Raw genomic sequence first — 72,089 nt, forward strand, 5'->3', positions numbered from 1 at the left:
ACAGAACAGTGGCATTCAAAAAAGAACTTAATGTCATATAGAACAGTTTATATTCCTAAGGGACAAAGCTAAAGAGGCAAAAGACAACATAAAACTGAAAGAAATAAAATACAGACATGCAAAAAAAACCACATTGAGTGGAAAAGTTTGTGGGAACAGCAAAGAGTGGCAAAACCAATTGTAAGATTTACAAAATATAAGTATGAAAAGAAACTTGTGAGGGATATCAACACCCGTACTGAAAACAAAAAAACATGCTGGAGATCACAGCTCTGGCAGCATCCAAGAGAGAAAGCAAGGTAACATTTCGACTCTATATGACTCTTCATACAGAGCTGATGTGAAGTGTAGAGGGGACAACATTTATGCAATAGTTGGAAGGGGGGGGGGTGCTAAGGCATAAATGGGGTTGATAATACAGATTGAGTAATCGGAATGTGAGAATGTCAGAATAAATTGCCTACCAGAATGGAAAGAACAGACAGTCCACACCTAAAGAGTGGGGCGCAGGGAGAGGACATGGTGACAGATAATGTAACAACTAAAGCTAACAGAAAGGAAAGGAATGGAAGACGGTTCAGAATCTGCAGCTGTTGAACATTAAATACACAAGGTTGTAAAATTCAGTTGGGCAATAAGAAACACCATTGTTTGGCCATTCTCATATTCCGATCACTTAATCTACACTATTAACACCCTTTTTGCCCCAGCACTGCATCCCTCCTTCCACTATTGCCTAAATGCTGCTCCCTCCACACTTCACCTCAACTCTGATGAAGTCATCTAGACTTGAAACATTAGTTTGCTGTCCCTCCATGAATGCTGCCTGACCCACTGTAATCTCCAGCATTTTTTGTTTTCAGTACAGATTCATGTATCTGCAGTAATTTGCTTCTACTAAAACCATTACTTTTTAAAATCACTTGTGTTATGTAAAAGAGTGTGTAAGTAAAATAACACTAATGAAGAAAATAACAAACAAAAAATGAAATAAATCCACAGAGGCCAATATCCCATCACCCAGTCATCCTGTACTTGCACATGGACAGCCCTCGACACTGATCCAGCTCCTTCAGAGCCAGCTATCAGAATGAACAGGATGTGTGACACTCCTGCTAAACTGGTCCAATTAGGGAACTCATATTCTATGAGGATCACCTGGTTGATCTCATTGCAATCACGACACCAGATAGTTTTCATCCCAGGGTTTCACAAAAATATTTCTCGCATAATATTTTGAAGAGTAGGTCTGACATGATGTACTGAATGTCTGCTTTCAGTGCTTTAACAATTCTCTGATTCTGTGAAGTAGGTGAGAATATTGCAAATAGCCCACAATAGATTTCTAAACTTCTCTCAATTCAATTTCTAATCCTTTAGATCAATACTTACCAATATTTCTTTACCTCCATGAGCTCAAATTAAGGCCCGAATTTTTTGTGACTATTCAGTAATAACTGTTGGAGCTGGAGCATGAATGTACAGTTGTCATAACTTGGTCAGAACTCCACAGCTGCTATTCTGCATTGGAGCTCATGATTCCAGTATTTCAGCTTGTAACCCCATTTTGGGAAGTCCTGCGTTAGATTGCAAAATAAGGTGTGAGAGAGAGAGAAACAGAGAATTACAGATCAATTAGCGTAAATATGTTGCCTTACAATTATTAGAGTAAGCTGGTAAAGATAAAGTGACTGAATACCTCGAAAAATTTCAGCTGATTGAACAGAGCCAGAATGGATTTATAAAGGATATGTTATGCCTGATGAACCATTAATTTTCGAAGGGATGACTAATATAGTGGATAAGAAATATCTATTGAAAGAAAATATTATTTTGTTATTTTGTTGATATGGATATCAAGATAGCATTTCACAAAGGACTGTTAGTGAAAGGTAAGCTTATGGAATTAAAAGCCTGGAATTGACCTGGTAGAAAATTGGCTGAAAGCGTGATAGAAGGAATAATGGCCAGGAAATCTAATTAAGTTAATGAAGTTAACTGGTGGTGTCCACAAAGACCTGTGTTGGGCTGTCAGCTGATAACAATAGTCATCAAAAACTTGTTTGGTGGTATAGAATGCCACAATCCCAAGTTTACAGTTGATACAAAATAGGTGAAAGCAAGGAATGCAGATGCTGGAGATCAGAGTTGAATGTGTGGCACTGGAAAAACACAGCAAGTCCGGCAGTATCCAAGGAGCAGGAGAATTGATGTTTCGGAAGTAAGCCCTTCATTGGAAAATTCAATATAAAAATAGGTGGTAGAGTAGGCAGTATAGATGAAAGTACCAACTTACTAAAGTAGACTAACACATTAAGTGAATAGGCAAAAATATGGCAAGTGGATTTCAAGTAGACAATCATAAACCATCTATTGTTTTTCTGAACATAATTAGATTAGAATCTCTACAGTGTGGAAACAGGACCTTCGGCCCAATAAGACCGCACTAACCCTCCCAGACCCATTCTCTTACTCTATAGTTATCCCTGACTAATGCACCTAACCTACACATCCCTGAATGTTATGGGCAACTTAGTGTGGCACTCAGATGAAACCCACGCAGACACAGGGAGAATGTGCAAACTCCACACAGACAGTGATCAGAGGCTGGAATCGAACCTGGGTCCCTGGTGCTGTGAGGCAGCAGTGCTTACTACTGAGCCACCATGCAAAATTGACCATTGGAAGTATAAAGAGATTTGTGCATCCATAAACAGGGGAAAAAAAAACTCATAAAGGCTGATGGAATGTTGGCACATATAGAATACAAGACAGTTGAAGTTGTTATATGATGCAAGCCCTGCTTATATCATACCTGGAATACTGTGAGCAGATCAGGACAACATAGCTTCCAAAGGTTAAATTGGTCTTGTAGGAACAGGACTATAGGTCTACTAGAATGATATCCACACTCCAAGGGTTAATTTATGAGGAGAGACTACACAGGTTAATATTGTATTCCCTCAAATTCAAGAAATTAAGATTAAGGTGAAATTGTGTCTGAGAAATCTATTAGAATTCTTCAAGGAGACAACAAACAAGATAGATAAAGGAGAAACAATGGATATAATATATTTGGATTTTCAGAAGTGTTTCATAATGCACTATATATTAGGCTTCTCAAGAGGATTAGAGCCTATGGTGTTGGCAGTAGCATATTGGTATGGATATAGGATTGAAAAGTGAGTGGGACAAGGGGAGCATTTTCAGGATGGAAACCTCTAACCAGAGATGTACCACAGGCATCAGTCCTGAGGAATTAATGAGGAAACTGAATGTACTATAGCCAAGATTGTGGATGACATTAAAATAGGTAGGAAGGCAAGTGATGAGGATGCACTGGGATGTAGACAGGTGAAGCAAGTGGGCAAAAACTTGGGCAGACAGAATGTGTGAGTAGGTGAGGTTATGCACTTTGGCAGGAAATGTTGTGGAACTGAATATTATTTGAATGGAGACAGATTGCCAAAAGCTATGGAATTGAGGGATTTGGGAGTCTTCATCCATGAATCACAAAACGCTAACAACTAAATTCTTAGGTTAATAGGGAAGGCAAATAGAATGTCGGCCTTATTCTAAAGAGGATGGAGCATTGAAGTAGGGAGTGTTTTCTAAAACTATATAAGGCATTTGTTACCCCACAGCTGGAATAGTGAACAGTTATAGGTCCCTAATCTACATAAAGATAAAGAGGCAATGGAGGCAATTCAGAGAAGGCTCTCTGGGCTGATACCAGGTATAGAGCGACTGTTTTATGAGGAGAAATTGAATAGGGTGGGCCTGGACTTGTTGGAATGTAGAAGAATGAGTGGCAACCTTATTGAGTTTATAAGATTCTTAGGGGACTTTACAGTATAGATGCGGAAGGGTTGTTTGCTCTTATAAGAGAGTCTAGGACAGGAGTGCATAATCTTAGAAAAAGATGATACACTTTTAAAACAGAGAACAGGAAGAATTTATTCTCTCAGTGTGTAGTGAATTGTAATTCTTTACTGTGGAGGCCATTGATGCTGGGTCATTAAGAATATTCGAGATTTTTAATTCGTAAGGGAGTCAAAGGTTATGGGGAAAAGGCAGGAGAATGGAGTTCAGGATAATGAAATCAATCACGATCTAATTGGCAGAACTGGTTTGATGGGTTGAATGGTTTACTTCCGCTCTTGCATCTTATTGTTTTATGATTGATTGAAATTTTCAAAATATTACAATGACAATATAAACTATTTCTACCTGTTAGAGAGTATAGGATCAAGGGGTTCACCTGAAAACGAATCTGATCTTTCAGGAGTGCAGGAAGTGGTAGAAATCTCTCCCTCGCAAATGACAATTGTTGCTCCGCCAATTGTTAGTTAAAATCTGAGGCTGACATATTTTTGTTAACCGATTATGCGGGTTAAAGGTGGACAATGGAAAATTCCAGTGGCGATGTCCTTGAATAGTGCAAAAAGTGGCTCAATGGCCTAGGCTTGCTTGCAAACGTACACTGTGTATGTATCAGTTTACCTCTGTGTGATGGAGGCATGCAAGCATTTGCATGATGGTTCTGTAATGTGAAGAGTGAATATTTAGGTGTAGCATGTAAATATGCAATGTGCTCGTTGCAAGTGTAGTGCTCCGAGCGCATGCAATGTAAGCTCACACATCATTTCCAGGCTTGTGCTTGCTAGCTCTCCTCCCCCATCCCCCTCCCCCACACCCGCGGATGAGAGCGAGGCGGATTGACGTCAGCGGCGCGGCTGCCTTCCGGTGGAGGTGACAGTGACTGAGGAAACTCGTCCTGTTGCGGCCACTTCCAACAGGGCCCCCGCTCCCACGGACAGCTTCGCCCTCGGCTCAGCCCGTCGCCACTGGGATCGGTGGGAAAGACAGCCCACCGCCACCCCGCCTGCTGTGGTTCTATTTAAGGGAGACGGGGAGTTGTGGGGAGGGTGGGTGGTGTGGATTGAGGAGAAGGTGGCGATTACATTACTCGGCGCCGAGTTCACTCGCTGTCGTTCGTTCCTCAGGCTTTTGAAGCGTTAACTGGGTGGTTAAGATGGCGGCCGTGGGGAGCGGGGAAGAAGAGCGTAGCCTGCGAGAGTGTGAGCAGTATGTCCACAAACACAACATCCAGCAGGTCCTTAAGGACTGCATCGTTCAGCTCTGCATCGCCAGGCCCGAGAAACCCATCACCTACCTCAGGGAATACTTCGAGAAACTCGAGAAAGTGAGTTGAGACGGCAGTAGGTTTCATTTTATTTTTAAAAAAATGAGAGAGTGGCCTTGTTTATTTTTTGGTGGGGGGGAGGGGGGTGTTGATGATTAAAAGGCAGTTGAACTTTGTTTTTTGCTTCGTGTAACATCAAGCTTCTGTCGTGGGGAGCTTGATGGCGAACGTGGCAGGCCGATGCTTTAATGCCGACCTAAAAAGAGAGGTTGGCAACAAAAAAAAACGTCTGGGTCATGTTCGTACATACATTACTGAGCAGTTAACGGACCAGAGACAAAGGCAAAGCAGGATGTAAGCAATCGTTAAGGTGTTTGTTAGTGAGCTGTTTGATTGTTAACAGCTGTAAGCATGGTGAAAAAAATCATTAAGGTGAGTAACCGCACGTTTAAAAAGATTAACATTAAAAGTCCTTTGTGTTTTTTCGGACAGAAATCACCTGTTTACCTAGGCACAAAAATATTGAGACATTCTGGGTAATCAGTTTCGTATCATTTATCTTCATGGCTACAGCTTCGCTCCAAATCCTAGTGGCACCTAGTCTAGAGACATTGGTGACTGCAACATTGACGTCAGAACTCTTTTTTAACTCGTGAGTTAGTAGTAACGTTAAATCGCTTTGCATCATCTTGTGATTTACCAGATTTGAATGAAGTAATTGAACATGTGTAATCTTGTCTATCCAGTGAATTTCTCCGTTCACTTTTTCTTCTGTTCCTTCTTCTCCTCTGTCCACAAGCACAGCGTACCTCTGAGCTTTCAATTTAATTTCACATTTAATATATTGCCCCCTTGTCATCTGATTATGACTGGATTGTACTTGATTCATGATTCTTCAATGACAAGATAGTGATGCAAAATATGTAAACCAGTCTTGATGTTCAATTAGTTATTCACCAAAGGTTTTTCTGAAACCTTTCCACCATCTATGCCACTTACCAGGTGTTCTATGAAGTACTCTGCACATGTATAGATGAATGCACTCCAAAACACTTGAACCTCAATGCTATATGAAACAACCCATTGCCATTGTAAACACTCATCCCTTCTTTCCTGCCTTTGTGATCTGTATCTTCAGGTGCATGGCAACCTGCAAGTTCTACTCTAAATCGTGCTTCATTCTGACTTGGAAGTTTACCAGTTGTCTTTGTCACTGGGTCAAAATCCTAAAACTTGGTACTTGTGGTAATATTGTTATCGTATGGACTATAATGGTATGTTGTTTCATAAAGATGGCACAAATAGTCATTTAGTTGGCTATGGATGGCAGAAGCTTTGCATAGTTTGTGAAAGTACTTTTTCTTCAAAAGTAAGCAAGAACTCCTCAAACAAGTTGCTTCTCAGCGCTGGGGTCCCAGGTTCGGTTCCAGCCTATGTGCAAACTCCACACAGTTGCCATTGTTCCTGTGTCTGCGTGAGTATCTTCCAGATGCTCTGGTTTCCTTCCACAATCCAGAGATGTGCAAGTCAGATGAATTGGCCGTGCTAAATTGTCCATAATGTTAGGTGCATTAGTCGGGTAGGTAAAGGGTAGGGGAATGGGTCTGGGTGGGTTACTCTTTGGAGTGTCATTGTGGACTTGTTGAGCCAAATGGCCTGTTTCTGTACTGTAGGAAGTCTTTTAAAAAAAAAAGTGGGCTTCTTTGCCAATATTGTACACGAAGTATGTAAACAATGTTTTTGCAAGAATTAAAGCTGAGTGAAGGGAATGAAATTCTGAAGTCTCTTCAAGTTTGCTAATACAGTATCCCAGTAAAATTTCAATTACATGTAGAAAATTATGTAAAAGATCACTGGTTAATAAAACTTGTTTGCTGTATAAAATATCTTTTTTCAGTTAACGGAAATATTTATATTTCATTAGGTTTAGATTTATATTTTGTTTTACTTTGGAGTTCTGGATGACCACCATCAAAGTCAAACAATGACAAAATTGATACATGACTTGTAAACTGTAATAGTGTGATTGTCGTGTATACAGGATTGAGCTGATTTTACTAAAAATTCAGATTACATTAGTTCTAACATTGCTTAGCCATTTACTGTTTTACGTTTGTATGAGATGCCATACAAATCTCCATGGATGGAGATTTGACTAAATTGGCAATGATTTGCTTCTTGATCTATTTAACAAAATTAATGCCAATTCTGACTGCCTTTTTAATGAATATTTTGTTTGCAAATAAGTTGGCTGATTACAAAGTCGAGGAGCAGGAAACTCAACGCTTCGGGCAAGAGCTCTTATTGCTGATGAAGGGCTTTTCCCCGAAATGTTGATTTTCCTACTCCTCGGATGCTGCCTGACCAGCTGTGCTTTTCCAGCACCACTCTAATCTAGACTCTGGTTTCCAGCATCTGCAGTCCTTGTTTTTACATACCTGATTACAAAGTCGGTCAAATTTGACAAGAAAAACTGTGAATTATTAGAATTGATTTACAGAAAGTTAGCATTACAAAATTTCAATTATTTAAAATTCAGACAAATATGGGGCATTTTAAAGGAATAAGCTTTTTATTCAATAATTAAACAAAATCACTGGGAATCTTCAGAAACTTCCATTTTGAGTATGTAACTAGCAGCACCAACTAAGTCCAGTTCAGTGGAATGGGCACCATAAGCAATTGCAGAGGTTGGCTTACCAAACTAGCCTGACCAACTTTGAACATTATAGCTCCAAAGGACACGATTGGAGCAAAACGAGCAATGAGGTTGACTTCTGAAGATTTGAACTGAGTCATGACGGAAAGCCTTGCGTATTGTTTATTTGTATCAGCAAAAGAATATTGATTTTTGGCATACTCTGATTATTTTTTGATAGCAGCATTTTGACAGGGGTTGATGATTTTAAGGACCGGTGATGATTTAAAAACTGAATCACTTCAGAATTACACTGAACTGGAAGTTTGCAAAATACATTGTTGCAGAGGGGTGACTGTTGAACTGGGCATCCATTGCTAGTTAGAAGACAAATTCTAAGTGTAGGTGCTGGTTTTTTTAAAAAAAAGTGTGCATAGAATGTGGGTGTCAGTAGCTACTCATGCGTTTATTAACCATCTCAAATTGCCCTTGAGAAAATCATGATAAGCTGACTCTAGTCCATTCCCTGCAGAAACACCCATGATGCTGTAAGGGAATTGTATTTTGACCTAGTGAGAATGAAGGAATGAATGGTGATAGTTTCAGGTCCATATGGTGAGTCCCTTGGAAGGGATCTTGCATTAATCTGCTGCCCCAGTCCTCCAAGGTGGTGGAGGTCATTGGTTTGGATTCTGCTGTGGAGGAGATTTGGTGAATTACTGCATTACATATTATAATTAATCAGGGAGAGGCTATGGTGTAGTGGTATTAAGCCAGAAACTCACCTGATGATCATGGGCTCTCAGTTCGAATCCTGCCATGGCAGATAATAGCGTTTGAATTCATTAAAAGATAAAGTCTGGAATTAAGACGACTGATGACCATGAAATTAATTGTCTTTCTAACTTCCTTCAGGAAAGTTAAAATGCCATCTTCACCGAATTTAGCCTACATGTAACTCCAGGCCCACAACAATGTGGTGAACTTTTAACTGCCTTCTGATATGGTCTAGCAAGCCACTCAATTGTACACTGCTGCTTCTGTCATGAATGAATTTTGGTACCAATCAATTGGGCTTCTTTATTCCATCAAACTCCTTATCAACAGTGGTCAGATTTCAGAGAGACAGATTGAGTTCTGTGGAGTTCTAAGTCTCTGGTTCTTGTAGCTGCGTTCTTTATAAAGGCTGTTTGAGAATGTTGAAAGTGGGGGATTCTGAACATGAAGAGATGGTAATTGCCTGATGCTTGTGTGACACAATTGTTAGTTACTGCATATCAGCCAAAACCTTAATGTTGTCTATGTCCTGCTGCTTCCGGACACGGACTGCTTCACTTTATGAATGGTGCTGAACATTTATCAGAAAGCACCACCTTCATCAATTTAGGAAAAGAACCTAACATTCTCTCTGAGGTTTCACACAAGAGATGCAATTCACACACACCAACTTCTGCAAACAGTTAAAGTTTATGAAAGCTTGTACAAGCTCGGTGACCCTTCTGATATTCCTCGCAGGCGTGCAAAGTTGAGTCCGAAAAGAGACTCGGAACAAAGAAAACGCATTCCCCCCGTTACCCCAGATATAATGGTAAGATGATCAGATAATACATATGCAAATGCCCTAACCCTGGGGAATCATTATGCAGAAGATTTCCTGACTCATTGATTTCCCCAAGACAACATAGGTGTGATGTGTCTGAGCTTTGGAGTGGCCCTGCAAATTAATTCTGGCTCTGTTTCCTCAGACAATGTAGGTGCGAAAGGCTTCAGCATCAGGGATGATCACGCACGTGAACCAAATTGGCTGGTGGATGGCTGTGAAAGTATTTCTGAATTGAAGAGATTAACTGATAGTTTAATTTGTTAATAGTAGGGGGAGTAGTAGCAAATGACTGTCTAATTGGAGTAAGAGACCCCATTCCTGCATGAATGGCATCTCTACCCACTCCAGAATGTTCAGTCAGTGTGGTTTAACCCTTTAATATTACAATAATGTCCAGTGAGATATTCCAGTTTAATCTTTTAACATTACAAGAAGATCACTGAAGTAGCTGAAGATGATTGAGGCTGGGTTACTATCTTGAGAAGCTGCTGCAGTAATGCTGGGCTGAGGTGATTGATCTTCAACAACCGTGACCACATTCCGTTGCACTAGGTGTGACTCCCATTTTACAAGATTTCATGTTGCTGTTGTTGGTCAAATGCTGCCTTGTTACACTCCTCTACTCAAGTTCAGTTTTTGTCCATGTTTAGACAAGGCTCTAGTGAGGTCAAATACTGATTAACCCTGAGTTTGCGTTCTGCCAGGGCGAATGAGCAAATAATTCCGTTGCAAGTATTGGTTCAAAGCACTGTTGACAACTCCAATCACTTCACTGAAAGTAGACTGGAGTGGTGATTGACTGGGTTTGTCTTGTCCTGTTTTATGTGCACAGCACGCATCTAGTCAACTTTTCATGCTGCTGGGCTGATGCCATCATTGTAATTGCACTGTAACAGTTGGTTGGGGGTGTAGTTGGTTCTGGAGCATGTAGCAGTACTGATGTTGGAGTGATGGCAGGGCTTTTTATGTATCTGATGTCTTCAGCCATTTCATGATATCACATGGAGTGAATCTAGTGAAAGGCTGGTATCTGTGATGTTTGGGATCTCAATGAAGCTGAAATAGATTATGTGCACTGAAGGTGGATGTAAATTCTTCAGCTTTGTATTTTGCACTGATGTGATGGGGCTGCTCATTTGAAGAGGATGGTGTTATTTGTACAACCTCCCTCCTCTCCACCTGTTAGTTATTTAATTGTTCTGTCACTTTTAACTGGATATGCAGCACTGCAGAGCACAGATCTGACCTGTCAATTGTGGAATTGTTTAGTCCTGTTTAATACATGCTATTTGTATCGCTGGCTGTAGATATAGTACTAGTAATGCGGTGTTATTAAAAGGGATAACGCAAACTACAGACCAGTCAGTGTAACCTTTCTGATAAGAAATATATTGGGAAAAGGTCTGTGGGTTTATTAAAATCTGTGCTTAAACTGGTACAGATTAATCAAGCAATGGTCAATGTGGAATTATTCAAGGGAGGTTGTCTAACTTGATTTGACTTTGACAGTATCATTAGGGGGATTGATGAGAGTAGTGAAATTGATAAGGCCTCCCTGGATTTTATCAATATGTAAATGCAAAACTGATCCAAAAGTAAAAGCCTTGGGATTGAAGGAAAGTTGCAAGCTAGATCTAAAATTGATGCAATGGCAAGGCACAAAGTGATTGGATTGGAAGGTATTCTGCAGGGCTCAGTGTTGGGTTCTTTGCTTCTTCTGATATATTGCAATAATCTAGAAAAGTGTACAGGAGATCTGATTAAATATACAGACAGAAAAAAAGTTATAGAACTGGCTCGAAGGTAGAAGACAGAGGGTGATGGTGGATAGTTGCTTTTGAAACTAGAGGCCTCTGACCAGTGGTGTGCCACAAGGATCGGTGCTGGGTCCACTGCTTTTTGTCATTTATATAAATGATTTAGTTGTGAGCATAGGAGGTATAGTTAGTAAGTTTGTAGATGACACCAAAATTGGAGGTGTAGTGGACGGAACAGGGCTTATACACTGTAAAGTCCTGGGAGTGTGGCTGAACACCTTGGAGTGCAGGTTCATAGTTCCTTGAAAGTAGAGTCGTAAGTAGACAAGATAGTGGAGAAGGTGTTTAATATGCTTTCCTTTGGTAGCAATTAGTATAGAAGTTGGGAGGTCATGTTGCAGCTGCACAGGACATTGGTTAGGCCAATTTTGGAATAGTGTGCGCAGTTCTGGTCACCTTCCTATGGGAAGGATGTTGTGAATCTTCAGTCAGGATTTACAAGGATTTTGCCAGCATTGGAGGGTTTGAGCTATAGGGAGAGGCTGAATATGTTTTCCCTGAAGCATTAGAAGCTGAGGGGTGACCGTAGAGGTTGAAAAAATCATGAGGGGCATGGATAGGATAAATAGACACAGTCTTTTCCTTGTGGTTGGGGAGTCCGGAACTAGAGGGTATAGGTTTAGGGTGAGAGAAAAATATAAAAAGGACCTAAAGGGGCAACTTTTTTCATGTAGAGGGTGGTCAACGTATGGAATGAACTGCCAGAGGAAGTGGTTGAGGCTGGTACAATTACTGCATTTAAAAGGCATCTGAAGGGTATATGAATAGGAAAGGTATAGAGTTATGGGCCAAGTGCTGGCCAATGGGACTAAGTTAGGATGTTTGGTCGGCATGAGAGAGTTGGATCAAAGGACCTGTTTCTGATCTATATATGTCTATAACTCTAATTGATAGGCAGGGAAAAAGCTGGTAGGAAAATATCAATTAACTACATAGGCAGAAAAATGTTCAATATAATTCCTTCATAAGTATAAGGCAATGTATTTTGGTAAAGTAAACAAGGTAGGGGAAATCGTATTAAATGGTAGAACATCCTAAAGTGCAGAGAGAGGAATTTTAGACTACCCCTCCACAAATGTTTTTTCAGGCAGTTGGTCAGATGCATAAGCTGGTTGTTTCACCTTCATTAGGTGAGTGATAGGGTACAAGAGCAAACAAGTTGTTGCTCGTAATGCCTGAATACTAGACATCAATTGTGTACAGTCTGGTCACACACTACATGGTGGCATGTGTTTGCCCTCAGTAGAACACAAAGAAGAGCTGAGGATGTTGATGTGAATTTTGGTGAAGACTTAAAGATTGTGTATGCTGATGTTTTCTTTGGACTGGAGAAGCTGAGGGGCAAATTAATATGGATACAAGTTTAAAAGGTCTGCGTAGACTAGTTAGGAATGGTGTGGTTCTCTTAACTGTGATGTCACGATGTTAAAAACAATTGATAGGCTTGAAGGGGCATTGAATTCCTGTCCATAGGTTGATAGGCCTGAACTCACTGTGGTGGGAGAAGTGGAATCTCATAGCATTTTAAAAAAATGTCTTTGGGCCTGCATTTGATGTGCCATAATCAATTCAACTATGAACCAAGAGCTCAAAAGTTGGATTTGGCTGGATAGCACTTTCTCAGTCAGCACAGCCACTTTGAAATAAAAATCTTCTCTGCTGTAAATTTCTATGATCTGACTCCTTTTTGATTAAATCATTATTTATGGGAAGAAGCTAGTGACAACCTTTTAGTCTTGTGTGCCTTGCTCCTTTTTAAACTTGAAAGAAAAGCTCAAAATGAACTTTTCCTACATAAGAAAATTCTGGCTTCTAAGTAAACATAGAACATTACAGGCTCTCTAGCCATCAGTGTTGTGCCACTGTGGAACCAATCTGAACTATTCCAAACTTACACTATTCCATTTTCATGATTAGGTTCCCTATAGCATGGAAACAGGCCCTTCGGCCCAACAAGTTCACATCGACCCTCCAAAGAGTAACCCACCCACATTCATTCTCCTACCCTGTATTTACCCCTGACTAATGCAACTAACACTATGGGCAACTTAGCATGACCAATTCACCTAACCTGCACATCTTTGCATTGTGGGAGAAAATTGGACCACTCGGAGGAAACCCATGCAGACACTGGGTGAATGCGCAAACTCCACACAGACAGTTACCCGAGGCAGGAATTGAACCCGGGGGTTCCTGGCACTGTAGACAGTGATGTTAACCACTGAGCTACCGTGTCATATGTTTATCCAATTTAAATACCCTAAAAGTTAGTGAATTAACTACTTTGTAGGAAGGGCATTCCATGCCTCTACTATTCACTGAGATTAGATTAGATTGCTTACAGTGTGGAAACAGGCCCTTCGGCCCAACAAGTCCACACCGACCTGCCGAAGCGCAACCCACCCATACCCCCACACTTACCCCTTACCTAACACTATGGGCAATTTAGCATGGCCAATTCACCTGACCCGCACATCTTTGGACTGTGGGAGGAAACTGGAGCACCCGGAGGAAACCCACGCAGACACGGGGAGAATGTGCAAACTCCACATAGTTAGTCACCTGAGTCGGGAAATGAACCCGGGGGTCTCAGGCGCTGTGAGGCAGCAGTGCTAACCACTGTGCCACCGTGCCGCCCACTATCTCTGACATCTGCCCTTTATCTATTAGCCCACAATTTAAAGCTATGTCCCCTTGTGCTAACTATCACCATCTGAGGAAAGGCTCTCGCTGTCCATCCTATCTTATGTCTCAATTAAGTCATCTCTCAATTTTCTCTCTATCAAAAACAGCCTCAAGTCCCTCAGCCTTTCCACACAGCACCTTTCATCCATACCAAACAACATCCTGGTAAATTTCCTCTGAACCCTTTCCAAAGCTTCCATATCCTTCCTTTAATGAAGTGACCAGAACTGTGTGCAATACTCGAAGGGCGGCCACGCCAGAGTTTTGTACTGCTGCACAATAACCTCGTGGCTCTGAAACTCAATCCCTCTACCAATAAAAGCTAACACATAATATGCCTTCTTGACAACCCCATCAATCTGGGTGGCAACCTTTTAGGGATCCAGGTACATTGACACCAAGATCTCTCTGCTCATCTACACTACCAAGAATCTTACCATTAACCCAGTAAAGAGCCGTTGACCAACCATGTCGTGTCCTCTACCTGTCTTCACCTATCCCCACTTCACCATCTTGCCCCACCTCCCCATTTATCTGCAGCTTCCCCTCTACCCACTTCCAGTCCTGAAGGGTTACACCCAAAGCATCGACCCCTCTACCTCCAGGTACTATCTAGCTTGCTGTGTTCTTTCAGCCTTTTTTTTCTTATTTTTGAAGAGTGTGGTGTTGGAAAAGCACAGCAGGCCAGGCAGTATCTGAGGAGTAGGAGAATCGATGTTACAGGCTTAGGCTGTTCTTCAGGAACAAGGCTTGTGGACCAAGGGTTCTTTGACATTATCCTTTTAGGTGCTCAAGAGATGATGGCTTAAAAGTGTGTTGCTGGGAAAGCGCAGCAGGTCAAGCAGCATCAAAGGAACAGGAGAATCAACGTTTCGGGCATAAGCCTGACCTCTGCGCTTTTCCAGCAACACACTTTTAAGCTCTGATCTCCAGCATCTGCAGTAATCACTTGCTCAAGAGATGATGACAAGAAATTTGCCTCCTCCCTCTACAAGGTCCTCACTTTCTCCTTTCTAATTTTGGTAAAGTCAGCATTTATTCCCCATTGCTATTTACCCTGGGAAACACTCTCCATAAATTGCAACAATCTGTGTGATGAAGATATTCCCAAATTGGTGGTGGATGGGGGAGAGGGTTTGGAGTTAAAGGATGTCGGTCCATTGCCATTTTCAAGTCAAGCCCGTTTGTGACTTGGAGTTGATAGTTTTCACATCAATTTCTTGTCGTTATCCTTTTAGGTGCGAGAGAGATGATGTCAAAGAACCCTTGGCATGTTGTTACAGCTGCAATTCAGTGATTGAAGAATTAATGAATGTTTACATTGCAGCTGCTGATGGACCAAAGTGCGTATATATTTTTGATTTTGAGCTGCCAGATCTGTTCTGAATCTATCCCATTTAGCATGGTGGTGCTGTACAGGTTGCTCCGAGAGTAAAACATGACTGTCTCCACAAAAATTAGTAATAGCTGTTATGAATACTACAGTAGATGCATCTGTGACAAGTAGATTGTGAGGGTAATTTTTTTTCCTCGCTTACGTTCTCTACACCTGCTGTAGAGCTGTTTGGTTTGGGAACTGTATTCTTCAGAACTCAGTTAGCTTGCTCAGTAGGTAGTATTACTGAACCACTTGAGATTCTGGATGCTATAGTCCCTCCCAATAAATGTTTGTCCTCTTGTTACCCTCATGCTTCCTCCAGGTGGGGATCGACTTGGAGTGTTAATTGATCAGCTGAGGTTGGGTATTAGATGCCTATCAGCAGATTTCCTTCTACCCTCTTCTGAATGTGCCATCAGTTTAGCTGGGTGAAATGCACTGCTGGATCAAGATACATTCTGGCTGGAAAAAAATATTTTGAAGTTTGACTGGAGTATGACAGATCTCCTAATTTTGTTGTTAGTGAAATGGATTTTTTAGGATCAACTCATGCCAGCTTGGTCTGTCTTGCTTTATTCTTGTATATTGATGTTGTGTAGTGGTTGCTTGGGCATTACAGGATAGTTTAAGAATGAAACATATTGCTGTAGTTTTGAGCTGCAAGTAAGCCAGAACAGGAGTAGGACATGTGCTAAAGAGTGCACATGTTGTTTCTTGCAGTAATCTGCCAATTACTTAGTCACCATGACTATTCCAACCAGAGTTTCATTCCAGTTTAATTTAGTGGACTGAATTTAAATTCCCCAACTGCTATCAGAATTTAATATTTTCTTTGGATCTTTCTCTGGATTACTTGTGCAATAACATAACCCTTGTGTTATTGTACCTGTAATTCATTCTGCCTGGTGTGAACTGCAGAAGGTCTTCTCATGACATTGAAGTCATATCTGTCATGCTAACTTGATGTTGAATTTGCATGAGCTATTAGAGGATCTGTCTCATCTATATGTAAAAGTTCTTGTCTTGTGTGAAAGACTCTATTCAAAGTAAGCAAATGTCACCAAGTTGGTTTATCTAATAGCTATAGACCATTATGAGCGCAAGAGTTCCTTGTAACACTTGTCTTTAAGAGTAATTTATTGTTTACTGTATTTTTGTGCTTCCGTTCAAAAAGTGCTATATAGCTGCAAGTATCATATAGGAATTTGACTGTAGCCATATGGTCAGGAAGAAAGCTAGAGATGGTCAGAAATAAATGAGCACCAAATGATGGTCAATAATTGGGAAAAATGTCAACCCTCCATTGACTCATTTCTTGTAATTAGGTTTTAAATTTCTGCTTTTTGGTGCAAGTTTTTTTTAAAAAGGTGGTTTCTTTTATTAAGGAAATGCAAACCTTTTTCAAATGTAAAACATAATGAGCTGAAATGTCACCATAAGTAAGTTGCTTGATATTATTTTACTTTCCAAAAATTCTAAAACATTCTCATTTCTTAACAAGCAATTTGTGATTTAATTTAGTTTATATGATAGTTTTGAATGGCATGGTGACTTCATAGTTAGCATTGCTACCTCACAGTGCTCGGGACATGGTTCGATTCCACCCTCTGGAACTGTCTGTGTGAAGTTTGCACACTCTCTCCTCCCTGTGTCTGTGTGGGTTTCATCCAGATGTTCAAGTTTCCTCCCATAGTCCAAAGATGTGCAGATTAGGTGAATTGGGCCAAAGTGCCCAAGGATATGCAGGCTCGGTGGATTAGCCGAAGGAAGTGCAGGGATGGGTGTGGGTGGGATGTTCTTCAGGGGTTTGATGTGGACATGATGGGCTGAATGGCCTGCTTCCACAATAAGGGTTCAGTGATCCTCTCTGATTCTAATGCATAGAATTCTGAAATGTAAATATCTCACTCAGTTTTATCTCATAAAAAGTAAGTTTGAGGAAATATTGCAAACTCGGGTTGTATTTCCTGGAATTAAGTTTGTGGAGTGATTTAGGGGAAGTTTCAAGATGCAAAGGTAAGCTGACAATGGACAGAGAAAACTATTTCTTCTGGTTGGGTAGTCTAAAGTTTGAAGCCAGATCTTTGTGTCATCGTGAAATTTAGGCAATACTTTTGACACACGTAAGATTAAATGGGTGTTCAAAAACTTGAATTGGAGTTTGTGTGGTGGAAAAATTGCTATCCATTTCTGACCGTTCCAACAGTACAATGTTGCAAATTGTTAGCGGCTTTTCAATGATACTATTAGGAATGAGTTTCTTAAGTTCATAGAAGGCAAGGATTTGCAAAGTCTTTGAGTGAACTTATAGTATCTGTTTGGATGTTTCTTATTAGGCAGCAGGTTTGCCAATTACAAGCAAAAATGAAAAAAAAAATCAATAAAGCTCCCTTACTGCTTGTTGAGTGAGTTTGGGAAACTTTTTATATCATGGGAAAGAAATCTTAGAATCCAGTCTAACGTGGAGTTCGTGTTGTGTGCTTGCAAAGATGGTATAACCAATGTCTTTTCCAACTATGGAGAATTCTATTTCGATGTGTTTTTCTCTTTTGCTGCATAACAATCCCGAATGGGGGAAAATGATTTTTTTGTCAAATATTATCTTAAAAAATTGATGTTCATTTTCAGGGAATTTCAAACTGTTAAACATTTATTCTCTGCTATTGAAGCAGTAATGGCTTGAAATTTCCCAAAAATATGCCCTGTAATTATGTGATGCTAACTTTCAGAGGAAAAGGTTGACATGCCAGAGATCTTTTTTTATATATTTTTATTTTCTCTGATTCTGCCTCATCTGCATCTATCTAGACAAGAGGGCACTAGCTTTCTGGAAATTAAAGAAGAAACTCCAGAAAATTAAAGTTACTAAGTAAATCGGTGGAACTGAGTTGACAAGTCCCTGGGTCCTGGGGGTTTTCATCTTCGGGTGTTAAAAGAAGTAATGAGGTCATTGAGCTAGTTTTAATTTTATAGAGCGGTCAAGATTCAGGGAAGATTCCTTTAGATTGAAAAATAACTCATGTAACTCCTTTATTCAAAAGGGAGGGAGATAGAAAATGCAAAACCACAGGCTAGTTCACTGAGCATCTATCTGAGAGAAGATCTTACATTTTTATTAAAAATGTTATGACAGGGCCCTGGATGTGCTCAAGGTAATAAGCTAGAGCCAACATGGCTTTGTCAAAAGGAAATCATATTTTAACTAATTTATTGGAGTTCTTTGAAGAAGAAATTTGGACTGTTGATGAAGGGGAGCCAGTGTATGTTTTGTACTTGAAGTTCCCAAAGACATTTCATAAGGTATCAAAACAGAAGTTATTGCAGAAAATAAAACCATCTGGTGTTGGAATGGATAGGCTAACAAGGTTGGCTAACAAGAAGCAGCGAGGGACAAATGGGGTCATCTTCAGGCTGGCAGGATATAGTGTGTGGAGTGCCACAACATTTTGTGCTAGGGCCTCAATCCGTTACAATTTATATAGATTATTTGGTTGAAGGGATTGATAGTATGGTAGCTAAGTTTGTGGATAGAATAGGTAAGAATGTGAGTTCTGAAGAGGATGTAAGGAGCCTAGAAAGGGATATAGATTGGTTAGGTGAATGGGCAAAGATGTGGAAAGTGGAGTAGAGTGTGGGGAAGTGTGAAATTACCATTTTGGCATAGAATAAAAAGCAGGATAATATCTAAATAAGAGGGTACAGAGAGATTCAAATGTCTTAGATACATGAATGGCAGTAGCTTAGTATGCAGGTACAGCAAGTAAACAGGAAAGCAAATGTCATGAGGGGGGAATTGAATGAAAGTAGGGAGGTTATGCTTCAGTTACACATGACCTTGTTGGGACTGTCTGGAGTACAGTGTACAGTGCTAGTCACTCTTGGAGAAGAATGTTAATATATTGGAAGTAGTTCTGAGAAGGTTGAAGAGGCTAATACCTGGAGTGAGTGGGTTGCCTTGAGACGAGGCTAGATAGGCTTGACCTTTTACCCTCTGGAGTTTAGAAAATACAGGTGACTTAATTGAAACATAAGATCCCAAGGGACCTGACTCGGTGGATGTGGAAAGGTTGTTTACTCCTGTTGGAGAATCTGTAATGATGGGTCATAATTTCAAGATGAGAGACAGAGGTAAGGTGCAGATGAGGGGAAAAGAATTGTGGGTTAAGTCCTTGGAATTCTTTTCCTTGAAAGGCAGTGGTACAGAATTTTCAAATATTTTGAATGCAGTGGTAGATTCCTAATTACCAAGGGGTGAAAGATTATTGGAGATATGCCAGAGTGCAGAGTTGAGGTTAAACTCGAACAGCCATGGTCTTATTGAATGGCATAGCAGGCTCAAATAACTGAGCATGTACTCTTATTTATTGTTCCGATATTTATTTTGGTAAAGCACCTTGCCCCATTCAAGTTCAGATCCCAAGATTTCCTGAACTTACACACTGGATTTGAGTTGGCTGTGAATTTGTGCCTAAAATTTTAGATGCAGCCAAATTTTATTGTAAGCAAGCAATTAAAATACCCTGTTGTTCTGAAGAGTCATTGGACTCACGGCAGAGTTAATGTTCTCTCCACAGATACTGTCAGATCTGTGGAGCTTCTCCAACAATTTGTTTCAGGTCTTCAGCATCCCCAGTTCTTAGCTTTAATCAAAATATTAATGTTGTCGATTGAGGTGTGGCAAACTTCTATGTTTCGAAGTTCTACTTACTGCAGAAGTGTCTTTAACCCTGAAATTAAAAACAAGCATATAAACCTAAATAGGAAACTGAATAGGCCATTTGGTCCTTCTAGCCTGCTGTGCCATTGAATATGATGCCTGATTATTCTGTTCCTGCTTTTTCTCCTCATATCCTTCAGTCATTTTAGCCTGAAAAACTTTATCTAACTCTGTGAAAATGTTCAATATATTTGTCTAGACCATTTTATTGTGCTAGAGAATTCCACAAGCTCACCATGTGCTGGAAGAAGACATTTCTCCTCATTCTAGTCCTAAATGGCCTGTGCCATATCCTTAGACTCTGACCCTGGTTCTTGACTCCCTGGTCTTCAGGAATATGCTTCCTGTCTGTCTAGATCTTTCAGAATTTTACAGGTTTCTGAGATATCCCCTGATGACTTCAGTGATTATAGTCTTAGTTAATCTAGCCTCTGGTCATATGCCAGTCCTGTTATTCCACAAACCAGTCTGAAAAACTGACTGGGTCGATGTTCTCTCCATCTTGATTCCAAAAAAAATTCAACTTAAGTTTGATATTTCAGCTTCTATCTTAAAGCCATGTGCATGTTCCAATCCTTTTTGTTAAATAATTGAGTCAATTATAACTTGATTTTAACTCATTTGTTTGTGAATATTCTTAATTTAATTGGCTGCTCAGTCTGTTTAATGTGATTGATAAATTTGTCATGATTGTATGGCATAGATTTTCCCCATAAAGTTCTTGAACATTTGCAGATGCTGTACTATAATGCCTGGATGAAAAATGATTTGGGAAATGTGCTCAGGAGCTTTCTGCCATTTGCATGACGTGATGTTAAATTGATAAGATTCTGGATTTGTGCAGTTGGTTAGATATTACCAGGCAATAGGAACTAGGTGTCAATACTTTTTGATATGGCAATTTGTCTTAGAATTGTCAGTTAAAATCAGAGCAGTTAATAGGAGTTGCTTAAACTTGCATTAAGATACTTACCGGTGTTTTAGATCAGATGGTTCATTTGTATGGCCACAGTGCACAAGTGACAATTACTTAGTCTTATGTGTAGTATTTTTTTTAACCTGAGATAAAGACCATCAATTTACAGATAAAAAGTATGGTCTTTTTTGTTGTAATGGTAAAAGAATCATATGCTATCCAGGTATCTTTGTAAAATGCTGAGACTTGGTTTGCAGAAATCATTGGTCTGCCTTTCCAACTGACAGTTTTGCACTGTACGTGAGACAATATTGGGAAGAATCCTGTATTATGCATCTTGAAAGCATTTATGTTGACATATGTAAACTATTCTTTACAGTTCCTTGAAAGAACTCAAGGTGAATGCTTTGGTTTGCAAAGATTTTTTTTAAAATTCAAGTTTATTGTTTTCATGCTTCAGAAGGAAAAGAATTGGCTGTGATTTTTGTTCAGAATACTGTACTTTTTCTTTCTAATCATAGAATGATGCTGACAATGCTAGGAAAAGCCATTCCGTCTATATGCCTCTGATGAAAGTGAAGGTAACATTTCTTGTATTTTTGGCAAAAATAGGAGGAGGCAAGACAGATGCACAATCAACAGAAATCAGGTTCACGATCTGACTCACGTGAGGATGAAATTTCTCCACCTCCACCCATGAACCCAGTGGTGAAGGGACGACGGCGGCGTGGGGCAATTAGTGCTGAGGTTTACACTGAAGAAGATGCTGCATCATATGTGAGAAAGGTAGAAACATACTTTTCAGCAAAAGAATGTTTGGTGTTTTTGGACAGATTCACTTCTATTACGTAGTCACTCCTTCAGTGCATAGTTACTTCAGGCCTTATACTAGCTAATTAATAGTTATACATAAGTTTCACAGGCCACATAGTAAAGCTTATTCTCAACTGTGACATTTAGTTGCAAGACAAAAGTCAAGTTTCCATTACTAATGTTAATGTAATCCGGATAGACTGCCCGTCTGGTATGAAAGATCAAAGAAAGGTAATATAAGTGAGTTGCAACAAAACTTATCTGCGTCTCTCTTTATTTTTGTTGATCATGCACACTTTTGAAATTGCAAAATTTCACTCATTCAAGAAAACTTTGAATTATTGTGATCATTTTGTTTGCATTTGAATACACATTTTAAATTATATCGAAAGGTCAGTTTGCTAAGAAATAACCTAGGGTTTACTCGTCTTGCAATTAAATGGTTCTGTGTAGTTTTTCAATATCATTCTGTAGTTTTAAAATTATTTACTCAAATAAGCGTCCATTTTTCTTATAATGTTTAGCACTCTTAAATACATGAAGCATTTTTTTTGAATGGACAAGGAAATGCCAAACAATTGTCCTTAGTGTTTGATTGCGTGGATTAAAGATTTTACTTTTGTTATTATGGCACTGCTTTTTACTGGAAGCTTTAACTATCATGTGACCAAGTGTAATTTTCCAGAATGGAAACTGTACCAATTATCTATTAAAAACATTTTATGAATCACTGTATAGGTAATTCCTAAGGATTACAAGACTATGGCTGCTCTGGCTAAGGCCATTGAAAAGAATGTGCTGTTCTCACATTTGGATGACAATGAAAGAAGGTGAGGTGGTTCTGATTTGATCTAACTAATTGCAGAAGAAGAAATAATGTTTTTAACAGTGCATCTGATTTTTGTTTGATCACTTCTAATTTAACCTGTGGCAGTGTTTGTAGAGGAATAAGACGGTGTTATTTTCTGGGTCTGTAGATTGTGAAGGAGCAAAAATGGCCTTTGCAGTGATATGTACTTCTTGTCAGATGTGGGAGTTTAAAGAGAGTTTAAGGGTTACTGTGGATTATATCTGCCATAAATGCTGTTGGATGCGAGTGGATCGTTGGAGAGACAGATAGAAGCAATGAGGAATTTGCAACAGTATGTGATGGATGGCAGTTATAGGAAGGGGGGAAAGTCCCAGATACAGTCACAGATGGGTTAACTCCAGGAAGGGTGAGAGATGTCGACATCTAGGGCAGGAGTCTTTTGTGGATATACACATTTCAAACAGGTATGCTGGTTTGGAAAATGTAGGGGGTGATGGATTCTCAGAGGGACGTAGCATGAGCAGCCAAGTTTCTGGTATTGAAACTGGCTCTAATGCAACGAGGGGTATGTCTGCTTCCAAGAGATCAATTGTGTTAGGGGATTCTGTAGTCCGAGTTACAGACAGATGTTTCTGTGGCCAGCAGAGAAAAAGCAGAATGGTGTGTTGTTTCCCTGGTGCCAGGATCAAGGATGTCTGAGAGGGTGCAGAATGTTCTCACAGGGGAGAGGGGCCAGCAGGAAATCATTGTCCACATTGGAACCAACGACTTTGGAAGGGAAAAGGTTGAGATTCTGAAGGGAGATTAGAGAGTTAGGCAAAAATTTAAAAAGGAAGTCCTCAAGGGTAGTAATATCTGGATTACTGCAGGAATAGGAGGATAGAGCAGACGAATACATGGCTGAAGAGCTGGTGTATGGGAGAAGGATTCACATTTTTGGATCATTGGAATCTCTTTTGTGGTAGAAGTGACCTGTACAAGAAGGACGGATTGCACCTAAATTGGAAGAAGACTAATATACTGGCAGGGAAATTTGCAAGAGTTGCTTGGGAGGATTTAAACTGGTAAGGTGGGGGGTGGGATCCAAGGAGATAGTGAGGAAAGAGATCAATCTGAGACGGGTATAGCTGAGAACAGAAGTGAGTCAAGCAGGCAGGGACAAGGTAGGACTAATAATTAAACTGCATTTATTTCAATGCAAGGGGCCTAACAGGGGAGGCATGGTTAGGAACGTGGGACTGGGATATCATAGCAATTAGGGAAACATGGCTCAGGGATGGGCAGGACTGGCAGCTTAATGTTCCAGGATACTAATGCTACAGGAAGGATAGAAAGGGAGGCAAGAGAGGAGGGGGAGTGGCATTTTTGATAAGAGGCAGCATTATAGCTGTGCTGAGGGAGGATATTCCCAGAAATACATCCAAGAAGTTATTTGGGTGGAACTGAGAAATAAGAAAGGGATGATCACCTTATTCGGTTTGTATTATAGACCCCCCCAATAGTCAGATGGAAATTGAGAAACAAACTTGTAAGGAGATCTCAGCTATCTGTAAGAATAATAGGGTGGTTATGGTAGGGGATTTTAACTTTCCAAACATCGACTGGGACTGCCACAGTGTTAAAGGTTTAGATGGAGAGGAATTTAAGTATGTGCAAGACAATTTTCTGATTCCGTATTGGATGTACCTACGAGAGAAAGTGCAAAACTTGACCTAGTCTTGGGAAATACGGCAGAGCAGGTGACTGAGGTGTCAGTGGGGGAGCAATTTGGGGCCAGCGACCATAATTCTATTAATTTTAAAATAGTGATGGAAAAGGATAGACCAGATCTAAAAGTTGAAGTTCTATATTGGAGAAAGGCTAATTTTGACAAGAACTTTCAAAAGCTGATTGAGGCAGATGTTTGCAGGTAAAGGGACGGCTGGAAAATGGGAAGCCTTCAGAAATGAGGTAACAAGAATCCAGAGAAAGTATATTTCTGTCAGGGTGAAAGGGAAGGCTGGTAGATATAGGGAATGCTGGATGACTAAAGAAATTGAGGGTTTGGTTAAGAAAAAGAAGGAAGCATATGTCAGGTATAGACAGGATAGGTGGATACTGAATCCTTAAGAGTATAAAGAAAGTAGGAGTATAAAGAAAGAAAGAGGGAAATCAGGAGGGCAAAACGGGGACATGAGATAGCTTTGGCAAACAGAATTAAGGAGAATCCGAAGGGTTTTTCCAAACACATTAAGGACAAAAGGGTTACTAGGGAGAGAATAGGGCCCCTCAAAGATTAGCAAGGTGGCCTTTGTGTGGAGCCACAGAAAATGGGGGAGATACTAAATTTAATATTTTGCATCAGTATTTATTGTGGAAAACGAAATGGAAGATATAGACTATAGGGAAATAAATGGTGACGTCTTGCAAAATGTCCAGATTAGAGGTGGAAGTGCTGGATGTCTTGAAATGGTTAAAGGTGGATAAATCCCCAGGACCTGATCAGGTGTATCCGAGTACTCTGGGAAGCTAGAGAAGTGATTGCTGGGCCTCTTGCTGAGGTATTTGCATCATCGATAGTCGTAGGTGAGGTGCCGGAAGACTGGATGTTGGCAAATGTGGTGTCACTGTTTAAGAAGGGCGGTAAAGACAGGCCAGGGAACTATAGACCAGTGAGCCTGACCTCAGTGGTGGGCAAGTTGTTCGAGGGAATCCTGCGGGACAGGATGTACATGTATTTGGAAAGGCAAGGACTGATTTGGGATAGTCAACATGGCTTTGTGCATGGGAAATCATGTCTCAAACTTGATTGAGTTTTTTGAAGAAGTAACAAAGAAGATTGATGAGAGCAGAGAGTAGCTGTGATCTATATGGACTTCAGTAAGGCGTTTGACAAGGTTCCCCATGGGAGACTGATTAGCAAAGTTAGATCTCATGGAATACAGGGAGAACTAGCCATTTGGATGCAGTGGCTCAAAGGTAGAGGGTGGTGGTGGAGGGTTGTTTTTCAGACTGGAGGCCTGTGACCAGTGGAGTGCCACAAGGATTGGTGCTGGGCCCTCTACATTTTGTCATTTACATAAATTATTTGGATGTGAGTATAAGAGGTACTGTTGGTAAGTTTGCAGATGACACCAAAATTGGAGGTGTAGTGGACAGTGAAGAGGGTTACCTCAGATTACAACAGGATCTGGACCAGGTGGGCCAATGGGCTGAGAAGTGGCAGATGGAGTTTAATTCAAATAAATGTGAGGTACTGCATTTTGGGAAAGCAAATCTTAGCAGGACTTATACACTTAATGGTAAGGTCCTAGGGAGTGTTGCTGAACAAAGAGACCTTGGAGTGCAGGTTCATAGCTCCTTGAAAGTGGAGTTGCAGGTAGACAGGATAGTGAAGAAGGGTATTGGTCAGAGTATTGAGTACAGGAGTTGGGAGGTCATGTTGCGGCTATACAGGACATTGGTTAGGCCACTGTTGGAATGTTGTGTGCAATTCTGGTCTCCTTCCTATCGGAAAGATGTTGTGAAGCTTGAAAGGGTTTGAAAAAGATTTACAAGGATGTTGCCAGGATTGGAGGATCTGAGCTACAGGGAGAGGCTGAACAGGCTGGGGCTGTTTTCCCTGGAGCATCGGAGGCTAAGGGGTGACCTTTATAGAGGTTTACAAAATTGAGAGGCATGGATAGGATAAATAGGCAAAGTCTTTTCCCTGGGGTCAGGGAGTCCAGAACGAAGGGGCAACCTTTTTACACAGAGGGTGGAACGTGTATGGAATGAGCTGCCAGAGGATGTAGTTGGGGCTGGTACAATTGCAACATTAAAGAGGCATCTGGATGGGTATATGAATAGGAAGGGTTTGGACGGATATGGGCCGGGTGCTGGCAGGTGGGACTAGATTGGGTTGGGATATCTGGTCGGCATGGACGGGTTGGACCGAAGGCTCTGTTTCTGTGCTGTACATCTCTATGACTTTCAGATGATTGGTTAAACTCACTAAGGAATTGGAGGCATATTAGTCCTTCAGCAGAAAGTGAGATCAGAGCTGAAAAATGTGTTGCTGGAAAAGCGCAGCAGATCAGGCAGCATCAAATGCCCGAAATGTCAATTCTCCTGCTCTTTGCTGCCTGACCTGCTGCGCTTTTCCAGCAACACATTTCTCAGCTCATAATAGTCCTTCATTGCAGTACAAAATTGTGTAATATGTGTTACATTGAGCTTCCTTCTGTCTGATCAGGTGGATGTACAAGATTCAAAATCCTTGTTTGAAGTAGGGCAAGTGGTCTTGTCAAGTTTCTTTTTCTTTTTTCCACTAAGTCCCTCAACCATTGATTAGTTGATCATAGTTTGTATAAAAACTCAGCTGAGGCAATCTGCATATGAGTTGATGTCTGCAACCACACACAATGCTTTACAAGTAATTATTTATAAAATGTTTTGGTGTTTGGGGAGAAAAAGTAAAGTTCTCTATAATGCAACCTTGTATTTAGGGGTTGGGAGTTATTGAATTTAACAGTGGGGGAAAACTATTTGCGGTGAAGAATGCATTCAGCCATATCCTTCCCAAGCCTGCATCAAACATATCTGGACAAGCACAACTTTAATTTGTTTCACCTCATCTTTGAAGACCCATGATTTTGAATCCTACTTTTCCAGTTGGTTAGGTTAGTGGCTGAGGTTTCTCATTTTCTACATAATTTGGTTGATATCTAAGTACTTAAATTGCATATTCAATCTTCACAGAATTCTCTTCTACCTGTCCTAGTATTCGTACTTAGGACAGAAGAACTGCTCCAAAATCATGAGATATATGGTTTATGTGGAACTTCCTAAGCAATATCTGTTTTGTTTCACAGTATATTCTTGAAATACATACTAGCCTTTAATATTTTGTCATAGCTGTGGGAGAACAGCACCTTAGAGGGTGGCTTTTGAATGGTCTGAGAGAACTTACAGGCAGCTGCCAGTTGTGTGACTACACAGCTTAGAGGAAACAGTGCTTCAAAGCTTAATATGCTATATTGTTCTGGTAGGTATTGATGTCAATGGAATGAAAACGTAAGTTTTATTTTGACAGAGCTTAATCTATCAATTCGTACAAGGATCTTAGCCTGCCAGCTACCTCTGCCTGTGCTATGTTTATTAAAATAATTCAGTTAAGCAACTTTTCACTTGGAATTTTTATTTCTTACAGTGATATTTTTGATGCAATGTTTCCAGTCACTTACATTGCTGGTGAAACAGTCATTCAACAAGGTAAAAATCTACCTCCTTTACCATTTGCAGTTATTGTGTCTGCATTTAAGATTGTTTTTCAACAGAATGAACTACATCCTTTACTTGTGCTTTTATTTCAAGTAGCATGAATGCAAAGATGGGTGGAATCAGAATGCATATTATGATTTTTAGATTTCTCTCCAAAGACACCTATTATGTTAAAGGCGATTTTTCTCATTTGTTTCCAAATTTTCTCTTTCCCAAGTTCTGTAGATTGATGCAACAGCTCAGTTTTGCTTCAATGTCTCTCCCTGACTGGGTGCCATCATGATTATCTGTAACACTGATTATCTTGTATATGTTTGCTCAAAATAACATTTTTGATATGAAGAGCAATGTAGGAATTGTATAATATTAGGAAGTAGGAAAAATGTATTTCTTGGAAAATTAACATTATTCTATTTGGTAACCATAGCCAGCAAAATGAACCGGATTAAATCATGGGATTTACAGGAAGGGCATTTGATTCTCAGTGAAGTAGCCTTCATAGTCACTCCACTTGTGAATTATGGCACTTTCAAGTATATATCTAACAACTTGATTTTTTTGGGGGGTTTGTCCTACCACCTTTTTCAGGCAAATATCTGACATCCTGACTACTACATTGGTGAAAGAACTTCACCACGTTCTGTCTAAATCTCCTACCTCTTAATCAGGTGACATAGCTTTAAGGACCCCTCAACTAAGGAAAATAACACCATTCTGTCTGCTCTATCTCAGCCCTTTCTGATTTAATGCACGTTAGTTCGACTGTACTTCAGTTCGATACCTCTTTGTCTTCTGCTTCAAAGAAAACAACCCCCACCTGTTCTCCGAACTAAAATTCTCCGGTCTTGGCAGCTGTACCCTCTAATGCAGTCACGTTTTTCTTGTTGCAGTGATCAGAATTGCATGCAGTATTGTAACTGTATAATTTTTAACAATGGAAACATTATGCTGGAACTGTATAATTGTATAACTCAACCAAAAAAAAGAGTATTTCAAATGCCTTTTTTGACGGCCTTATCTATCTGTCCATTCATCATCAGTGAACATGTAGAACAAGGTCCCGTTGTTCCTCTACCTGTCTCAATATCCACTGGTTACTGTGTTTTCACTTACCTCTTCAGTCTTTTTTTCAAATGCACTATCTCTCAATTTTTTTTGTTAAACTTCCTTTACCAGTTCTCCCCACCTGACTAGTCCATTGATATCTTCCTGCAGGTTACAGCTTTCTTCCTCATTATTGGCTATGTGGCCAATTTTTGTGTCCTCTGCAAGTACCTTAGCAACCTAATGCCCTTCAAGTATGTCACTTACCATTGAAAATCCTCCCCTTTTTATAGGTGTCTAACGTGCAATTCTACCTCCCATTTAAATCCAAATTATTGACGTACTATGAACACCAAGGGGTCTAGTAATGCACTAGGCAGAACTGCATTGGAACTACGTTTGGATTAATGTGAGAAAGATTATTTTGGTACGAAACAGACACCACCAGAGAGAGATTTCCTTTCCCACCCCGTCATCGTTTCAAAGAGACCATTCCCTCCGTGATTCTCCCATCAGATCCACGCCGCATTTACCCCTGCCACCACAGGTTGCACAAAATTGGCACCCACACCTTCATCCATATCCCAAAGGATCCTTCCACATCTGACAGGAATTTACCTGTATCTCCACCAATGTCATCTTTATCTTTTGCACCTGATATGGTCTCCTCTATGTCAGGGAGCCAGGACGCCAACTTGTGGATGGTTTGAGAGCATCTGAGATACCTGTACCAACCAATCCCACACCAAGGGCGTGCACTTCCTAGGCTGCCGCCATTGCCAAACCCTTACTACCTGACACCTGGAGGAAGAATGCCTGATATTCTGCCTTGGGATCGTCTGTCTGTCTGTCTCTTTCTTCTCCCCCCTCCCCTCTGGATGCTGCTTGACCTGAGCGTTTCCACCACCACACCCTTCACAAAAATACAGAATGAATTGTTAAGCTCTGGGATACACTGCCTGAAATGCTGGAAGCAGAAAATGCCATAACCAGGAATCTATGGTATAGCTTTTGGAGTTTGCAATCAAACTTCTATTTAATGAAGGAAATTGAAAGACTTTAAACTAGATGAGTTCTTGGGGAGGGGGTGGTGAGATGGGAGCAATGTTGAGGGTAAGTAATGTTCTTTGGGGTGGGGAAGAAGTGCTTTTAAAAATACTTGTATAGCGTTGCATTTTCATTGAACTGTTATACTATGCAGAAATTTTGATTATATATTTTTGTTCCCTTAGGTGATGAAGGGGACAACTTCTATGTCATTGATCAAGGAGAGATGGATGTAAGTTTTGAATGAATCAATATAAAACAGTGGAATCTTTTAGTTTGGCCCTACTATTTCAAACTAGGTGTGCAGAGGTTCATCCATTGCATTGTTTGACTGGTACATCTTGCTTTCTGTTAATTTTTGGAACTTGGTACAAGCTGGAATTCTTAATTTTGGATACAGGTTTTGTGGCAATGTATTATATATGCCCTCATGTTATAACAGTCCTTGTGTGGTAAGCCTAACATCAGGCTGCACATCTATGTCAAGCTGTGGTATATAAATGCAGAAATCTGGAAGTTTTCTCGTACTATCAGTACCACAGGATTTGAGACATTCAGTCATGTACAACTTCATTACAATGCTTATAGCAACACAGTACTCAAGAAGTATCTACTGTTTGTCAGTCAGGTTAACATTAAAGTTTGCAATTTTCTCCTGTAGTTTAGTAAGTAGACTTTTCTGGCTGAGTAAGATCTTAAGAGATTAGGAACTGATGGACACAGTGGCACCTTGCCAAAGTTAGAAAATTTGGTACTTAATTCTTGGGGAAATTGCCATAATTGCTGAATACTTATGTCAGTTGACCCTAAGTGTGGTACTAGTAGGAAGGCTGTGTATGTTGCAAATGAGAATTTTCTTTTTACTAAAGGTAGTGTTTCTATTTCTTTAGTAACCTATTGCTTCTGGGATATTAGTAGTCACAAATTTGTTACCATGCTAAAATTCAAAGAAAATCAATTTTGAGCTGTAAAGGAAATATTATTTACTGCCTCTCCAATTTTATAGGAATGCAAACTCAGTGTAAATTTTTCAATGAACGAAGTTCAATGCTCAGATTTTAATAAAATTTGTCATTTTAATAAGTTGAATGCTATTTCCATTATAATGCTTCAAAATATTTCTATATGCCGAATAGATCTAAACAGCTTAATTTTCACCTATCATTTGCTGTGTTCACAATAACCCATAATTAAATAAATTTCAAATGTTGAGTGACAGTTGAAACTGGTTTGATACTAATTTTTAATTTTTGTTGAATCCTTTTGCTTTAGGTTTACGTTAACAATGAATGGGTGACCAGCATTGGGGAAGGTGGCAGTTTTGGAGAACTTGCACTGATTTATGGAACCCCAAGAGCAGCAACTGTCAGAGCAAAGACCAATGTGAAATTGTGGGGTATTGACCGGGATAGTTATCGGAGAATCTTAATGGTAAGACAGCACATACAATATTGCTTTGCTTATTACAAATCAACATTTTTGAACTTAATTAATGTTTTCCAAAATATTTTCTAGTCAACATATGCTTATCATTGGGGTTTGATAGTTGCAACAAAATTGGTGACAACCAGCTACATTTGTAGATATTTTAGAAGCTGCTTTTTTTTTGTACTGATCTATCTTAAATTGGAAGAAAGGCTTAATTTTATTCTTTAGTGTGGGTTTCACTTGTTGAGCCAGCACCAGTTGGCAATCTCTAGATGTTCTTGAGGCTGCCATGCATTTGATGTTGGGAATGCATTCCAGGATTTTGACCCAGTGACCTTGAAATAACACAATGTATTTCCAAGTCTGGATGCCTGAAGAGGGCCTGGAAATTGCTGGTATTTCCATGTAGCTATTACCTCTGGAGATAAAGTTAGTTGTGGATTTGTAAGTTGCAGTCGAGGGAACTTTAGTGAATTTCTGCAGTGCATCTTGTAGATGGTACTTATTTCTGCAACTGTTGGTGATGAAAGGAGTGAATCTTTTGAGACTAATGCCAGTCAAGCAGACTGCTTAATCCTGAATGGTTTCCAACTGATTGTTGGACCTTCACTCATCTAGACAAGTCATGGGTATGATAGAAGTCTGGTAATTTCCATCACACACCTGATCTGGGCTTTGTACATCAGTCTGAGGGATCAGAAGGTGATTCACCTGCTGCAGGATTCCTAATTTCTGACCTCCTCTTGTAGCCAAAGTATTTATATGACCAGACCAGGAACTGTACTGGATCTACGGTAATGTCCAGGATGATGTTAGTGATTCAATAATGTTATTATTATTGAATGTCGAATAGTGATGTTTAGGTTGGCTCTCTTTGGACATATTCTTTGCCCAACACTTGTGTGGTATGAATGTTACTGGTCACTTTCAGTCCAAATCTGGATGTTATTCCGGTCTTGCTGCATTTGGACATAGTCTGCAGATACTAAAGCAGTCTCATGAATTGTGCTGAACATTCTGCAATCATCAGCAAACTTTCCCACTTTTGACCTTGCATTGGAGGGAAGGCCATTGAAGCAGCTAAAAGCAATTGGGCCTAGGACACTATTCTGGGAAGTAATGCAGAGATGACTGACATCCAACAACCAAAACCATACTTCTTTGTGTTAATTATGCACTTAACCTGCAAAGAGCCTTTCTTCTGATGCCCTTGACTCTAGTTTTGTAAGACCAACGTGATGATAAATGTGTCCTTAATATCATGCGCAGGTCTCGTCCCCCCCCCCCCCCCCGCCAACCACCACCACCAGAGTTCACCCTCTTTTGTCAATGCTTGAACTAAGGTTGTAATGAGTTCAGGAACTCTGTAACCCTGGTGTAACCAAATTTAGGGTCAGCCAGCCAGTTATTGCTAAGCAAATGCTGTGTGTTAGCACTAGTGACCCCCATCCATCATGCTTTGGAGATGCCGGTGTTAGACTGGGGTGTACGAAGTTTTTAAAAATCTCACAACGCCAGATTATAGTCCAACAGGTTTAATTGGAAGCACTAGCTTTTGGAGCACCGCTCCTCCTTCAAGTGGTTGTGGAGGATACGATTGTCAGACACAGAATTTATAGCAAAAGTTTACAGTGTGATGTAACTGAAATTATACATTGAAAAATACCTTGATTGTTTGTTGAGTCTTTCATCTGTTGGAATACTATGATTGATAGTTTCACTTCTTTCATGAGTAAATCACAAACCATTTTTTAAAAGTTACATTCTCAGGTTAAATGTAGCAATTGGTGTTAGACAGACAATATGTTGAAGGTGTTAGCCCCCTGTATTCTCTCTGTGCCATAATGTTTAGACTGATTCTGATCTAAAAAGTGAGTTAACAGTTTTCATGAATTTATGCAGTTTTTGAGCAAAGTACAATGTTACTTTGCAAGTACAAATTCACCCCACAAACGTGTGTGTATGTATGTCTGGGGTGGGGATTTGTGTGTGTGTATATATAGTGCAATGGTGGTCACCTATAGTGTGACACAAACCCAAGGTCCCCATTGAGGCCCTCCCTATGGGTCCAGAACTTAGCTATCAGCCTCTTTTGGTCACATTTTGCTGCCTGTCCTGAAGTCTGCCTTGGAGGATGGTCACCCGAAGATCTGAGGTCGAATGTCCTGGTCTGCTGAAGTGTTCCCCAACTGGGAGGGAACACTCCTGTCTGTTGATTGTTGTGTGGTGCCCATTCATCCACCACAGACAGACAGACATACGCACATGCGTGTGCACACACAGACCCACATGCACACATGTTTGTGGGGTGAATTTGTACTTTGCTCAAACTGCATGAATCCATGTAAGACTGTTAACTCACTTTTTGGATTAGATGAAGGTGCGATGTTTAGAAAGCTAGTGCTTCCAATTAAACCTGTTGGACTATAACCTGGTGATGTGATTTTTAACTTTGTACACCCCATCCATCATAATACTGTTGTGAGAAAGCTGGTGTTATAACTAGCAAGATTTGATTTGTCGTGCTTCTTCTGGATAGGACAGATTTATAAAATCATGAGGGATGTGGATAGGATAAGTAGACAAGGTCTTTTCCTTGAAGTGAGAGGGGAAAGATATGAAGGGGATCTAAGGAGCAACATTTTCATGCAGAGGGTGGTTAGTGTATGGCGCTGCCACAGGAAGTGGAGGAGGCTGGTACAATTACAACATTTAAAAGGCATCTGGATGGGTATATAAGTAGGAAGGGTTAAAGGGGTTATGGGCCAAGTGCTGGCAAATGGGAACTAGATTAAAGGTGATACAACACCAGGTTGTAGTCTGGCAGGCTTGGTTGAAGCCGCTGGCTTTCAGAGCACTGTGTTCCTTCATCAGGTGGTTGTGGTGGGGGAGCGATGCTCCGAGAGCTGGTGCTTCCAGTTGGGCTTGTTGGACTGTGGCCTGGTATTGTGATTTTTAACTTTGTACACCCCAGTCCAACACCGGCATTTCTAAATCAGGACTAGATTAGTTTAGGATGTCTCGTCAGCATGGACAAGTTGGACTGAAGGGTCTCTTTCCATGCTGTACGTCTCTATGACTCTATATCTGGGCGGTGTTCCATAGTATTGGGTAGATGCCAATGTTTTTGCTGTACTGGAACAGCTTGTCTTGAGTTGTAACAGTTCTGGAGTACAATTTTTCAGTACTGCTGCTAGAATGTTGTCAGGGCCCTATATATTCGCAGAGTTCAATGCTGCCTTGATATTTCATAGTGAATGTTTGGTTGAAGACTAGAATCTGTTATGCTGGGAAGCTCCAGGGGAAGCCAAGATTGATAGGCAGCTCTGGCTGATTATTGCAAATACTTCAGCCTTATCTTTTACACTAATAGAATGGCCTCACCCATCGTTGAGGGTTGCTGACTTGTAAAGCTGCCACGTCCAGTAAGTTGTTTAATTGTCCACTACTGTTTATGACTGGATGTGATTCCAGGGTTTTGATCTGAGCTGTAGGTTGTCAAACCACCTAGCCCTGTTTTATCGCTTGTTGCCTAAGCTATTCATCATGCAAGTGGTGCTAATTTGTAGCTTTGAGCTGAAAATGTGTTGCTGGAAAAGCGCAGTAGGTCAGGCAGCATCCAAGGAGCAGGAGAATCGACGTTTCGGGCATGACCCCTTCTTCAGGAATGAGGAGAGTGTGCCAAGCAGGCTAAGATAAAAGCTAGGGAGGAGGGGCATTGGAAGTGCGATAGGTGGAAGGAGGTTAAGGTGAGGGTGATAGGCTGGAGTGGGGCAGGGGTGGAATGGTCAGGAAGAAGATTGCAGGTTAGGAAGGTGGTGCTGAGTTCGAACGTTGGGACTGAGTCAAGGTGGGGCGAGGGGAAATGAGGAAACTGGAGAAATCTGAGTTCATCCCTTGTGTTTGGAGGGTTCCTAGGCGGAAGATGAGGCGCTCTTCTTCCAGCCGTCGTTTTGCTATGGCCTAGCAATGGAGGAGTCCAAGGACCTGCATTAAACACATTTTCAGCTCTGATCTCCAGCATCTGCAGTCCTCAGTTTCTCCTAATTTGTAGGTTTGCCAGGATTGGTGTCACATGTTTAGATATACCTTGAGCTGCTTCTGGCTTGCCCTCTTCTGTTTCTCATAGAACCAGGGTGGTATAGTACAGCCTCCTGGCATATAAGCCAGATTGTTTTGGAGTAGAGTTCTGCTACTGGTGGCTCAAAGCCTTTTGTGATTTGAATTGCTAGATTTGTTGAAAATCTACCCCATGTAGCATATCCCCATGGTAGCTGGTAATCTGCAGAAGATGCTGTGAGACTTCATGAAATGTTAAGTCAATGTTGAGGATTCCCAGGGCAACTCCCTCCTGACTGTGTACCACTATTGTACTACCCCTTCTTGGCCTGTCCTACCCCTTCTTGGCCTGTCCTACTGGTGAGACATTGTGTATATGATATTACTCTGCCAGACTGTTGATAGACTATTCAATGAGGTAGCTCTCCTAATTTTGGTACTAGCCCCCAGATGTTGGTCAGGAGGATTTTGAAAGTTAATATGGCTGAGTTTCTGATGTCATTTCTAGTCTAGTCCATGCCAGATGGTCTGTTCTGTTTCATTCATTTTGAATCTTTCTATGTCTGGATGGTTTACTTCCTGTTCACAGGGCAGTTGAGAGCCCATTACATTGGTTATGGTTCTAGAGTCTATTGTAAACCAAATGAGGTAAGGCCTGCAGTTATCCTTTCTTACAGAATGTTAATGAAGCAGGTGGGTTTTTAAAACAGTCAGTAATGGCTTCATGATTGTCATGAAAGTTGTTATTTCTAGATTGCTTTTATTAAATTCAGATTCCACTGTTTGCTGTGATATGGTTCAAACCCAAGTCCCCAAAACATTACAAGTCCAGCAACAATGTCACTATACTATCACCCCACAAATCTGGAGCAATCCAAAATTAATTATATAATGATGCTGTCTTTCCATGATCTTGACTTTTTTCTACTTCAAATATTTACCACCTCTTATTCGATATTAGCCATCAAGCTGCTCTTTATTGCAAGCATGGCATCATGAGAATATCCAGACTTGAGCTTGTAAGTGGAAAGTAACATTTGCTGCAAGTCCCAGGCAATGACCATCTCATGTGAGAGAGAATGCAGCCATCTCCCATTGACATAGAACATCATTGCCATTATTGACTCCCCCTTCAAAATCTTATGGTGTTACTATTGACCGGAAACTGAACTCTGACAAGCCACACACAGTGTAGCTACCAAAACACTGGCAACTTGGCCAGGCTCCTTTGACAACAGCTTCCAAATCTGTGACCTGTACCATCCAGGAGAACCAGGGCAGCAGATATGTGGAAAAATCGCTAACTGCAAGTTCCTTTCTAAGCTAGACACCATTCTGACTTATTGAACTTCATTGCCATTCATTTACTGTCACTAGGTCAGAATCCTGGAACTCCCATGCTAATAGCAGATTGTTGATCATAGGACTTCAGAAATGGCCTGAAACTGAGATGACTCCCCTCCAACAATCATAATTCTAATTTTTTTGGGTTAGATGTGTCTCCAACCAGTGGAGAATATCACTTTAATGTTCATGGACACTAATTTTGCTAGGGCATTTTGAGATCGCACTGTAAAATGCAACCTTGATGTCAAGGACAGTCAACTCACCTCACTTGTGAAATTCAGCTCTTTTGTGCATGTCTGAACCGAGGCTGTCATGAGGCTTGGAGTTGATTGGCCTTGACAGAACCCAAACTGATTGTCAATGAGATAATTGTTGCTATGCTATTTGATAGCGCTGTTAATACTGCTTTCATTCCTTTACTGATGATTTGAGATAGGTGGTAATAGACTGAATTGGATTTGTCCGTTTTTTAAATTTGTGTTTTGGACCTTCCTGAGTGGTTTTCCACATTGTCAGTTATTGCCAGTGTTGTAGCTGTCCTAAAACAAATATGGCTGGCAGGCTCTTCAGTACCACTGTCTGGACCCATAGCCTTTGAGGTATCCAGTATCCATTTATTCATTTCTTGATGTCACTTAGAGTGAATTGATTGGTGGCAGACTGTCATCGTAATGCTGGTGACGTCTAGAGGGAGCAGAGGTTGATCATTCACTTGGGACTTCTGGCTGAATTTTTTAAATGCTTAAGCTTTATCCTTCATACTTGTGTGCTGAGTTCCTATTATTGAGGAGGGGATAATTGCTAAGTTTTAGTTTTAGGGAAATGGAATTGAAGAGCAGAAAAGTTACTTATAAACTTGAAAAAAATGTACCCAATTCTGGTCTCTTTTGTGCAGTAGGTGCAAAGAAAATTCACAAGAATGATAAAGGATATTCTTACTAGATAGACTAAGCAGGTTGTCTTTTTTCTGGAAAGGAGGAGGCTTTAGGCTGACCTGACAAAAGTATTAAAAATAATGAAAGGTATTGATGGGTTAGATATAGAGAAAATGTTTTCACTTGAAGGCAGTCCAAAATTTGAAGCCATAATTTGAAGATGTCACCTTAAAGTACAACAATACGTTCAGGAGAAATCTCTTTATCTAGAATGATAAAATTGTGGAATGAACTGCCAAATAGCACAGATACATTTCAAGGGAAAGAATGTGGAGTGGTGAAGGAATAGAAATGGGCTGAGAACAGCCTTGTGGAGCAAGCTGACATAAACCAATTGAGTTGAATGGTGTGTTCCTTTGCTGTCCTTTTTAGTGACTTTAGCTATAGTGAAAGATTCAAACTCTTTGTTCACAACTGGTAGCTTCCACTTACATCCTGCTATTCAGGGAATGCTACTTTTTAATCTGTTTCCTACTTCTCTCTCTTTTATTGCTGAGATTCAAATTGTTTACTTGCCTGTCTATTCCAATTACTGTCACCTTCGCAAGCTTACTATTCAATCCCTGTGACCTTGTTTATTATAATATTTAGCAATGTAAGCATAGAATTTTACTCTTCTATCGTTGATGGTATTTGACACCTTCTGTTTTGGACCACTTCAAATGCTTAGCGTGGATAAAGGCAAGCTTGTTATTGCAAATAACTCCTTTCTCGGTTTTATATATTACTGCAAGTTTTGCCACTCCAGTCTAAGTTTTGTAATTAAACTATTCCCTCACCGCAGCAACTGACCACTCTTCATGGTAACTGGCTTGACTCCATGTTCACAACACCACATGAGATTACCTGTGAAGAAATTTTGAGTTCTATACTCAACCCTAAAGTATACAAGATCGTGTAGCACTGTAACCTTTTGTACAGAAAGGATAGTTACTAATTTAGAATGCAAACTAATAAGATGTCTGAACAATAAAGATTGATACTTAGCATTTCACTAGTCATGTTGTAGCACTAGTCATGTTGCTGGTCTGTTCTTCTCGTAGATGCTGGAACTTCTCGGGCTTTTTTTCTTAATTCATGAATATAGTCCTTGACTCAGATTTTAGTCAAGTCAACGTAATTCTAACATCCATACAGACCTTTTTTGCAGCTTAAGCTGTACTGAATCTTAAACTTCTTTCCAACCCTCAACAGGCATGGTGCAGGAGGGAGGGACTCCGGTTTCTGGACAACTGGGGTTCTTTCTGGGGAAGGTGGGACCTCTATAAACAGGATGGTCAACACCTGAACCTGACGGGCACCAGTATCCTTGGGGGGAGGTTTGCTAGTGCTCTTTGGGAGGGTTTAAACTAACTCTGCAGGGGCATGGGAACCTGGATTGTAGCTTCAGGGTACAGGACCTTGAGTGTAGGGAGGTTAGGAACAAGGCATCGATTTCGAAGGAGGGTGCCTGTAAACAGAAAGGTGGCTTGAAGTGTGTATACTTCAATGCCAGAAGTATAAGAAATAAGGTAGGTGAACTTGCAGCGTGGGTTTGTACCTGGGACTTCGATGTTGTGGCCATTACAGAGACGTGGGTAGAACAGGGGCAGGAATGGCTGTTGCAGGTTCCAGGGTTTAAATGTTTTAGTAGGGTCAGACATGGGGGTAAAAGAGGGGGAGGTGTGGCATTGTTTGTCAAGGATAGCATTACAGCGGTGGAAAGGACGATGGAGGAAGACTTGCCATATGAGGTAGTTTGGGCTGAGGTTAGAAATAGGAAAGGTGAGGTCACCCTGTTAGGTGTTTTCTACAGGCCTCCCAATAGTCCGAGAGAAGTAGAGGATAGTATTGCGAGGATGATTCAGGAGAAGAGTGAAAGTAGCATGGTGGTTGTTATGGGGGACTTTAACTTCCCAGATATTGACTGGGAAATCTATAGCTCGAGTTCGTTAGATGGGTTGGTGTTTGTCCAATGTGTGCAGGAGGGTTTCCTGACACAACAAGTAGACAGGCCAACAAGAGGTGAGGCTATACTGGATTTGGTTCTAGGTAATGAACCAGGCCAGGTGTTAGACTTGGAGGTAGGTGAGCACTTCGGGGACAGTGACCACAACTCGGTGACTTTTACTTTAGTGATGGAGAGGGATAAGTGTGCACTGCAGGGCAAGAGCTATAGCTGGGGACAGGGAAATTATGATGCGGTGAGGCATGACTTAGGATGCGTGGATTGGAAAAACAGGCTTCAGGAGAAGAACACTAATGATATGTGGAGATTGTTCAAGGAACACCTATTGAGTGTCCTTGATAAGTATGTACCAGTCAGGCAGGGAGTAAAGGGTCTTGTGAGGGAGCCGTGGTTTAATAGGGAATTGGAATCCCTTGTGAAAGGAAAGAGGGCGGCCTATGTAAGGATGAGGTGTGAAGGTTCAGTTGGGGTGATTGAGAGTTAAGGTAGCCAGGAAGGATCTGAAGAGAGAGCTAAGAGCAGCGAGAAGGGGACATGAAAAGTCCTTAGTTGGTAGGATTAGGGAAAACCCAAAGGCTTTCTATAGGTATGTCAGGAATAAAAGGATGACTAGGGTAGGTATCAGTCCAGTCAAGAATAGTAGTGGGAAGTTGTGCGTGGAGGCAGAGGAGATTGGTGAGACACTAAATCAATACTTTTCGTCAGTATTCACTCAGGAACGGGACTCTGTTGCTGGTGTGAATATTGAGTCACAAGTGATTAGAATAGATGGCCTTGAAGTGTGTAGGGAGGAGGTTTTGGGAATACTGGAAAGGATGACAATAGATAAGTCTCCTGGGCCTGATGGCATTTACCCTAGGATCCTCTGGGAAGCTAGGGAGGAGATAGCAGAGCCATTGGCCTTGATTTTTATGTCGTCATTGTCAATGGGAATAGTACCAGAAGACTGGAGGATAGCGAATGTGGTCCCCTTGTTCAAGAAGGGGAGTAGGGACAGCCCGAGTAACTATAGGCCAGTGAGTCTCACTTCTGTTGTGGGCAAAGTCTTAGAGAGAATTGTAAGGGATAAGATTTATGAACATCTGGATAGGAATATTGTGATCAAGGATAGTCAGCATGGTTTTGTGAAGGGCAGGTCGTGCCTCACAAACCTTATTGAGTTCTTTGAGAAGGTGACTAAGGAGGTGGATGAGGGTAAAGCAGTAGATGTGGTGTATATGGATTTTAGCAAGGCGTTCGATAAGTTACCCCATGGTAGGCTAATGCAAAAACTACGGAGGTATGGCATTGAGGGTGCATTAGAGGTTTGGATTAGGAATTGGCTGGCTGGAAGGAGACAGAGGGTAGTAGTTGATGGACTAGGTTCATCTTGGAGTGCAGTTACTAGTGGTGTACCACAGGGATCTGTGTTGGGACCGTTGCTGTTTGTCATCTTTATAAATGATCTAGAGGAAGGACTTGAAAGCTGGGTGAGCAAGTTTGCGGGTGACACAAAGGTTGGTGGAGTTGTGGACAGTGAAGAAGGATGTGGCAGGTTACAGCGGGATATAGATAGGTTGCAGATCTGGGCAGAAAGGTGGCAGATGGAATTCAATGTAGCTAAGTGTGAAGTCATTCACTTTGGTAGGAGTAACAAGAAGATGGATTACTGGGCTAATGGTAGGCTACTTGGTAGTGTGGATGAGCAGAGGGATCTTGGTGTCCATGTACACAGATCTCTGAAAGTTGCCACCCAGGTAAATAGTGCTGTGAGGAAGGCATATGGTGTACTGGGCTTTATTGGTAGAGGAATTGAGTTCCGGAGTCCTGAGGTCATGTTGCAGTTGTATAAGACTCTGGTGCGGCCTCATCTGGAGTATTGTGTGCAGTTTTGGTCGCCATACTATAGGAAGGATGTGGAGGCATTGGAACGAGTGCAGAGGAGGTTTACCAGGATGTTGCCTGGCATGGTAGGAAGATCGTATGAGGAAAGGCTGAGGCACTTGGGCCTGTTCTCATTGGAGAAAAGAAGGTTTAGGGGAGATTTGATAGAGGCGTATAAGTTGATTAGGGCTTTAGATAGGGTAGACACTGAGAACCTTTTACCGCTAATGGAGTCAGCTGTTACTAGGGGACACAGCTTTAAATTAAGGGGTGGTAGGTATAGGACCGATGTTAGGGGTAGATTCTTTACGCAGCGGGTTGAGAGTTCATGGAATGCCCTGCCAGTAGCAGTGGTGAACTCTCCCTCTTTATGGTCATTTAAGCAGGCATTGGATAGGCATATGGAAGTTATTGGGCTAGTGTAGGTTAGGTAGGATTTGGTCGGCGCAACATCGAGGGCTGAAGGGCCTGTACTGCGCTGTATTTTTCTATGTTCTATGTTCTAGACTGGCTAGACTACAGTAGCTGCACACTTTGCAACAGCCTGCTACTGAGTGTCAAGCAAAGACTGTTTACTCTTATTACTTTTTAGTCCTAATATTGGATTCTAATACTCATCTCTATTTTTGAACTTTATCTTAATTGTCAATCTGTGACATTTAATTTAGTCACTATTGAATTTTTATGGCAACTCAGACAGGGAGAAATCCCCATCAATAGGTGATGTCCAACACAAATGCTAATCTCCTAGCAAGTATTCTGCTATTTGCTCATAAACGTTTGCTGAGGCACATTTACTGATAGCTAGTGTTCGGTGACAGACGCTATTCCTTGACTTGTGCATATTCCTTAGTGATGAACCACTATTTTTATATCTCCTTTGCAGGTAATCTCTGCAGCACTAAACCAATGTGTGTGCCACCTGTGTTACCACAAGTAAAACTTGTAGCCAAATATTTGCAACTTTCGATCAGTCGGAAAAGTGTTAATAGCTTTTCCCACAGTCTAACCTTTAATTTGCATGTTTAATCATAAATCCTGTGCTGAGATCATTTTGCTAGCCAACCAGCATTGAAGCCTCCACATTTGCTTACCTTTAACATTAAAGTCAAGGCCATATGTGACCTTGCTATAACTCCACTTGCTGTTTCTTCAAGTTACGCGACAATATTTGGCACTTAAATACCAGTGTTAAGAGTCTTTAGCAACGTGTCACAACAATATGTACAAATTAAGAATATTCAGCACTAAGCTTTTATAGTATTATTTGGTAACTGAGCATTATTTATGCATGTGTCAGAGGTGAAATGCGATATATAGTGTTCATGTTTACCTCTTAAAATGAAAATATTCTTTAAGAATATTTTTCGTATATCAACTTTTTGAAAAATTTTAATTTAAAATATTTAACTGAGTAAAATTGCTGGAAAGTTGAGTTTTGTTAACATGCCAGATTACTGAAATGTTTCCTTTTATAGGGAAGTACATTGAGAAAGAGAAAGATGTATGAGGAGTTCCTTAGTAAGGTCTCCATTTTAGGTAAGTATGTGCTTTTTCTCTCTGCAATAATCTTGACCAACACGCAATTTTAAAGCAGTTTGAAGAAATAAATTGTTTTCACAATCCCTTTGTAATATTCAAGTCCCAAAGTACTTCACAGCCAATAAATAACATTTTAGCGTAGCCATGTATGTTCTGGATAAATGTGGCAAACGATGTGTATATGTGTTGTATGCTTACACAACGCATAATTAGGACAGACATACGATTTATAGACTTGATTAAATTCTTTGCTTCCATGCCGAAAATATTTCTGTTCAAAAAGGTGCCATAAATTCTTTTTCAACCACTTTTAAGACAAACTCTCTTCTAACTGGATTACTTATCCTGCTACTTATATTGTGCAATTTAAGACTTCTGTTTTATGTCCACTTTCGTCAATTCAGATTCTAAAATGAAGCATACTGCATTAGTAACTGTGTTTGACAGAAAATTAGCAAAATGTGCCAGGGCATATAAATATATTCTAATATTAGGCAAGGCAATAATTCCATAAATCCTTTTAAATATTCTGTTGAGGACATCATAATATCACAAATTTGTCAGTTTTGAATGCAAAATTTATTCATAGTCATAGAGATGTACAGCATGGAAACAGACCCTTCGGTCCAACCTGTCCATGCCGACCAGATATCCCAACCCAATCTAATCCCACCTGCCAGCACCCGGCCCATGTCCCTCCAAACCCTTTCTATTCATATACCCATCCAAAAAGCTCTTAAATGTTGCAATTGTATCAACCTCCCAACACATCCTGTGGCAGTTCATTCCATACACGTACCACCCTCTGTGAAAAAGTTGCCTCTTAGGTCTCTTTTATATCTTTCCCCTCTCACCCTAAACCTATGCCCTCTCGTTCTGGACTCCCTGACCCCAGGGAAAAGACTTTGTCTATTTATCCTATCCATGCCCTTCATAATTTTGTAAACCCCTATAAGGCCACCCCTCAGCCTCTGACACTCTAGGGAAAACAGCCCCAGCCTGTTCAGCCTCTCCCTGTAGCTCAGATCCTCCAACCCTGGCAACATCCTTGTAAATCTTTTCTGAACCCTTTCAAGTTTCACAACGTCTTTCCGATAGGAAGGAGACCAGAACTGCACGCAGTATTCCAACAGTGGTCTAACCAATGTCCTGTATAGCCACAACATGACCTCCCAACTCCTGTACTCAATGCCCTGACCAATAAAGGAAAGCATACCAAACGCCGCCTTCACTACCCTATCTACCTGTGACTCCACTTTCAAGGAGCTATGAGCCTGCACTCCAAGGTCTCTTTGTTCAGCAACGCTCCCTAGGACCTTACCATTAAGTGTATAAGTCCTGCTAAGATTTGCTTTCCCAAAATGCAGCACCTCGCATTTATCTAGATTAAACTCCACCTGCCACTTCTCAGCCCATTGGCCCATCTGGTCCAGATCTTGTTGTAATCTGAGGTAACCCTCTTCGCTGTCCACTACACCTCCAATTTTGGTGTCATTTGCAAACTTACTAACTTGTACCTCTGATGCTCGCATTCAAATCATTTATGTAAATGACAAAACGTAGAGGACCTAGCATCGATCCTTGTGGCACTCCACTGGCAACATGCCTCCAGTCGGAAAAACAACCCTCCGCCACCACCCTCTGTCTTCTACCTTTGTGCCATTTCTGTATCCAAATGGCTAGTTCTCCCTGTATTCCATGAGATCTAACCTTGCTAATCAGTCTCCCATGGGGAACCTTGTCGAACGCCTTACTGAAGTCCATAAAAGATCATTTTGTTGAAAAATTGTGTGCTTGATGAGGGAAAAAAGGCTATTAAATTAATGCTGTTCAGAATGTAAAGGGAAATTTTCCCTTTTAGAATCTCTGGATAAATGGGAGCGTTTGACTGTGGCTGATGCATTGGAACCAGTACAGTTTGAAGATGGACAGAAGATTGTTGTGCAAGGAGAACCAGGAGATGAATTTTTCATTATTTTGGAGGTAGGAATAATTAAAGTTTTAGAAAATAACCAATTTGAGCATGAACTGTTTAATGTGCTTCTTGTATTTTCCCCTTAATTAAGGTGAACGGCTGCTTTCTGTCCATGCCCCTCAATTTTGTGCACCTCTGTCCGGTTTCCCTCCACCTTCTCTGCTCCAAAAGAAAGAACCCAAGTTAATCCCGCCTGTCTTCATTGAATCCTGTTGAATTTCCTTTCTACCCCTTCCAATGCATTTACTTCCTTCCTTCCTTCCAATAGTATGGTGACCAGAATTGCAAGTTCCGCAAGATGGTTTAGGTAATGTTACTATAAGAAAAGTAGTTTGTTCAGCATTCATTGAGATCACGGCTGTTCTGATAATCCTCAACTCCCTTTTCTGTCCTTTTCTCATAACACTTGATTCCCTTGATGGAAAATCTGTTTGTCTCAACCTTGAATATACTTAATGACCCAGCCTCAATGGCCCTCTGCTGTAAAGAATTCAATAGATTAATTGGAATGGGACTTGAACCCAGGATCTTGAGGATAAAAGGTAAGTGTGACAACTGAGCCACTGAGTATGATTATTGTCACTTGTTAGTAACACTCATTACAATGAGAATACAGTGCACTATTGTTAGACTTTTTGAGCAATAATTTTAGGGGTTGTTCTAATTCCCAAAATCAAAACTGAGTGGTAGAGATTTGGAATATTCTGAACCTTGAGTGAAAGAGACATAGAGCTGTACTGTATGGCAATAGACCCTTTGGTCCAACTTGTCCATGCCAACCAGATGTCATAAGACGTAAGAGCAGAAATTATGCCATTCAGCCCATAGAGTCTCTTCGCTATTCAGTTATGGCTGATAAGTTTCTCAACCCCATTCCCCCATTTTTCCCCTGTAACCTTTGATTTTCTTTACACTCAAGGACCTATGTAGCTCTGTCTTAAATATACTCAATGATTTGGCCTTCACAACCTTCTGTGGCAGTGAATTCCATAGATTAGCCACCCTTTGGATGAAGTTTCTCCTTATCTCTGTTCTAATAGGTCTTCCCATTACTCTGAAGCTGTGCCTTTGGACCTTAGTCTGTCCTACCAATGGAAAGATCTTCCCAACATGTACTCCGTCCAGCCTACTCAGTATTCTGTATGCTTCAATTAGATCACCCCTCATCCTTCTAACCTCCATATAGACCCAGAGTCCTCAAACATTCCTCATAGGTTAATCTTTTCATTTCTGGGACCATTCTAGTGAACCTCCTTTGTACCTGCTCCAGGACCAGTACATCCTCCTTGTGACATGTGGCCCAAAACTGATCAGATGTGGTCCGATCAGAGCCTTGTGGAGTCTCAGAAATACATCCCTGCTTTTATATTCAAGTCTTCTCAAAATAAATGCCCACTTTGCATTTGCCTTCCTAACTACTTTCTGCCAGACAGCCAGGCTTTTATCTCTAACACCATGGGCCCTTATCTTAGTAAGCAGCCTCCTATGCAGCATCTTGTCAAAGGCCTTCTTGAAGTCAGTGTAGACCGCATCCATTGGCTCTTGGTCAAACCTGCTCATTACCTCAAAGAATTCTAGTAGATTTCAGGCATGGCCTCCTTGATGAAACCATGCAGACTTTACCCTATTTTACTAGACACTTCCAAGTATATAAAAATTCCATCTTTCACAATGGACTCCCAAATCTAACCCATGATTGAGGTTAGGCTAATTGGCCTGTAATTTTCCATCTTTTGTCTTACTCCCTTTTTAAACAGGGATGCCATGTTAGCAATTTTCCAGTCCTCTGGGACCCTCCCTGACTCCAGTGATTCCTGAAAGATCACTTCTAATGCCTCCCCAGTCTCTTTAGCCATCTCCTTTAGGACTCTGAGGTGTAGTCCATCTGGTCCAGGTGATTTATCTACATTCAGACCTTTCAGTTTTTCTGGCACCTTCTTGTTGATGATGACCACTATAATCTGTTCTTCCCCCTATTGTCTTGAGTTTTGGGATATTACTATCTTCCTGATGCAAAGAATTAAGTTCCTAAGCCATTTTCTTCTTCTTTCATTACTATCTCTCCTTTGGGCCACTGGAAAGTGACAATGTCCACTTTTGGCTCTCTGTCTTTTATATATTGAACGAAACTGGCTAGCTTACCCTCATTTAGTCTTCCCCCTCCTCCTTTCTCTTTCTATTGCCCACTGGTCTTTGTCAGCTTCTGAATCCTCTGGTTTCTCACTGCCCTTCATCACATTATATGCTTTCTTTTTTGCTTTTATGCTATCCCTGACTTCCCGAGTCAGCCATGGTTGCCTCGTCCTCCTGTATCATGCTGCTTTTCCCTGGGGATGAATTTTTGCTGTCTCCTGAATTACTCCCAGAAACGCCTGCCATTGCTGTTCCACAGTCTTTTCTGCGAGGCTCCTCTCCCAGTCCATTCTGCCTGGTTCCTCCCTCATGACCCTGTAGTTGCCTTTATTCAGCAGTAATGCCATTACCTCTAATTCTATCTTCTCCCTCTCCAGTTGCAGAGTAAATTCAATCATGTTGATCACTGTCTCCTAAGTATTCCTTCACCTTAAGCTCCCTTATCAAGTCTGCCTCATTGCACAACACTAAATCCAGTATTGCCAGTTCCCTAGTGGGCTCCACCACAAGCTGTTGCAAAAAGCCATCTCGTAGACATTCCACAAATTCCTTTTCTTACAATTCACTACTAACCAATCCACCTGCATATTGAAATCTCCCATGATCACTATAACTTTGCCTGTCTTACACCAGGAGATAGAAAGGGTGTGTATCTTGTACCCCAACACCTGGCTACTGTTAGAAGGCCTGTACGTAACTGGCTACAGTTTTTTTTAAACATTCGTGATTCCTTTATTCTATCCACACATTCTATGCCCATCTGATCCTACTGCCTTTCTTACTACTGATTTAATTTCATACTGGTAAGGCAACTCCACCCCTTCTGCCCACTTGCTTATCTTTTCAATAGAATGTATATAGTTGGATATTCAGCTTCCAAGCCCTTGCAGCCATGTCTCTGATGCCCACCATGTCATATCTGCCAATTTCGATCTGCACCACAAGCTTATTTACCTTCTACTGCATGTATTCAGACATAACGGCTTCTGTATTGTGTCCCTCTTCTCATTGTCCTTCATTTGTCCAGTGTGCTTGAAGTTGATTGCTGACACTTTTCATACACTCCTGTTTGTGTCTGTGCTGGAGGTATTAATAATCTTTTCTGAGTTCTCCTTCCCTGTCATTTCTTTCTTATTTTTCCATGCAGTTGAATCCACCCCTATAGATGTTAATCTGCTTTGTTTCATATTGGGGGATGTTTTACCCTTCCCTCTTTCCCCACCTTCTAGTTAAAAGTCCTGTTGACCAGCCTATTTACCCTTTTCACTGGAACGTTGATCCCAGCTTAGTTCAGATGGAGACTGTGTCCCAGCAGTACAAATCCCTCCTGTTCCAATACTGATGCCAGTGCCCCATGGAAAGGAACCCTTCTTTCCCACAGCACTATTAGCCATGTGTTTACTTCCTTATTCTCTTATCCCTCTGTCCATTTGCATGTGGCTCGGGCAGTAATCTGGAGATTGTAACTCTTGAGGACCTTTCCTTTAATCTTATTCCTAGCTCCTGATAATCCCTGAACAGGTCCTCTTTCTTGGTCTTGCCTATGTTTGTTCTGGTGTGGACCACAATAAAAACTGGATCCTCCCCCTCCCTCTTCAATATCCTTTGAAGCCAGAGATAACTCTTACCCTGGTATCAGGCAAGCAATGCACCACGAGAGACTCTGAATCCTGTTTACAAAAGATACTATCTATTGCCCAATTATAGAATCCTTTGCAACAACCATTTGTCTTTTTGCTACCTCCTCTTGAATGGCCTCCTGTACCATGGTGCAGTGTTTAGTTGGCTCCTCCCTGCAGCCCTTTCCCTTATCCTGACTGCAGGATCCCTCTACCTGCCTTGTTTGCAGTCGCACCTTGTTGTCCCTGGCCACTGACCAAATTTCAAGTACTTAATCTACATGGTGTGACTGCCTTCTGAAACAGTGTCCAGGCAACTGTGCCCGTCCGGGATGTGTTGCAGTGCTTGAAGCTCATCAGTTGTGAGCCAGAGTTCTTCCAGCGAACCGACACTTACTGCAGATGTGGCCACTGCAGTTTGCAATGGGATCAGCCTGCTCCCACATCATACAGCTGCAGCATATTACCTGTCCTGCCAATTTTGCTTAATTACTTTTATTAATTCAGAATTTTTTGAGTTAATGAAATTTATTGGTTCCTTTTTGAATTTAGTGCAGATTTCCCACCAGCCAGTCAGGTCACAGCCTCCCTGTGATGTCACTCCAATTTTTTTTCACAGCTATAGAGTACCCTCGAACTGTGGTACTCTTATATTTCTGCTCTGCCTTCCGATAGCTTCCCGCTGACTGGGCTGCGATCCCCAAGCTATGGTACTCTTATGCTCACTTCTGCTCTGCCTTCTGACTGCTTCCCTTTCTTATTTCTCAGTTCCACCCAAATAACATGCCTGGACATATTCCCAGGAATATCCTTCCTAAATACAGTTGAAATGTTTTTCATCATCAAAAACACTGCTCCCCTCCCTGTTCTGCATCCTCCTCCCCTTTTGTACAGCATCTGTATCCTGGAATATTAAGCTGCCATTTCTGGTCATCCCTGAACCATGTCTCTCTAATCACTGATATCCCAGTCCCAAGTTCCCAGTCATTCCGTGAGTTGATCTGCCTTTTTATGTTCAGCCTCCTGCATTGAAATAAATGCAGTTTAATTTATTAGTTCTACCCCATTCTCTGCTTTGATCCTATCTGTGCTGACTGTTCGACTTGTTCACTTTCCCAACTGCACCAGTTTCACTATCTCCCTGGATTCTTCCTCCATCTTAAATCCATCTGAGCAGCTCTAGCAAATCTCCCCACCAGTATATTAGTCCCTTCCAAATCTGGAGCAATCCGTCCTCTTAATACAGGTCACTTATACCCCAGAAGAGATTCCAGTGAACCAAAAATGTGATTCCTCCTCCCCTCCATGAGCGTGTCAGCCAGGCATTCATGTGCTCTATTCTCTATTCCTACCGTCACTAGCTTGTGGCACTGGGAGTAATCCAAATATTACTACCTTTTGAGGACCTCCTTTTTAAATTCCTGCCTAACTTTCTGTATGATCTCAGCAGAAGTTTGACCTTTTTTCTTCCTATGTTGAGAGTTCCAATGTGTGCAATGACCTCCTAGTCCCTCTCCCCTTGGAGAATATTCTGAACTCTGAAATATGCTTTGATTCTGGCACCAGCAAGGCAACACATTATTCTGATGTTTCACTTTTGACGGCAGGAATGCTTGTTTGTGCCTCTGACTGACTAGTGTTCCGTGTCACAATGCAAGGACTGCACAAAACACCACCTAGGACAAACAGGAAGACAGCTAACGATCCGCATCCATGAACACCAACCAGCCACGAAACGACACGACCAGCTATTCTTTAGTAGTCACGCACGCAGTTGACAAGCAACATGAGTGGGACAACACTATTATAGGACAAACCAAATAGAGAACAGCCAGGGAATTCCTAGAGGCATGGCACTCATCCACAGATTCAATCAATAAGCACATCGACCTGGGCCCAATATACCGACCACTGCAACGGACAGCTGGAACTGACAACTGGAAGCGGCAGATTCAAACCACTACAAATGCCGGAGGAAAGATGACAGAAATGCTTCACAGGAGGCTCCCAAGCACTGAGGATGTCACCTAGACAAGGGACGAAACATCTGCAACACAAATTCCCAGTTCAGCGAACAGAACCACAACGAGCACCCGAGCTACAAATATTTTCACAAACTTTGAAGGTTACATTTTTAAAAGCTGGGCAGGTAGCTGCTCCCCTGCTGTGAGCTTCTCCACACAAGTTTCTCCAAGGTCAACTGTGAATTTTGCTGCTTGTTTATTTTCTTAGACCAACTGTCATGTTCAAAATGCTTGAAACCAAACAGCAGAGGCAGCCAGCTGTATAGGTTCACTGCTGGGTCAGACTGCTCTACAAGTTTATTTCTCCATTTGATTCACTTCCCATGTGGTTACTGTCTTTGTCTCTTTTCCTCCTTTAAGTGCTGTTGTTTTTGATTTTTTTTTTACCCAAAGTTTTGCAACCGCTTATAAAACAATAATTACTGCTTCTAGAATTTGAGGAAATTAACTCCAACATTGAAGATACCTCAAAAAAAGATACAATTCAAACATAAAAGCAGTTCCTACAGCCACAGATTTTATTCCTGTCCTCCAATATTAATGCTTCAAATATACTTTTACTTTGAAATTTGTGTTTTAGGGTACTGCAGCTGTTTTACAGCGCAGGTCAGAAAATGAAGAGTTTGTTGAAGTTGGAAGATTGGGGCCATCAGACTATTTTGGTGAGTTTGTCAAAGCTTAAATGTTAAAGTTTAATACTGTAAGCATTTCTAATATTTGAAGTTTTAAAAAAAACAAGTTTTAGATGGATTTTTGTCTACCATAGAGCTGCTGAGCTACATAGAACATGAGAGTATTGCTATTAGATAGGATTGAATAATAGGCTACTGAGTGATTGTAGTTAGACATCAGCTTAGATTGTCTAATGACTCAATTCAAATCAAATTTTGCCTAAAAAGTTCAGATATCATAAAGCATGGTAAATTCACCTAGGTCAACAAGAGCATGGGCTTCATTTTGTTTCATGGTTTCAGTTTCTCAAGACTACAGGTGGATTTGAAATCTTTTTCTTTATCTCTTAGGTGAGATTGCTCTTCTGATGAATCGTCCCCGTGCTGCCACTGTGGTAGCACGTGGTCCGTTGAAGTGCGTGAAACTGGACAGACCTCGATTTGAACGTGTCCTGGGTCCCTGCTCTGACATACTCAAACGAAACATCCAGCAGTACAACAGCTTTGTATCGCTGTCTGTCTGAAATCTTCTCTGCTGCTGCAGCATCTGCCAGAGCGAACTGCCTCATTCGTCTAAAATGCCGCTTCCTGTGGCAAGACCACCACCAGTCCCACAGCTTCCTAATTGTCAGAGAAGGCATTCCCTTTGTAGCATTCAATGTCACATTTGCTTTGCGTCTTTCTCACACTGCATCAGCTTTCTTCAGTCAATATAGCTTCATTTAAGATTTTCTTTTTGTTTGATGCTTGTGTGTGGAACTCTTCCCATTGATTTTTATTTATGAAGATTAAAACTTTGCTGTTTTAACTGAACAGTGCGATTTGATACACAGATAATTAAGCTTCTGTTTGGTAGTATGAGCAGAGGATTTTGAACCCTTTAACTTGCTCTGTTTCAAGGTACGTTATAGTGTGTTCGTGAGCCTTGAATCTCTCAAAATTGTACTCCTGGAAAATCTTGGGTTTTAGGCTGGAGAGTTTCAATTATTTTTGGAACTTCTTGAGCCAACATGTTTTTTTTTTAGTGTGGTCAAGGCAGAAAACGCTTAAATAAAAACATGCTCGAAATATATTTCTATGTAGCATTTGCACTTGGCAAAACAATGCGTGAGGAAAAGCATCTAAATTGAGATTAGACTTTTTTCTTCATCTTACTTTTTAAAAACAAATACATTTTAACTTTTTTGCTATGAAGCAAATTAAAAACCATTGTTTTCTTTTGTGTAGCTTTAGGTCTTGCATTATGAGGATCTTATAGGCCTGTGTGATTTTTAGCCAAGTCTATTTACATCACTCCCATTTGCACATTAAGTTTCATTCAGACATTTTTCCAAAAAAAGCTTTGATTTTTTTTTTCAGTAATCTCCCAAATATTTAATGGTGCCTGCCTATCTTTGTGCAGTTGTAGCAAAATCTTTGCTTGCAAAAAAAATTAATGTACATTTATATTCATTTTATATACAATCCAATTTTTCTTTCAAAACGCAACATCATTATAACTCAGTCACTGTTGTTTTGGTTAATAGGATCGCCTTTTTGTTTTGGCGATCAAATGCTTTTGACCTTATTCTTATGGATGCAGGCAGTGGTAATGGTCGAGATTTATACATATTGCAGAAATCTTGCAATAATAGGCATACCAGGTTCTCAGCCCATATCATTGTGCACTTTCAACAGCTAAGAACTACTGCAGTCTTTTTTCTTTTTAGCCTCCCTTCCTGACAACAGAAGCTAAATTCTATTAGTCTTGGGTGTATTTGACATGCAGCCAGAAAGTCACCAATTCTGTCTGACTTGTTTGCTTTTCAAGTGTATGAGCTTTGCCAATAGTGATGGAACACTGCACAGAAGCATACTGTGCCATTCCATCTCCAATAGGGAAATTAAACTAGTTGTGCTACACTTGAAACATGCTTCTTGCTGGACAGTGATGGAGTTTTATTGGCATAAACTGTAGAAACGTCTGCAGCCCAAATTGAGATTGATACAGCATTGAATTCTGTAGGGATGGATTAACAAAGCTAGATGTATTGGTCTGCTCTGTACCAAGTAAAAAATGTAACTGATTCAATTGAAAGGCTTTGTTTGCTTCTGGTGATTTTACACATACTGGCAACTAAGTGGTACAGATTTTACTGATCTGTTGTTTTTGAAATTACTAAATGTATTGCTTTTCCTTAAGTAGGGCAGCAAGCACTCAATTGTTGCTATTGCCAGAGCAATAATTCAAAACATCAACTGCAAGCAATCTCAATCATACAATGATAAAGTTAGAAATCTTGTTTTTGGAAATGTATGTAATATATTGATACCCCATCTGATTTTAACAAGTAACCTTTTAATCTAATTTTGTTAGTGATCCTGCTAGTGACCGTGATAGCTAGTTAGTTTGGACTACATAATTTGCAGATTGATTTACACTCTAATTTTATATACAATTGGCTTTCAATTTCTTGTTGAGACAGAGCTAGTGAAAGGGTTACAAAATTAAACTTTTATGTATTAAGCAAATGTAATTTCATTCCAAGAACAAAAAAGTAAACATTCCTTTTTAGTAACAAACCAGTACTGTCTTCACAGGTACTGGTGCAGGTACTGTGTGCATTTGTACTTGACCAGCACTGGCAGCGCAATGTTGGGCGATGCATCCCTAACTCTTCTGCAGTCCTGACCCAGTCTATAAACTATCCACTGCTATTTGGAGCTTATTAATAGCTCTGGACATGTTTGGGTATTAAGTAGCTGTCTTGTGCTAGACTGGGATGGTGCAATGTGGTTTCTATTTAAATGAAGATTAATGGCTGACATTTAAGTTGGTGCAGTGCTTTAGTACCCATGTTATTTTGTGTTTAATTATAGTTGCACTTCTTTGCTATTCACAGTAGCTGGCACTGTTGTTCCATTATTGGCATACACCAGAGCTCAGCTGAAATTATACAAGTGTACACCCAGACACACTAGTAAAATGCAGAAACCAAAAACTGGATGTGTTATCCCTAACTAGCTGACACACTGGCATTCTGAAATGTACTACAACAGCTTTTCAGTATGGCATGACATGCAATTTTATTTTGAGACTTTGAACATTGCTGAGTCTTAATGACATTTCAGTATTTCACAGCTTTGTATTACGTGTGCTCATTTCGCACATTTTACAAATTCCACACAGCTGTAATTAGATGAAATTATATCCATTATTCTATATACAATGATTTAGATTAGAATAAGTGTTTGAATTGTACAGCAAGCTAAAACTAAATTGCTTGGAGAGTTGGGTTGGGCATAGGCTATTTGTAGGTTTTCCTTTTATTATTGCGTTTTCTTATTAAATCAAGTTTTTATTCGGCACAAATATTGCTATGTGAGATAACCTGATGCAAAATTGCAAAGTCATTTCAGCTATCTGTGCAGTGTGCACAGTAGAAATGATGTAACTTGCATGTTTTTCAGTTTATCCATGCAGTTACCTTTACGACGCTGTGTAGTGTGAAGATGTAGCATAAAAATCTATGAATAAAGAAAGACTAGTGTGTTGAGGGCATGATAACTTTCACTTGAGTAGAAGTTTGCGTGGGCCAGTTCCATTCTGTTGGGGTGGGGGTGGATTTTCCTTTGGGATCTAAGTAATGTCTCTTGAGTAATCATAGTATGGCAGTCATGAATGTCATGCCCAATTCTTGTTGTGACAGTGAGTTACATCTATTGACCTTTTTCTTTAATAGAAAACTATAAATTGAACTTGAGTAACCTTTTAATGTCTGATTATTGATTGGAATTCCTTTTCTAATGAGTTAATTCCTGTTTCATCAATTTCAACTTGCTTGGAAGTTGAGTTGAGAGTAAGGCTGAAATTTATTAGCCTAATTTGGTTTGATATTCCTAGCATAGGCAAAGTTAAATCAGCTGCTTATGGGAGGTATCCTTCCAAATATATTGGTATGTTGCGTAGTTGAAACCTGTTGCTTTATATTTAATTTTTTTATCTTCATTAATTGGGAAAATTTAACAAAGCGGATGAATGTCATTCCAGGATTGAGCTTACCAATACTGTTGATTACCAGTATGAGTGACATTGACACCATATTCCAATAATTTTGAAACTCTTCGCAGAGTCCAACTGCAACAACCCTAGCATCTAGCAGATTGTCTTTGGCTTGCTGCACATTCTTAAGGTTTTTATTTACCTAACTTTTATTATAAAGCAGCTGATGAGTTTGAATAATCTGATGCAGTTGAAGCTTTAACTGTTGTGTGCAATCAGAACTGTATGTACAAACGACCACGGTTTGATGTAGTTTGCCTTAGCTATCTTATGTGGGGATCAGAGTGATCCTCACGAGCTTATCTACAAAAGTTGCAAAGTGAGAATACAGCGTGATAATATGTAGATTATCCAAGGACCATTTTTTGTATTGTTCCCAATGACTGTATAAGATCAGATGTATGTGCTAAAATAATCCTTTTGTTATAGAGTGTTCTAATGACGACAGGTCAAGCAATAAAAGTTAATTATTAAAAAGAAAACTGTTCTCTTATTTATTGATTTTTTTTTTAACCGAAGCAGATACACAAATCATTGACCCTGTAACATGAATGTAAAGATTTATTTTACCATTAGCTGATTCAAGTAAAATGTAAATAGTTGTCTTTCATAATAGCATGTCATTCCTAAGGACTCGACTTTGAACTTTGCATGATATATTGGATCAGGAGTTGGTGGGGCAGGGAGACATTCTACCGATTAAACTTTGCCAGATATAATGTTCCTCTTCTCGACAAGCTTGCTGCTTCCTGTTGACCAATTCAACTTTGAGCTTGAGCTTTTTTAATTGTCTGTAATCACTCTTAATTTCAAGGGTGTGCATTAACAGCCAGGCTAAAACATTCCTAGCATCTCATGCATTTTCTCAATCTGATATGAAACCATGCCCCATTGTGATCTTTTCCTCCTGGCTGCTGCATATGCAGAGTTGATCCTTCATGGCCACAATATGGATCAGTTAATGCCAGAAAAGTTAGGAAACCTACAGTGATGCTTGGTTCTACTTCAGCGCATATCAGGATTTCTTTGGATGTGATGAAGGTTGAAATTAATGGAAGGAGTTAATTGAATTTTTTGGGGAGGTGGTGATTCAGTGGTCACCCACATTTCCAAATTTGTGATACCTTATTTTTCTTCCAGGTTAGCTAGATCGTATGCATTCTAACTTGTCAGTTTTCTTCAATGTATTTCAAATGATCTGTCTACATTCACAATTTTTAAAAATTGTTCCTATTTTATCTACATTTATTTCCATTTAAATTTTCCTTTGTGCATACCTATAATGAAAATTTACAAAATACTTGCACTATGATTTAAATCAATTCTTTCACCAGTACTGGGCACCATATCTCCCAACTTCTTATTTGGTACTGCAAAGGTTTTTTTATGCAGCAACCAAATCAGTCCATCCTTTTTTTCTATTTACTGCAATTTTAATTCAAAGGATTTTGTAAAACTTGTCTAGTTTTAGACCAGGTCATGATAAAAAAATTTGTTACCTATTTCAAATTTATTTTCAGTCGTATCCCCACTTTATTTGAGACCTTAAGGTGGTTTTGACTTTCCAGGGCATGATACCATTAGAACATTGATTTGTATTTTGAGATATTGATGAGATGTATGTCAGAACCACTAATGGTAATTTTTAAAACCTTGTATGAAGTATAGGTGACAATTATACACTTTATTTTGCATTGGTTTACTGCCTGGCTACATGAGCTGAATTTCTAATTATATTTTTCTGGAAATCTGAAGTAAAAACATTTTTACAGGTTTACCATAATGTTCATATTTTAGTTGTATGCATCTATTTATAAAGCTAAGGTTTCCATTTACAAAACCTTCTCAATTTGTCCTGACCCCTACAAAAAGTTGTATTCATAAACCATCTTTCCTGTAGCCCATTTAAATATATATTATAATTATATGCTACTTTATTGAACAGTATGTAAAATATCAAGATTTCTTTCTGATCTTTAATGGGATGAGAGCAGTGGTGTCATGGTCAGCATTTATTGTTCATCTGGTCTTTGCCTTGAAGGTGACTGTGAGCCATTGCCTTGAACTGTTGAAGCATTTGGTGTAGGTGTATTTATACTTTTGCTAGAAAATTTCCAGATTTTGCTCCAAAATAGCGCAAATGGCGATTTAATGTTCAGAGTCTTTCATGTGGGATTAGTTGGGGAGAAATATACAAATTGAGGGATGTTCTGCTTTTGCCCTGATGGTAGAAGGCATTGGTTTAGGAGGGGGTGTGTATTGCTGCAATGCATCTTGTATATGGTACATGTTGATTTGGAGGGAATGAGTGCGTAATGGGGTGTCAGTCAAGTGAATGCTTTGATCTGGCATGCTGTTGGAGCTGCACTCATTCAGGCAAATGGAACATATTTTCTCCATTCACTCATGGGATATAAGTGTTGCTGGCTGGCCTACATTTATTGCTTGTGCCTAGCTGCCTTTGAGAAGGTGAAAGTGAGCTGCTGCCTTGAACTGCTGTCGTGCCTGTGCTGTTGATAGACCAATAATGAATGCCCTTGGGGAGAGAATTTCAGCATTTTGATCTAGCAGCAGTGAAGGAATGGTGATATGTTTCTAGGCCAGGATGGCAAGCCTTTTGAAGGGGAACTTGTAGGAGATGGTGTACCTGTTGCCCTTGTCATTCTAGCTGGAAGTTTTAAAGTGACGTTTAAGGATCTTTGGTGAATTTCTGCAGTGCATCGTATAGATAGTACACACTACTGCAACTAAGCATTGATGGTAGAGGCAATGGATGCTTGAGGAACTGGGAAGGGTCACGGAAATGTTAAAAATCACAACAGGTTATAGTCCAGGTTTATTTGGAAGCGCTAGCTTTCAGAGCGCTGTCCCTTTGGGTGGTTGTGTAGTGTAAGATTGTAGGACACAATTTATAACAAAAGTTTACAGTGTGATCTAACTGAAATTATATATTGAAAAAGACCTGGACTGTTTGTCTCTCATCTTTTAGAATGAACATGTTGGTTTCTGTTCGTTCATATGTAAATTCCAGAGCTAACTTTAAAGTTCACTTGAGAATGTAACTTCGACAGTATGTGCTATGTTGGCCAGATAATGCATTGATAGTGTGAGGCTGTCTGTGCCCCAATGTTCAAATTCATTTTAATCTAAAAAAGATATTTAAGGAATCTTACATGGATTCATGCAGTTTTTGAGCAAAATCAAATGTAATTCTGTAAGCACAAATTCACCCCACAGACTTGTGTGTGCGTGTGAGAGAGAGAAAGAGTGTAAAGGCATACAAGTCTGAGAGGATGTGTGGGAGTGTATGAGAGAGAGCTTGTGAATGAGGGGGTCTACGTAAGGGGGTCTATAGAGGACTGTGTGTCCGCTGTGACAAGGTTGTATGGTATTGTCCTGAAAGTCAGGCAGTTTGCTGTGAACAATGATCTGTTTGAGGTTTGGTGATTTGTTTAAAGTCGATAAGTGGAGGAGTGGGTAAGTTCTAGGCAATGTGCTCATCCTCATTGCTAATGTGTTGCAGGCTGTGAAGAACATGGCGTTTGTTTGGCTCCTGGGAAGTACTGGGCAATGAAGGGTACCCTATTAGTTGCAGCTAGTGTCTGTCTCCTGAGAAGGTCATTACGGTTTCTCGCTGTGGCATGTCTGAACTGACAGATGATGAGTTGAGCATTGTACCTTGCTCTTACGAAGGCACTCGAGTACTTCTGAGTGCCCGTCACGTTCCTCATCTGAAGAGATCCTGTATATGTCAATATGTCCAGTGTATAGTGTTGATTAGAGGTCCTGTGTAGAGAAGTCTTGTTTGAACCTGTGCATGACGATGTTGGCATAATGGGGTGCAAATTTGGTCCCCATGGCTGTTCCGTGTGTCTAGATGAAGAACTGGTTGTCAAAGCTAAAAATGTTGTGGTCAAGGATAAAGCAGATGAGTTGTAGGACTGTGCTCTGAGATTGGCAGTTGTTGGTATTGAGTAGTGGCTGTCATTGTGGGGGATGCGGGTGTAAGGTGCTGAAACGTCCATTATGACGAGGAATGTTACTGGTTTTTCTGGTCCGTGGGTGCTGAATTTCTGTCAGAAATCTTAGTGTCGTGACAAGCTGGGAGTCCCCTATACAATGGGTTTCAAGATGCCTTCAACATAGCCAGAGAGGTTCTTACACAGGGTCCCAATACATGAATGATGGAATGTCCTTTTATGTTGGCTTTGTACATCTTCGGAAGGCAGTATAAGTTGCCTAATGTGAGAGGTATGTGGGATGAGGGTGCTGAAGAACTGGATCCAACGTCCTGATCAATGTGTTTATGGGTGTGTTTTTTGGTCAGGTCGGCCGGTAGTTGCTTGTAGTGTTCCTGGTTGTTGTTGGTACACTTCCTTGCAGTGACCTCTTCTATTCTGAATGACCTATGGCTCTTCCTTTATCTGCTGGTTTGATGACAACATTGTGATTAGTTTTGAGAGCATGGATGGTGTTGCATTGTGATCGGATGATCTGCTCTACCTTGTGGTTGCAGCTGATGAATCTGGCATTTATATATTTCCTCATGGCTTGAGTATACATGTCAAGTCCAGGGCAGCGGCCCTCCAGTGGGGTCCACGTTGACTCTTTTGTTGCCTCTCTATGGATCCCTATGCTGACTGGCAGACTTTGGGACAGGTAACGCCAAGTGGCTGAGCAGAGTCTGACAGCCAAGTTCGAAAACCATGGGGAGGGCCTCAACAGGCACCTTTTGGTTCATGTCACTCTATAGGTGCACCACACAGATGCAGACTGTCTCTCATATGCTCACACATACGCATCCACTCTGACACGCACCTTCTCACACACCCATTTACGTTCTCTCTCTCTCAAGCACGCATACACACTCAAACTCGTATCTCCCTGCCCGCGCACACCAGTTTGTGGGGTGAATTTGTACTTGCAGAATTACATTTTATTTTGCTCAAAAACTGCATGAATCCACGTAAGATTCTGTAAATCCCTTTTTTAAGGTTAGAATCTATCTGAACATTGGGGCACAGACAGCCTCACACAGGGCACCTCAACCTTCAGTGCATTATCTCAGTCAACATGGCACCTATTGTGAAAGTTCACTTGAGAATGTAACTTTAAGAAAGTTCTGGAATTTACATGCCCATTCTAAAAGATGAAAGACTTAACAAACAACCCAAGTCTCTTTCAATATCTAATTTGTTACATCACACTGTAAACTTCTGTTATAAATTGTTTCCTGCGATCTTATACTTCACAACCACCTGATGAAGGAGCAGCGCTCTGAATGTTGGTGCTTCCAAATAAACCTGTTGGACTATCACCTAGTGCTGTGATTTATAACTCTATACACCACAGTCCAACACTGCCACTTCCAAATCACTGAAATGTTAACTTTGATTTCTCACAGGTGCTACCAACTGCTGAGTTTTTCTAGCAACTTCTGTTTTTGTTTCTGATTTATAGCATCTGCCATTCTTTCTGTTTTTATACAGTTCCTCATGTCTGACCCCTCATCATCATTATGTTCATATGGTGAGTCCAGTTTCTGGTCAGTGGTAGCCCCCAAGATGATGGGGGATTCAGTAGTGGTTAGCACCATTGAATGTCAAAGGCCAGTGGTTAGGTTGTCTCGTATGGTGACAGTCATTGCCTGCCACTTGTATAGTGCAAATGTTACATGCTACTAATCAGCCCAAGACTGGCTGTTATCCAGATCATGTATTTGAACAAGGACGTTTGAGTATCATTTGAGTCCTTGTGAATGGTGCTGAATCAATGTGCAGTCATTGGCAAATATCCCTGCTGCTGACTTTCTGAAGGAGGGAAGGTCATTGATAAAGCAGCTGAAGATGGTTTGGCTTGAGGAACCCCTGCCATGATATCCTGGAGCTGAGATGAATGACCTCCAACAGCCACAACCATCTTTCTATGTGTCAGGTATGACTCCAACCAGAGGAGTGTTTGCCTCCAATTCCTATTGATTTCAGTCTTGTTATGGTTCCTTGATGTCAAGGGCTGTCACTCTCGCGTCCCCTCGAGAATTCCGCTCTTTGTCTGTTTGAACCAAGGCTGTAATGAGGTCAGGAGCTGAGTGCCTTGGCAGAACCCTAATTAGACATCAGAGGATTATTGCTGAGCAGTTACTGCTTTATAGCACTGTTGATATCTTTTGTATTGATAATCAAGATTAGATTAATGGGATAGTAATTGGCCACATTGGATTAGTCATGCTTTTTTGTGTACAGGACATACTAGGATAACATTCCACACCTGCAAATGCTATAATTGTACTGAAAGAGCTTGTTTAGGTGTGGCAAGTTCCAGAGCACAAATCTTCAGTACTATTACCCTATACTGTCAGGGCCCATAGACTTTACAGTATCCAGTGCTTTCAATCATTTCTTGATATCATGTGAAGTGAATCAAATTGTCTGAAAAATGGTATCTGAGATGTTGGGGACCACGGATGGAGGTTGAGATGGATCATTGACTTGATTTGGTGGCTTCACCAGGATGACACCACCTATTGTGTTACATTCCTGGCTTGTAGATAATACAGGTTGGTAAGGAGGTGAGTTGCTGCAAAACCTTCAACCTTTGTCCTATTGTAACCACATTATTTATATGGCTAGTTCAGTTTCGTTTCTAGTCAATGGTCCCCCCAGTATGTTGATAATGAATTTGGTGATAGAACCATTTAGAATTCAGCAGGGCCAAAATGGTAATTGCCTGGCACCTATTGCACAAACGTCCAGCGGTTTCTCTATTCAAATGAAGTATTTCAGTATTGGAGAAATCGTGAATGTTACTAAACCACTTTCGATCACTAGTTAGCATCCCACTTCTAACTGTTTTTATGATAAAGCAGCTGAAGATGGTTGAACGTATGACACTTTCTGAGACATTTTTGTAGCCGTGTGCTGGTACTGATCTGATTGACTCCGACAACTACAAATATCGATTGATATGATTCCAGTGAAGAGATTTCAATTGACTTTATGCTGAGCTCCTTGAAACCGCATTCTGACAAGTGCTGCCTTTACGTCAAAGGCAGACTCACTTCTTCATATCTAGAATTGAGCACTCTTACGCCAGGGGCTGTGTGTGTGTCGCTCAAATCAGCCTTTATCAGTAAAGGCAGTCACTTAGAGCACAGAAACAGACATTTAGTCCAACTCATCCATGATGACCAGATATCCTAAACTGACCTAGTTGCATTTTCCAGCACTTCGCCCAAATCGTCTTAATCCTTCCTATTTGTGTAGCCATCCAGATGCCTTCTAAATGTTGGAATTGTCCCAGCCTTCATCACTTCCTCTGGCAGTTCCTTCCATACCCGCACCATCCTCTCTGCATGAAAGATTGGCCCCTTGGGTCCCTAATACATTTTCCCCCTTCACTCTAAACCACTGCACTCTAGATCTGGACTCGCCCACCCCAGAGAAAAGACCTTGTCTATTTATCTTATCCATGCCCCTCATGATTTTATAAACCTCAGCTTCCGACACTCCAGGGAAAACAACCCCAGCCTATTCATTCTCTACCTATTGCTCAAATTCTCCAATCCTGCCAACATCCTTGTAAGACTTTTCTGGGCACAGTGGGCAGAGTTCTTTTTTGGAGGAAGAAAAAGTGAGTAACATCTAGTATTAGAATTTTTGAAGGCAGCAGGGTCAAACCAAATTTCAGAACAAGAGCTGATGCGCATTCAAGTTTTATTAAGAGTGTCTATTAATTGGTTGAAGCCTTTTCTATCATTAAGGTTTTGACCAAACAATAAGAAAATATGAAAAGTTTCTTCAGATATTTAAAAAATTAAAGTTAACTAAATAAATGTTTGTCTTGTAGAAAATGAGTCTGAGGAATTAGTATTACGTGATAGAGATGGCAGATGAATTGAATGGATATTTTGCATTAGTCTTCATGAAAGAGAATAGAAATAGGATTCCAGATGTAGCTAATTGGGAATTGAAAGAGAGACAGAGGAACTCAAGAAAATTACAATTACCAAGGAAGTGGTACTGAGCAACTTATTGGAACCATGAGTTGCCAAGTCTCTGGGTACTGATGGATTTCATCCCAGAGTCTTAAAAGAAGTAGCCAGTAAAATCGTTCTAGTTTCCCAAAAGGATTTATGGACGGTTCCTTTAAATTGAAAAATTGCTGATGTAACTCTTCTATTCAAAAAAGGGGGAGGGAGGTAAAAGCAGGAACTACAGGCTAGTTAGCTAAATATTTGTCATAAAGAAAATGTTCGAAGCTTTTATGAAGGACATTATTACAAGGCATTTGGATAAGTTCAAGGCAATCCACCAGAGCCAACATGATCTTGTCAAAAGGAAATCATGATTAAATTAGATTCCCTACAGTGTGGAAACAGGCCCTCCGGCCCAACAAGTCCACACCAATCCTCTGAAGAGTAACCCACCCAGACTCACTTCCCCCTGACTAGGGCACCCTATAGGCAATTTAGCATACCTAATTCACCTAATCTGCACATCTTTTTGGAATGTGGGAGGACACGGAGCAAACACCGAGAAAATGTGCAAACTCCACGCAGATAGCTGCCCGAGGCCAGAATCGAACCCTGTGAGGCAGCAGTGCTGACCACTGAGCCACTGTACCGCCCTCACATATTAACTAATTTATTGCAGGTCTTTGAACAAGTATCAGGGTCTAGATAAAGGAGAATCAGTAAATGAATTTAGATTCCCAGAAGGCATTTGATAAGGCTATTGTGGAAAATAAAAGCTCATGATGTAGGAGATAACGTTTTTGATAATAGAGAGCAGATTGGCTTGCTAACCGAATGCACAGTAGAAATATGTAGGTCTTTTTCAGCCTGGCAAGATGTCATAAATGTTGTGCAACAAGGTTCAGTGCTGAGGCCTCAACTCTTTACAATTTTATGTAATCGATTTAGATGAAGGAATTGAAGATATGGTAGATAAATTTACTGATGACACAAATAGATAGGATAGTGAGTTGAGATGAGGGTGTAAGGAGCTTTCAAAGGGATACAAAGCTTACAAAAAAACCACCAAATGGTGTAACAATGTGAAAATGTGAAGTTATCCATTTTTGCTGAAAGGATAAAGAAAACATATCTAAATGGTGAATCATTGTCAAGCTCTGAAATACAGAGAGATCTGGGTGTCCTGTGCATGAATCACAAGGTTAACATGGCATTGGTCAGACCATGTCTGCAGGACAGTGTACAGTACTGATCACTCTACTTACAGAAGAATGTCAATCTACTGGAAGTAGTTTAGAGAAGGTTTACAAGACTAACACCTGGAATGAGCGGATTGCCTTGAGAAAAGTCTAGATCTGTACCCTCTGGAGCTTAGAGTTTAAGGTGACTTCATTGAAACATGTAATATCTTGAAGGAACCCAAGTGGGTGGATATTGAAAGCCTGTTTCTTGTGGGACTATCTATAAATGGGGTCATCGTTTTAAAAGGGGTGCCTGTTTCTCAGTGTTGAGACTCTTTGGAATTCCCTTCTTCAAAAGGCAGTGAATGCAGAATTTTTTGTTTAAGGTAGATGTAAATAGACTCTTGATTACCAAGGGGATAAAGGATTATTGGCGATAAGCAAGAATATAGAGTTAGGTTAAAATCAGATCAGTTATGATCTTATTGAATGGCAGAGCAGGCTCATAGGGCCTGAGAAGCCACACTTAAGTAGATTGTTAGGCCAATAATTAGCTGGACTGACGTATACTCATTGCATAATATGTCGAAATAATGAATCATTTATCTTTACAAAGGGCTGATTTCTAATTTGGCTAGACACAAAGATGACAGCATAGCAACTGATTAAATATATTGTGTTGCTGGCAAACTTTAACAATTGTGTTTAAGGGAAACTCCCAGGGAAGAACCCAAAAAATGTTTCTGTCCCAAAGGTTTCCTGTAGTCCTTCACATTAAATAGGCATTCCACAGTGTTTTGAGTATCACGTCTGTTCATCCATCCAAATTTACATAATTGAATTGATAATTTTAAGTTCTTCAGTGTTGATAGCATCATCAATACCAATATTAAATTAGGTTAAACATGTATTCCTTGCTCTCACCCCCATGCAATATTGCCGCCTCCATTCATACACCTGACATCAGGTTTTCAATCACATCTGCTCAAGTTCTCCCTGTCCACTCCACTTTCTAATTGGCAGGGTTTTTTTTATATATATATATATATAGATTGTCTGTAATATCAATCAACTGCTGAAAATGGTGACTCTTAAAAACAATGATTCATATCTTTTACAGCTTGTCCCCTCCAGATCCATGATAATGAGAGGATTGCTGATAACTAATTAGTTTCTCAAATGCAGCTTAGATTCTAATAGAGTTTTACATTAACATTCAAGATTAACTCAAATGACATCTTGTCAGAGTGCAATCACTTTCTTGGCTGAAAGGTTGAGGACTCATCATACGGAATTGCTTTCTGATTAAATATTCAGAAATGTATCAAATGTAAACTTATCAGCATGTCTGATCTATTGACTTCTAGATTCTCAATCTATTGGTTTTTTAAAAAAAAACCCAAACGTTGGGTTTCAGTTTTGAAGTGTCGCCACCAAAATAGATGAGTTCCAATGAGCAGCACAAAGTGGTTAAGTAGAACTTTAAACATGTGTGTTGGAATTTGTGGAAAATAGGATTAATTTGTTCAAAATAATCAGGAAAAATAAGAGAAGTGACCAAGGATGGACATGATACAAGATTGGGGGAAGGTAGCATAGAAGAATATATTGGGTGAACAGAAATAAAATGTGACAATTGCTGAAGAACACTTTGCTAAACATTTTTGTCATGTATTCATCGGATCAATTCACAAGAAATGCTAAAGTTGATGGAAATTAATATTTTCAGTTTATGTGAGGAATGGTGATGCGTTATCAAGTAGGCTCTCACCAGCAGAAGCTGTGTATGTTAATGCTTAAAACCATGCTGTTTGCAGATGGAAAGAACATGTACATACACTGTACCTATTTCAACAGAACAAACCAGGTGACCACAATTCTCTGATTTGTTAGTCAAGGCATTGTCCTGTGAAATCAGAGCCAACCTGTCTGGTTTAAAAATTAAACAAACCTTAACAGCTAACTATTAATCATTATTAACGAATGTATTCTCCATGGCAATGCCTTACTAGTCAGTTCACTTGCCAACCAATTGGCACTCTCTTCATACAGTTTAAATATTGTTTTCCTCTTAATATTTGTTGTGATTTGTCCTGATGTGTGCAAGATGAAAGACTTAGAGAAAAATGTCTTTTTTTCAGCAACACTGAAATTCTAGAGTACCAAACGACTACTTAAAATCACCAATGGTGTTTAAATTGCTGTGCATTTTACCTGCATGGTGTTATTGTCACAGTATTACAATCTTCAAATATGCTTTGTTCTGTAGTTTTGAGGCTTTTCATATCCCTAAATCAAAAATTCAAACGCAGCATGATTAGATAAAATGAGTCAAGTCTGAGAAAGTCATTTCCTCAAAACATTTGCTGAGTTTGGCTAGCCTTGCCCAGAACCAATTTGCTCTAACACTTCAGCCAATATTTTGGTCTTTTTAAATGGAACATTTTAGATAGAGGTTTCCCTGAAAGTAAGTTGCAAAACGTGTAGGTAGAGATTTAAAAATTTTGGTATTTTAATTGAAATTATAATTGCATTTAAATCCATGGCATTTTTTTTGCAAATGTCATATGCTAGCTCGATCATGTGTTCAAAAACATGTACTGTAATTCTTTGTGTTTTAACTTTGTATTTTTTAATAGAGATAACCTTGATATGTTTAGAAATTATGGAAATCTAAGATTTTCATTTTAAAAATGTGTGGATAAACAGAACATTTGATGAATCTTTTAAACTTTTTTTGGAATTTTGTAAACCTTGCAATCATATGAACATTCCTGATTAAGTTGTGAAGGCCTTTACTAAAGTTGACAGCAGTAATTCCTTGCAGTGCAGTTTCCAGCACCCCCATTAAGGCTTTCTTAAAGCTCCACAGGATGATTAGATCATAACCAGGAGGGTGACAAATGAATGTTCTGGACTTTGTTGCGATGTTTTCTTTTAACTTTTAGCTTATTAAATTACTAGCTTCACTTTCAAAGTATTGGTTAGAACATGTGTTCTGACGACTCATTTTGAGGTGTTTTTGATGTATTTGAGACAAGGTAATGTAGATATTCCCCCTCTAAAATCTGGATGGAGGTTGTTTTCTTGCCTTGCATTGCGTATACAGAACAGAAGCAAACCAGTCAATACCAGTGGTTATGCTCCACTTGAGCATCTTCCTAACTTTCCTCATCTAAATCTATCAACGTAACCCACTATTTACTTCTCTATCATGAACTTATTATGAAATGTAAAAGGGCATTCACACAACTCATTGCACCAATATTCTCTTTGCACATTCATTCTTATTTTACGAAGGAACAATTTTTAACATTCTTTCAGCTTTTTGTTTCTGCAACGTTAGTTTGGCATATTGCTGAATGCTTTCGGCAGATCTTATGTGGTGATACAACATCACAGTAATTCTTGCCCAGCAGCACCTGCACCATGTTCCCTGTTGATGTTCTGTATTTGTAGTTCTCAGTGAAAGTGTGCCATGAGATTGAGTCATGTAATCGTGCAGCCATGATTGAAAATGCATGACAAGTGCAAACATTGAAATCTCAACATAAGCAGCAATGTAAAAATGTGACTTTGTGAAATTAGACATAATTATGCAAAGTAAAAGTGGTGATCTTGCTCTCTACATCACTCACCATCTTGCATTGTAGCCACAGATCACTTGTTCTATTTGACAGAACAGTGACAAGAACAGTGAGAAAATCAAACATGCTACATGGCACTGAATACAAAAGGCAACATAGCAGTGAAACAATGGAGATAATGGAATATAGGCTGGCAACTTCGAGTCAGAGATGTACAGCATAGAAACCGACCCTTTGCTCCAACCTGTCCACGCCGACCAGATATCCCATCACAATCTAGTCCCACCTGCCAGCGTCTGGCCCATATCCCTCCAAACCCTTCCTATTGATATACTCATCCAAATGCCCCTTAAATGTTGCCATTGTACCAGCCTCCACCACATCCTCTGGCAGCTCATTCCATAAACGTACCACCCTCTGCATGAAAAAGTTGCCCTGTAGGTCTCTTTTATATCTTTCCCCTCTCACCCTAAACCTATGCCCTCTACTTCTGGACTCCCCGACCCCAGGGAAAAGACTTTGTCTATTTATCCTATGCATGCCCTTCATAATTTTGTTAACCTCTATAAGGTCACCCCTCAGCCTCTGACGCTCCAGGGAAATCAGCCCCAGCCCGTTCAGCCTCTCCCTATCGCTCAAATCCTCCAATCCTGGCAACATCCTTGTAAATCTTTTCTGAACCCTTTCATGTTTCACAACATCCTTCTGATATGAAGGATACCAGAACTGCACGCAATATTCCAACAGTGGCCTAACCAATGTCCTGTGGAGTTTGCACATTCTCCCCGTATATGCGTGGGTGCTCCGGTGTCCTCCCACAGTCCAAAAATGTGCGGATTAGGTGAATTGGCTATGCTAAATTGCCCATAGTGTTAAGTGAAGGGGTATATGTAGGGGAATGGGTCTGGGTGGGTTGCGCTTCGGCAGGTCGGTGTGGACTTGTTGGGCTGAAGGGCCTGTTTCCACACTGTAAGTAATCTTAAAAAAAACTTTCCAATAGGAAGGAGACCAGAATTGCACGCAATATTCCAACAGTGGCCTAACCAATGTTCTGTACAGCCGCAACATGACCTCCCAACTCCTGTACTCAATACTCTGACCAATAAAAGAAAGCATACCAAACGCCTTCTTCACTATCCTATCTATCTGCGACTCCAATTTCAAGGAGCTATGAACCTGCTCTCCAAAGTCTCTTTGTTCAGCAACATTCCCTAGGACCTTACTATTAAGTGTATAAGTCCTGTTAAGATTTGCTTTCCCAAAATGCTGCACCTCACATTTATCTGAATTAAATTCCATCCACCACTTCTCAGCCCATTGGCCCATCTGGTCCAGATCCTGTTGTAATCTAAGGTAAACCTCTTCACTGTCCACTACGCCTCCAATTTTTGTGTCATCTGCAAACTTACTAACTGTACCTCTTATGCTCACATCCAAATCCAACTTGGCTTGATGGTCTTCAAGAGAAAAACATGCCAATCAGTCTTGCCCTTGTCCAGCAGAAGGCTCTCAGTTTTTATAAAAATGTTTTTAAAAAAAACACAAGCGAGAAACAAAAATCTTTTGATACGTGCCACAGCTGGTTTTATTGTTTCCTGGCAAGGTATGGCTTTAAGAATATGCAAATGTAAGGGGAGGCTGTAAGTGCTTACATTGGAATATGCTGATACACTCATGGTACGTGATGTAGAAGATGATGGCCAATACCTTTGCCAGATGAGAGGTCTGCATTGGAAACAAATACTGTCAAGAACCTACATTTCTGTCAATGAGAGAAGCATCCCTGACTTTAAGACTTTGAAAGACAATCTCACTGAATCACTAGGTGGCAATACAAAGGCAACAAAAAACTGAAACTTTTGCTCATTTAACATAACGAGAACACACATGCAATGAAAATTTGTGTCATATGTTACAACACAGGGAAAACACCCTTCTGCTAATTTAAACCTGTAACACAGAAATGATTTAACCCATGCTGTAATCTGTTGAAATTTGAGAGGCAAAGAACTATTCCAAAAGTCACTATTTGAAGTACAAAAATTATAAGAACTTAAAGAATAAAGTCTAACATAAAGTATTAACTAACAACTCTTTACAACTCCTTTCTCTAACCTGTCTTTTACTTGCCCTTCTACAATACTGGTCTGATAATCCGCCCACTTAAGATTTACCAAAAAGTTCAAATTTCAAAGCCAGCCAGCTGTCGAATCGTCTCTTTGTAGCTTTCTCTGACTTCCTCTTCGGGATTTCTGTTTCACAGGACATTGATAGATAAAAGGTACTTTTAAAAGAGCTATTCTCTGGGCAGTGTGCATATGTTGGTGGCATGGGGCAATTCTCCCCCAGCTGTTCAATCTTTCATGGTCTTCTACCCCAAAGCATCAAATCATTTCATTGTCAAAATACAAAATTCAAACTTGATTGGAGGTTAGTTTCTTGGGGCATAATTTAAACTGATTGGCCAAATTTGAAATTTTTTTGGTCTCATAGCAACCTGGGTACTGCTAGCTGCTAGACCAAATTGTAAATTCTCGAGTACTCTGTGTTCTTGCCAAGTCCTTCAACTCTCTTAAAGGTACAGTACCCCTTACACCTTTGTAACATATCTCACCTCCCTGTTACCTGGAATTCCATGCATTAAAGCATGGATAACTAGCTAGATTTTCTGTACCTGGTTCATAGCCTATTTTGTTTCCCTGAAATGAAGAAGTATTGTGCCAAGGAAATTAGACATTTAAAGTTTTTCTCATTTTGGTTGATATGATTTGGACTATGAGTCTCTTTGTCAAAATATTAATACTGTGTTCCTATCTCCTTGAATGACTTCCATCATACAGCTGGTGGAGCAGGCCATCATAGCAGCAGTTAGAACCTTCAATCTCTATAAGAATTTCCAGACTCTCGTTAAGAAAATAAATCTTACCATCATATAATATAGAATGGGTCCTTCAGCCCATCGAGACAGTATTGTCAGAAATTACTCTAAATCAACACTTGTCTTGCGACTCAAGGAATGCCATAAGTCCGAGAGTTATGGAAGCAATTTAACATCATTGATGCTGTATTGGATAAGTTTGCATGGGCAGTGTGTGGAAGAAGTCTTTCCCAGGGATAGTGAACAATCGCTGGATTCAACCCAACTGCCCTTTATAATGAGGTAGTGAAATGGGCATGTAATGTGTGTTCTGGATGTAGCTTTGCTCGCTGAGCTTGATACTTCGCCTGGAGGCTCACTGAAGCTGTTACCACATATGGTGACGAAACGTCTGAAAATGAACCTTCCAGAAAATGAACCTACATCCAGAACCTCAACCTGAACTACAACTCTTCTCAAAACTGGTTAATGTAATGTGTGTTTTGAGGAAGTTGGAGAGGATGAAATCACACAGTTACACGAGTCCTTTGAGGACCTCCTAATGAGGACCTGGTGGAGCTGGCCATGCAAGCATTCGGAGATGAGAATTTAGGCAACAATATCCCACCACCGTAACATGAAAAGGGCTTGACAATAAATTGTCTGCAAGATATTTTCAGGCACGTTGAGAAGGCCTTGAACATTCTTTGGTGTCATAATCACCTGGCAAAACAGAACTACTGTGAGCCTGTAATTTCATGCTATGTGACTCTGACTCTATAATTCAAGGCAAAATTGTGAGCATACAAAAAAGTACAAACTAAGTGAGTGCTAAGACAAGCTAAGAATTAGAGATGCATCCTGCGCAGATGCATGAGAATGATGCTTCATCCTGAGCACAAAACGGCCTTGCTGGAGCATTGCAATGTAATGTGTTATTGAGCTACAACAGAATAGAACAGTCTTTGTTGTCGCATGCACTTGAATGAGTGCAGTGAGCAGTTTGTAGTGTTGCATCTCAACATCATCTTAGATACTGGGTACCTAGGT

General features: G+C 40.4%; 1 protein-coding gene across 1 annotated transcript; it reads left to right on the forward strand.

Moving 5' to 3' along the window:
* Positions 1-4,727: 4,727 nt before the first annotated feature.
* LOC132828023 (cAMP-dependent protein kinase type I-alpha regulatory subunit) lies at positions 4,728-55,924 on the forward strand. Its single transcript, XM_060844911.1, has 10 exons — positions 4,728-5,206; positions 21,513-21,686; positions 22,452-22,543; positions 27,695-27,756; positions 30,042-30,088; positions 31,129-31,287; positions 42,915-42,975; positions 44,840-44,961; positions 51,310-51,391; positions 51,752-55,924. The coding sequence occupies exons 1-10, from the start codon at positions 5,036-5,038 to the stop codon at positions 51,922-51,924; spliced, it is 1,143 nt and encodes a 380-aa protein (XP_060700894.1). The 5' UTR covers positions 4,728-5,035; the 3' UTR covers positions 51,925-55,924.
* Positions 55,925-72,089: the final 16,165 nt, after the last annotated feature.

The sequence above is a fragment of the Hemiscyllium ocellatum genome, chromosome 25, assembly GCF_020745735.1.
Source record: "Hemiscyllium ocellatum isolate sHemOce1 chromosome 25, sHemOce1.pat.X.cur, whole genome shotgun sequence".
NCBI lineage: Eukaryota > Metazoa > Chordata > Chondrichthyes > Orectolobiformes > Hemiscylliidae > Hemiscyllium > Hemiscyllium ocellatum.

Coding starts and splice junctions, on each gene's coding strand:
- LOC132828023 (XM_060844911.1), top strand. CDS start 5,036: ATGGCGGCCGTGGGGAGCGGGGAAGAAGAGCGTAGCCTGCGAGAGTGT. Junction 21,687..22,451: donor CTGCATCATATGTGAGAAAG/GTAGAAACATAC, acceptor ATCACTGTATAG/GTAATTCCTAAGGATTACAA. Junction 42,976..44,839: donor TAGTAAGGTCTCCATTTTAG/GTAAGTATGTGC, acceptor TTTCCCTTTTAG/AATCTCTGGATAAATGGGAG.